The following is a 72089-nucleotide window of genomic DNA, read 5'->3' on the forward strand; positions in this document are numbered from 1 at the left end:
CACGCACAAAAACACACAACAACACCCTGTGCAAATGATGATAACTGTGCCATATCCTTGTTTTATAACTTTTGGATTCAGGGATAGGTGAGCCTTTTGTCTGATGTTCAGGGTGCATAGCTGACTTAATGCTTAGTGTAGCTGTGTTTGTGATGCTGTTTTGCAAATTATACTGCTTTTCACAGGTTTTTGTAATCTGTACATCCCTCCTGACCTCTTAAACCAACCAAGCCATAAATAAAAGTGTGACAAAGGTCCAACAATGGGAGGAGTTTTTAAAAATTGTAGTCTTTCAAACTTAGACAGTTGATAGACTAACAGGTTTTGCATTACTATTGCTATGTTTTTTTTTCTGAGGGATATGAAGTCTAAAACTGAAATGTGTGTCATTATACTCTAATTTCCCTCTTTAATGATTTGTCAGTACAAAAGCATGTGACCGAACTGTGGACATCCAGTGAAAATGTGTACATTTAGACATGCGCATTTGTGAATCACTGATACATAAGGTATTTTAGTTGAAAGAGGACACATGTCTTCACATAAGTCACTGCTGTCATGTCTTGATCTAATTGCTGAAAAATCCCAACACCCACCTTATACTTACTTAAGTAACAGTATGCAGGAATATGATATTCCTTTATTTTCATAGACATTTATTTTTCTATTCCAGATTCATCATGTATCTTGGAAATCCAGCAGTTGCAAGAGTTTTAGTTCAGGGCTGAATCTGACTGATGCTAGCAGTACACAACCATTAGTGAGCATTACCTGGCATCAATGTTATTGTATGTATGATCATAGGATGAAGGTTTTGACTCCTTAGGTGGTGAGTGTGTGTGTTATCCATTGCATCTTGGCCAGTGAAAGGGCATATTGAGCATGCCTATATCTGCCTACACACAGCAGCTGCTGGATCCCCCTCTGAGCCCTCACTTGCATGTGGCTGTGGTGACCTTGGCATTGATGGTGGGATGTGTGGCCCTTCCCCTTCCTGTTCCTGTGGAATCTGTTTTCTCCAGATGATGTTGTGAAGGATGGCACAGATGGTGAATATTTCAGCACATGTATGAGGATTGTACTGCACGGCTCCCCCAGACGTATCTAGGCAATGTAACCATGACTTCAAAAGCCCAAACAAATGCTCTATGACATTTCTTTTTTGAGCGTATGCCTCATTGTAGTGTTCTTCATTTGGAGTGTCTGCATTTCTAATGGATGTCATCAGCCATGGTTCCAGTGCATAACCTGCATTCCCCAATAAATGACCCTGTGCAATAACCCCCTAGTAAACATCTCATACAGTTGAGATTTGTGCCAGATAGCACGCACATTCAGGATGATTTCCTTAGCATTATACCTGACCTGGCAGTTAATGGAGTGGTAGTCATCTCTATTTATGTATACCCTTCCATGTTCCCCAGGTGGTGCTTTGATTTCTACACATGTATAGCCTGTGGCTCCCAGGGCTTCAGTTTAGTGTGCTACAGGGTAAAACTCCTACATAGTTCTGGCTCTGTCCTCAGGTTTACAGTGAAAATATATGCACTTATTGGCATGTTGTAGCACAGCTTTCAGGAACTGATGGAGGATCCTGAATGCTGACGCCTGTGACACTCCCAACATGTCCCCTGTTGGTCTCTGGAAGGTTCCTGTAGCTAAAAGTATAAGTGCTACACATACCTTAATCTCCACTGGTATTAGTTCCCCTTGGATTGCCCTTGTTCTCAGTTGAGGAAGAGAGAGGTTACAGAGTTCCTGTAGTGTGTCTCTATCCTCCCTATAGCGCTCTGCATTGTCTACCTCGTGCAGATTGCCAAATGTTAAACAGGGTCTAAAAATGCTTTTTCTTTTTGACCATGATGTATTAGCAGCAGCAGCATAGACTTGGACCTAATGTGCATACAGATAAATAAGAGGAAGAGTACCTCCAAACATTCCTTCCATGTAGTCTAGTTTTCGTGGCTGTATTCCAGTAGATTTTAGAATTCACATAGGAAGCCAGCACTATGTCTACACAGATTGCTTTATAGCTTGCTGAATAGCTCCTCTATATTGGATGGGTTGATTATCATACAATCAAGCTGCTTATGCTGTAATTAGCATGCCATGATATTTGCATGGCTTTATACCCTGTGTAGAGCTGCTTACTTAACACACAATGGTGCACTAGTGACACACACACAGTTTTAATGGACAGCATAGGCATTATTGAGAGAAAACAGGCAGAAATCCTTGATATACTTAATATCAGGAAGGGTTGTGCTGTTGGACTGCATGACTGCAGCCCCCCAGCTGTAAATGAAAAGAAAAGAGAAATAAAACTGATTAGCAAGTCCTGAAACTCTGTGCATGCATGCTCAGTGAGTTCCCGAGACTTTGCACATCCATGCAGGAATTCAGAGTGCTGTTAGCCAGTCCAGATTAGGAAGAGAAGGCATCAGAGTACAGATGCCCAGAAGTCTATGCAGTTACAACTGCATAGACTGAAAGGTTATTGGACTGCAACATCTGCAGCCTGGATAGCTGCTCTTGTGGGAAAGAAGGGGAGGGACTTGTATTTTAAACAAACACTGCTGCAGGAAGGAGCTGGGTTCCTGCAGCTGGGACTTTGTGGAATGAAGCTGCTGCTGGAAGGACTTTGCACTCACAGATGTGTGTGTGTGTGTGTGTGTGTGTGTGTGTGTGTGTGTGTGTGTGTGTGCGTGCGTGTGTGTGTGTGTGTGTGTGTGTGTGTGTGTGTGTGTGTGTGTGATGCCCCAGTTAAATATACTTGAGGGCTAGAGAGTAATCCAGGTTCAAACCCTGTACCTTGGGTACAGGTAGAAAGACCCAGAATTCCCTACCCACCACCACTTGTGAAAACTTTTCAGATTTTTGCCTCATATTTTTGTTCTGTTCCTCATAATATCTGTGTTTTTTTTGGATTTTGAATTCACTAAATAATGACAGGCATTTGAATTTCTGACTTTATATTCTTCAGAAAGTACACAGTAACACAAAACCTTTTATTCTAGCAATTTTCTAAATTTACAAGATCAATATTTGAAAATTCTCCCTGTTTTTGGGGCTTTATTCCCCATTATTGGCTTTGTCCAGTTTTTTTGTACTATGAGGTTGTGAGCTATGGTGAGAACTGAATTCACTGAATATGTTTGGGGGCTGTATTCCCCAGTTATTGGCTTTGCTTAGGTGTTTTGTACTAAGAGGTTGAGAGCTATGGGGAGAACTGAATTCACTAAATGATAGCCATTTAAGTTTCAGTCTTCCTATCTTTCAAGAAACAGCTGATTTGGCATATTGGTATTCTGCTCTGACTGTAATGCACAGGGTCCAGGGTTCAAGGCTTAGCAGTGAAATGCATGGTGGTAACACAACATTTTATTCTAGCAACTTCCCAAGATTATACAAGCAATGTTTAAAATGTGTCCCTGGTTTTTGGGCTTTTGTCCCCCCCCCCCAAATAAATTTTGACTTTTTCCAGATTTATTGTGTTGCAAAGTTGAAAGATACAGTTGAGTGTCGAGTGGACTTTACAAGGAGCTGAAAGCTTCAGGGGAAGCGAAGTTTAGTGCTGCTTATGCTGGGTCTGCTTGCATTGTTAATAGTATAACAGGTTGAATACTTGCTCTTGATGCAGAACTCTGTGGTTTCTACTCCCACAGTGTGTATATGCATTGCTGATACTGTACTGTGTTGTACTTATACAGGGGATGTATGCTGCCGTCCTGAGAATGTCCTCTTTGATGGAGATACCTAGTAACTATGAACCTGTTATCAGTTTGCCATACATTCCCTAATGCAATATTACTAGCTTATCATTTTTTAATGTAACTTAGACAATTTATTCCTCAAGGGCAGCAGCCACTTTATTTGTAGATGAAACAATGAAATATAAAGTTGTTTGCAAGCAGCAATCTCTTCATTAGTTACAGATCTCTTTAATGTGAAATTATTTAGATGACTTTTACTTCTGCAGATATTGTGCATATTCACTTATACTGGTGGATTATAGAAGTTTGAGTAGACTTTTATGATGGAATGTTCTGAATTGGGCAGTTTTGTCATTATTGGTGCATGCATTTTGTTTCATTGTTTACTGGAAAATGTTCAAAACAAATTTAAAATGCCCTCTAACAACTGTAATATATTATACAAGGAATATAATTTAATACAATCAGGAAGGTGTATCAAAGAACACATGTATGTCTCATGTGCAAGGGGCCTATGATTTGAAAACAACACAAAGTTAATCTTTATCTGCCACTGGCTAGATGTATGTTTTTTGAATGTGGGTTTCAATGCTGTTTCATTGAATGTGAGTTTCAAGGGCAGATAAGTTTTAATGCTAAGTCTATTTTCATTGTGAGACTGCATTGCTTTGTTTAGCAGATGTCTATTAGTGTTTGCGCTGTAAAATGTAAAATAAAATTTTAAATGAAATCTAAATCATTGTAGAATTAAAGCAGTATGTACATTACAGTGTTTATGGTAAATGGGGCAAAATAGTCAAGTAATGGGACTTTGGAATGGCTGTAGGGGGGAGGCCCCATTCAACCATGACTTGATGAGGGGGAAGGGCAGCAAAGTCAAAGACAGCCCTGGCTGAACTATACCTCTCAACTGTCCAGATTTTTACAGAATGAATAGATTTTTGCTTCTTATTTTTGGTTTGTTCCTCATAAAATTTGTGGTTTTCTGGCAAATCATTTAGGAATAAAGTCACTAAATAATGACATATATTGAGTTTCATATTTCATACCCTCCAGAAAAATGCATTCTAAAGCAAGACCTGTTATTCTATTGACTAACTTTATACTAGAGCAATTTTTAGTACTGTTTGTATGTTCCCCCAATATATTTGACCTTGTCCAGATTTCCTGCATTAAGAGGTTGAGAGATATGCACAGAATAAATCTCTTTATAGAATTAGGTATAACAAAACCTCTCAACTGTCCCTGATTTTGACTCAAAATGTTGCTCTCCCCCCAATAATCCCTCTGCAAAATGGCAATTTTGGAAGAAAACGTGCAGGGTTTACAATTAATAAATAATTGTAATGATCAGAGTTATAGATTACTTTTATTTCAAAAATGCATGCAGATTCTCTTATTTTGTCAGCTGCTCAACTTAGTATTAATATTAAAAAGTGTCCCTTCTTTGACAGGTTCCCAGTTGTATTGTATGGCTATTTTATATTTTTGCATCACATTTTTGGTCCGTTTTTCATAAAATTGTGGTCTTCTGGCAAATCAGTGGCAAATCATTAAAGAGTGAAGTTAGAAAATAATGACAGACATTTGAGTTTCAGATTTCATACCCTTCCGAAAATTCATATGAATGCAAGACCTACTATTCTATTATCTTTCTAAGTTTATGAGAGCAATATTTAAACATTGTCCTTATTTTTGGGCCTTTGTCCCACTTCTATTTATAGGCTTCTCTAGATTTCTTGTTCCAAGGTTGAGAGGTATGACAAATGTGTCAGGGCCATCACTGTCAACCAGAGACATTTCAAATTGTGACATATTTGTTCCACCCCACTCCCCCATGTAGTGACTATGGATGTGTCCAAGCAAGACAAGGAGCAGTTATGCAGTGTAAGTGTGCAGAGTATCCACCCATCCAAGCTAGACACAAATACTACAGTGGCTTTTCATCTATCCTTGATTTTCCAGAATGTTCTGGTTTTCTGTCATATTTGTATTCTGTTTCTTTTATGCTTCTTATTATTCAAAAAATGCATGTTGTTGCAATGCCTATTGCTCTGTCTTTAAGTAGAAATGCTTTAATGACCAACAGGTAAGCTTGTCTGAGATTGTAAGATGCAAGTAAGCTTTAATAAGCATACTGTTAAAGAATTGTCAACATTGAAAGCCTTTTTGTTGTTGCCATGCAGAAAATATTTAAATAACTAGATAACGTATAAGCCTTAGGTATTGAAATGCATATTACAGTATTTGTAATAAAGGACAGGATTATAGTATTTTCAGAAGCTCATTACATTTGTTGGAGACTAGCAGTCATCTTTGTAGGCTTTATCCGTAAACTAAACAGAATGCCAGTCTATCATGTGTGGTCCATAACCTGTGCAGTAATCCTTTAAGCAATTTATCTTGACCTTGTTTCTTGATTGTTGTTCATTTTTTACTTTGATCATGATTTCCCCATGAAGCAAGTGATTAGTTGTGATAAGAAACATTTTTACAGGTGGGGGTATCATAGAGATTGCTACTGTCAGCATGTTACTTGGTACTTTTATAAAGCTGAATATAAATTATAATTAGAACAGCAGTGCAAGGAGAAGTGGCTTGAGTTGAGTGCTGCTTTTTTTTTATACTTGATTTGGACTGGCATTCCAGTAATGCATTTAAAAAGTAATGTATTTATACATGCCTCACAACCTTTTTGTCATGCAGCCAATGCATTAAAATATTTTTTTCTTCCCCACTTCATTTTGTCTTGATTGGATGCTCATAATGATGGTTTGGCACCCAGGGCAGCATATTTAATTAAAGTCCCAGTTTTTGTGGTTTTGAGCATAGCTCCCCCCGTTTCTAGTTGGCCAAAGCCCTTCCCTTTGGCCCCACCCATTCAGCTGTCTCCTGCAGTCCCCTCTTTGATTTGAAGTCACAAGCCACCACTGCTTAATATATTCACAGTGGCTTAATCTTAGAAATCCATTAGCACATCTATCCATTTATATGACAGATTATTACCGGGAATAAAACCTCTGATACTAATAATTCAGATGTAAACATTTTCGTAGATAAAAGACACCATATAAAATCATTACCAGCTAAGTTAAACGTTTCAAAAAACTTTTTTTTCAACTAGCCCCTTTTGTTGTTTTAATTCCATCACCCAGTGAGATACTGCTGAGCATGGGCTTCATATGGCACATTTAGCTTAGTCTTCCATTTTCTTGCCAGCCTGCATTTGGTAACATAGGCAAATGCATATCTAAGTAATGTTTCAGCATTATTCCAGCTGTGAGTAAACTATTCCAAACCTAAAACACAACATTTCCACATCAAAGTGATGGGTTTGTTAAAAATTCTTTCCACAGTTCTAATTGACTGTTTCCATCTAACCATGGGTCATTAGTATTCCCAGAATGTGTATAACACTTGCTGAGGAACGTCCAACATATGTAGATTTTCTTAGTTTGATCCCTAAATAGCCAAGAAGGGATCAAACAACATCTATATTTTAACCATTTGAAATGTTGAGATCTACTAGAACAAGTCCCAAAATAAAAAGACTGAATGGTGGAGAGATCAGACTTATGTATACTAAGTCTGAGTTGCCATTTCTTAGAATATTACATTTTTATGAGGTATGGCGATCTTGGATTTGGTATATATAAGTTTGGGGGGATTTGCCCTTCTCCAACAAAAAGAAACAACTGCAGACAACTATACAGTATTTAAAGTTTTGTCATTTACTGTGGAAACACTAGGATCATTTCATTGGTCTTATGTCTAATGTCCAAAAAGTCATTAAGAGCATATAACTATCCATGGCAAGGAGTATTTGATCTATTTGGTGACATGTCCCTTACTAGTCAAGCAAAAAAAATTCTGTGACTTTGAAGTGGTGGCAATCAAAAATGTATAGGATAATATCAATTGTGCCATCGTGAAAGGCTGGGTTTTTTTTTTTGTTTTGTTTTTTTCATTTTTCACAAAATATTTGTCATAAAAACAGCATTTATGTCCCTCTATGTTATACTGCAATTTAAATAAATTCCACCTTAAGATGAAAAAAAATATTATGACTAGATTTCCTCAAATGTGATGTGACGGAATCATTTCAGCATATTTGAGAATCATTTTCTTCTGGCAAGCTTTGATGCATTGCTTCCACTACTGATATGTGCTTGGGAAACTTAGGACATTTACCACTAGAATTATTAATATTGCCAAATTCATGCCCCTATTTCCTGCATCATTCTGGAATGTGTCTGCTTTAAACCATATCTTCTTAACCAGAAACCAGAACTCCATGAAAGTGTGGTACTGGAGGTTAAAGTACTTACTGGTGCATAAAGTGTTAGTTATATCTTAAGTCTGTTATGGCCGTCATAGTTGGAATACACCAAAAAACCTTTTGCAACAAGCAGGTTATTCGACAAATGAATCAAGAAACCAATATATTTTAAGTGCTTTCTTTCATAACTCATAAGAACTTCCTCAGAAACATCATGTAAAAATCCAGGTATTTTAAATACAGACAAGGAAATGACATCACTTTTCAAATCAAGTAATTGAGCTCACTCATTAATTCAATGAACAAATACCATAACAAGTTGCATAACACTTAAGAACATACTGCTAAAATGTATAAATGACACTATAAAATTATATACTTGAGGAAAATTTTCACTGAAATCATATCATTTAACCTACAGATTGTGTCAGCACAAAGAAAAACCTGCCATTTCAACTCCAAAAACTCAAGGTAAGCATTATACTATCAACAAACCAGAGCTGATTTACTTTTTCTTTGATAAGCAACATAAATTTATGAAAATCTTTGCAACACTAACTGTGCCTTGCCAATTCATTTCTAGTATTCTTTTTTCTAATTGCTAGCCTTCTCACGGTTTTACCAAAGTAAAACCATCACAGTTTTAGCAGCTAGCCAAATATACTATACCCTCACATTTACAGCTGCTCCTGCCCCTGGGAACCAAGACAAAATCCAAATGTTTAAAATGAAAACTACTTGTTGAATAAATCAGTCTACATTGTTTACACTGATGGCATGGAAAGGCACCTAATTTATCAATGTTAACACAATAATTAGAAGTTTTTGTATGTTCAAATAAAAATTTCAGATTTTTCATCTTTTTGAATACAAACAACAGTCTCTGCCCTAATACTTTCATAAAATCTTCATTCCCCAACACTCTCTTCCTGTTGTCCTGAATAATCCTCCATACTTCAAAACTATCTGTACTTAATGGGAACTGGAAATGTAAACCTTTTGTCATTGCTTTGAACATTTGGAGAAAAAAACTAAAAAAGAATGGGAGAAACAGATTAACCCTCTTACTAATAGCTTGTTTAGCAATAACTTTTAGTTTATTTTAAGGATAACTTCTCGCTTTAAATAAATCAATCAACTCTAGGACTTCACTGTCAAAGTTAGTGTCATCACTAATAAGTCTACTAAGCCTTATAACCTGTCCTCTAAAAATATTATATTTCAGAATAGGTGGATGGTAACTACTGTAATGCAAAAAAATGTTTGTGAAGGTTTCTTTCCTGTAAATAGTACTTTTCAATTAATTATTTTGTACACAAAGGGTTATTTGCGTATCCAAGAAATTAGCAGTTTCCCCATCACCACTAATTTCAAACTTAAGCCACTCAATACTATGATTTATTTCATTAAGAAATTTCATGAAATAATTCTGCACTTTCTGTCCAGATAAAAAACAAATTATCAATGTATCCTCAATAGACAGATACATGCACGAACAATAGTAAACTAACTAGAAATCCCCTTTCCCACCACTACATGACTAAATTTGCAAAAGCTGGGGCCACTTTTTCCCCCATTGCAACAATGGCAATTTGCTGGTAGATGCCCTGTCAAAAGTGAAATAAATTGTTTGTTAAAATTAATTCTAACAATAAACAAATAGTATTGATGATACACATATCTTTTTTACAATATTTACTTAGGTACAATCTAACAAACTTGACACCTTCCTCTTGATCAATGGCTGTATCTAAGGTCCCTACCAGTTGCTCTTTGCCAGTAAACTTGAATTTTTTGAGATGGTGTAAAAATAACCAAGAATCTTTAAGGAAAAATACACTTTCTTGAACTAATGGATTCAAAATATCATCCAAAAAAGAGGCAATTGCAACTATTTTACTTTTGGAAGCAGATACTGTAGGTCAGAACAGGGGTTTATTAACATCCTTATGAATTTTTGTTATCTGTCTGTTATTGGTCTCAGATGAAAGTAGCTCAAGTTGATGTAAAAGATCCCAAAACTGTTACTACAAACAGCAGTGAAGCTTTATTAAATAGGTCTCAATACACATACAACAAATCATCACCATCTTCACATTACTAACAGTTCTCTCTGATATATTTAGATAACACATCTGCTCCATTACTTCATCATATAACAATAATAATAATGACCTTCTGGATAAATCTCATTTTAGTATTCTTAAACAAGTACCATTCATATGGTTTACTTTTAACACTTCTCTTTTATTTTCTCTTTATCTGTATTTTTCCTTATTATCTCATACATTATATAACAAATGGACATATCTCAGGGGAATTTCTAATACTAAACTTGCTAAATGTCAGTATGAATGCCAGCTTGTTTCTTCCCTGGAAATAGGCCATGTCTAGTGGGTCCAACCCAGTCAGAAAAGCAAACATTAATAACAGTAGTCATATCATACATGCCCTCTATCTGTTGGTCTCTAGTGAAAAGAGATCCAGCTCCTGTTGTCCCATATTCACTGGTCATATCCTTTCCCAGAGCAGCATTATGGTAACTTTCCTCTGTACTCACTCGAAGCCAGGTGTCCCTCTCTTTATAGGGGTGAAAAAGCTACAATTGTTAGTGATTGTGTGGCCTTGCAAGGGACTTTTGGAATGACAACATTACATCTTAGCTTCTGGAGTCTCTCTTCTTGACAAAGTACCCAGCTTCTGTCTGTAGCTGTCATGCCCGTTCACTCTTCTCCTAGTGATATAATTCAGGTGTGATCAGTGCCAAGCAGATCATTTTCCTTCTCGCCACTGATACTTCACACCAGTGTTATTGGAGCCACACATTTTGTATTCATCTGTACTGAATTTCAACTGCTAAATTTCTGCCCACTTTGTCAGTTATTCCAAATTCTTCCATTGACTCCAGTTTTCCAGGTCTTTATTATTACCTATGCCATTGGTTAAAGTGGTTTATCCTATTATTATTTCCTTTAGATGTGCCTGATAAAAACACTAAGGAGAATTCTGGATACAGGACTGCTCTGTGCAGTACTCCGCTATTTATGTTTTAATATAATTGCCTTCTCAGCATAAGTCTCTGTGAACACTCCTACATTTATGCTTCAGTCCAGTTCAATTTGATGGGCACCAGAAAGAAATGGTAAGCCTATCTACTCTGACCTTTAAGTGCATTTAATAATCTATCTCCCCTACTTCACTACCTTCCACCTCACTCATATCCTTGTGGCCATGAACCCATGAAGATTATTATCCTGGAGATTGTTGTACCCTAAAAAATAACAAGTAGCTTTTCCTTCAGGATTCATTCTATCACTTTTGCCACAGCTGTTGTTATGGTAACAGGCCTGTAGTTCCCTGGATTTTTCTTACTCCAGCACGACATGTAGGGGTACTACTGCTGCTGTCATCCAGTTCTCTAGCACCTCCACATTGGTTACTAAACTGCTGAATACTATGTTCTAAGAACTACTAGCATAATGACTACATTCTTGAGGAAGTTGAAAGGCAGTCCATGTGGTCAGTGTTACCTTCAGCCTTCTCCCTCACTATCATTGTATCTCTCAAATACCCTCTCCAGTTTGCTATAACACCATCCCAGTATGGCACCCTCCTCTTAACTGAATTTGTAAACAAACAGAAAAAGTAGAAGAAAGAGCAAAGTGTGTGTCTGCTGCATGTGCTTCATTTCAATATTTTCTGAAGTCTTACCCAGCTTTATTCAGCATGGACACATTTTATTCCTTACTTCTTTCTGCTAAGTACCTAAAGCATCGTGCTCTCCCTTTTGCATCTATCTCTAACATCAGTTCAGCTTTCACCTTTGCTGTCTTCACCTCCTTTGTTGTCCTTCTGCTTACTTCAAAATGCTGCATCTTCCCCACCAAGCCAAACTCAAAATTCCAATTCTTGCAGGCCTTGTGTGCTACTCTAATCATTAGCCTTGCCTCCCTGTATAGTAACAGTGACCTTCTAATGTTGGCTAATTGCCAATTACTCACAAAATTGTCTACAATCTTGAGTAATGCATCTCTGACCCACTCACATAGATTATTTACTCTAGTTTTGCCCCAAGTCATCTAATTCATCTTTGACCTTCTTCTCCAGTTCATTATAATCCATTCTCCAAAAATCCCACATCGTTGCCTTTGTATTCTTACCCTTGCTGCTTTCTCTTAAACACACAATGCCACTCATCTCAAAAGTACAGATTTTTGTAGAATGTCCAGATTTTTGCTTCATATTTTTTTTTTTTTTTTTTTGGTCTGGTCCAAATAAAACTTGTGGTTTTCTGGCAAATCAGTTAAGATTGAAATTTCTTTTTCTACTGCTGCTTAAATCTGTATTCTTTCTACAGTAAAATGCCCCTCACTTTGCATTGTAGCTTCGTAGTCAGGGTGGGAGGGATTGTGTACTGATTCCAACACTTGTCTGATGCCACACAGAGTAAATTGCATGTTAATGTCCTGAAGCAGTCTGTTGCCATCCAGAGGGGGAGCACACACCGATGCCCGGTAGCTGTCTGATGCCATAGAGAGGGGGAGTACAAACTAACTTCTAACAGTTGTCCAGTGGCATGTTTCTTTTGTACAGCCACCCTACTAAAACCTTCAATCTCCAAAACAACACAAAATAGTCAATCTGTTAATTGGATTTTTTTGAAATGCTGTTCAGTCAAACAGTAATGGCCAAAGCTAAGTTTTAGCAATCATTAAGGCTGCACTTTTTCCGCAGTGTTGTGCGACCTCAGAGTTGGTATATACAAGGAAGAAGGATATGGGGGGGGGGGTCAACCAATAGAGGTGGTGCAGAACAACTTAAACTTCTGCAGAAAAAGTCTTGGTTTCTGTTTAGCAAAAGAGGTATCCAACTATTAATTTCCTATCAAATGACATTTGGAGAAAATGTGTTTAGTCAGTTAACATGAATCCACAAAAGCAAACCAGAATATTGGTTTACAGCCAAGGTCTTCCTTTGAAGAGAGACAGAAGATAAAACTATAAATGACAACTTTTCCATTAGTCCATAAAACAGATGGAAGGAGCCTCGACTATGATCTAGATGGCCAGGGTTCTATTAACAGCCCAAATAGTACAGTAGCCACACAGGAAGAGGTGTGAGTGGCACACTTGTTTTTAATGGGGGAAATTGAGCTGGAAGGGATTTACCTGCGGATGATTGGTGTGATTTCTGTGGTGAAAACCAGTGAAACTACCACATAGGTTACAAGGAAAGAGGTAGGGCTGAACTGTAGGGAAAGCCCCCCTTGCATACCTGTCAACTGTCCAGATATTCACATAAAGTCCATATTTTTGCATCACATTTTTGGTCCATTTTTCATAAAATTGTGTTTTTTCTGGCAAATTAGTGGCAAATCATTAAACACTGAAGTTAGAAAATAATGGCAGACATTTGAGTTTCAGACTTCACACCCTTCAGTAAATTCATGCTAATGCAAAACCTGCTATTCTATAAACTTTCTAAGTTTGTAAGAGCAATATTTAAAATGTGTCCCTATTTTGGACCTTTGTCCCACTTATATTTATGGCTTTGTCCAGATTTTTTTCTCTAAGAGGTTGAGAGGTATGCTTCCTAGTTAAGTGAGGGTATTGCTTCTGCAGACAAACCATCGCACACTGATCTCCCTTGCCTTTCCGGGTATCATCTATTAGGGTTAGGGAAACTAAAGCAGAAAACCTAGAACCACCCTTGGTAGCTGTCTGAATGATGTCCCCCACTGGTTGAACACCATCCTGGTGATGTGGAAAAATGGACTACTTGAACAAGGAAGGGACTGAAGACTGACAGCATGGGCAAAAAGTGAAAAAATAAATAGATAAAACAGTTCCTATAGTGGTTCTATAAATGCTGATATCTTTGCATACTCAGTTACTGCTTTCATGAAAGGAAAAAAAATGTCTTCACATTTGCAAAGGCCATAGAGTATACAAATTTGTACTGCTATTTGTGTTATTACATAGTAAGATATGCAAGAAAATAAAAGTATTTCAGCAGTGCTGAATATTTGGCACCAAAATGATTGGCATGATTAAGGCTGCAGTTTCTGCTTGTCAGAAAGAAAGCATTTACTGAAATAAAAATCCTTCAGTGATACTACAGCTGAATGTAATGATTTAGTTTAAACTGATTGGGTATGATATTTCTATTTTCAGGGTGATTAAAGAGGTGTGGTTATGGTTTCAAGGTGATTGGAGAGGTACACACTGGTTAAAAAGCTATATTTTCAGGGTAATTACAAGGTGTTTCTGCATTTCTCAGGGCTGGGTGCTAGAAGAGGTGTGGATTTGATAAGTGGATAAATTTTCAAGATGAATGGAGATGAGTGGACTGTTTATGTTATTATGTCTTCACTGTGATTGGAAAGGTGTGTTTATGTCACAGTCACACAGTGATCTGGTAGAGACAGTGGCACTGAATTAATGCTACTATAGAATTACCTACTTATGGTTAAACTATGTTTTTATATAAGCTGAGAACACCTGGAAATTTGTAGCTAATGTTTCTAACCAGTGGTAGCAAGCTTTCGTTGACCAATCTGTAACCAGGAAATGAAATGTATGATTTCAGCATTCCTATGTGTCTATAACTCTGGAATGGGTTATCATTTGGTGTCATCATCATCATTAAAGCCTCCAGGATTCTGATCTAGTAGTCACATATCCGTACTTTTAGCAGTGAAAGGAATGGCATTCTGAAAATAGTCCCAAGAGTACTCTGTGCATTTGACAAAACATAAAAGGCATATATTTTTTATCACTTAATCTTATTCAAATATTTTTAAATACAGGTAAATGTATATGCTTTGATCCTGCATTTTCAATGTAGTCATTTATTCATGCTTTCTTCGTGAAATGTTGCATCATTTTGGAAGTCCTTGAAATTATGTACCTCGTAATTTGGCTGCAATGTGACATTTCTGGGCACAAGACTAACATTGTTTACATGTCACTTTGTAAAGCTGTATCCTGAAATTTGTATTTTGAACCCTAGGTTCATGCCCTGACCACATACACTGCAGTATGATGTTTGCCTGAGATAATTAAGGTCTCCCTGTATTAATGGACCCAGATCACTGGATCATACCTCTCAACCTCTTAGAGCAAGAAATCTGGACAAAGGCTAAAATAATGGGGCAGGGCTCAGAAATAGGGACAGACCTTAAATATTGCTGTTATAACCTTAGAAAGTTCCTAGAATAACAGGATTTGTGTTAGTGTTCATTTTGTGAAGGATATGAAGTCTGAACCTCAAATGTATGTCATTATTTAGTGACTTCAATCCTCAGTGATTTAGCAGAAGAAACAAAAAAAAAACACAAATATGTGGACCGACAGACAGCTTAGTAGACATATTAAGGAACACTGTTACACCAATAAACCAAAGACAGCAATAATGCTTTATATAGCCACACTTTGTAGTGTACTGTGTTTAAAAAAGTTTTCCTTTTGAGTTTCAGAATATATTAGCAAAGATCTGCAAGGGGGGAATATTAAAAAAGGATTGAAACAAGGGAAACCTTATGGCAACTAAGACTGGGTGCCGACAGTCCACCAGGACTGAATGAAAGTATAAATATCAAGTGTTTTTTAGAAGAAAGGAAGTTAACATTATAACAAGGTCTTGTTAAATATTGTTAAATGTTATTAATTGAATGATTTGTGTTTTTTAATTGATTTAAGTGTATTTAAACAGTTTTGATTTTACTGTGTATTCATTCTGAAGAAGATTATATGAAAGCGGTGATTAAACTTTTCTACACTATTGGAGTTTGAGTTGTTCCTCTGTTGGCACAGTGTGTTTTTGGTTCTTAAATATGTGGAACACACCAAAAATATGATGCAAAAACTGGGGCATTCTGTCAAAAATCTGAAGAGTTGAGAAGTGTACTGAAAGTTCAGTATGACAGGACATGATTAATTATAGTTGGCCATTTAGTAGCTGGAAAAATTATTCAGCAGAATAGTTCATATCTATACCTGTAAACCAGGTTAGACTTATATCTGAAGTTCCTGAGTCCCAGTCTGTTGGAAAGTGGATGATCACATGGACAGAATCTTTGTTTCTTCTGTTTGGGAGACAGTTTTTTTTTCAGCATTTGCCGGACACCTTCTTCCATTGAAGACTGAGAAGACAGTAACTGCAGGAAGTGCTAGCTAATGTCTACTGATACACAGACTCATGAATGCACACTGACATCAAAGAGATATAAACATTGTTGTTAGTGCTAGCTTTATGCCAGGTTTATTTCAGAAAGAGATGTTCCTTTCACTGCTGTGCAGAAGTTGTCTTAAATTGTTGAAGGCCAATTTAATGAGAGAGAAGTGCACATTTTCTTCCTTACTGCTGTTGGGGGAGGATACACAATTAGTTGTATCCAACATTTATGATCAGAACTTAAGTTATCTGAATATAAGTCCTTGTTCATTTTGCCATACAGTCCAATGGTCCAAGTACACAAATGTGCTTACCATATGTCCTCGACTAATACCGTTTTTCAAGAAAAAAGATCATGCAAAACACTTTTCCAGGTGTTTTTACAAGGGCGCAATCTCCCACTGCACTTCCTCTTTCATGCACTCCACATTCCTTAGTAGTATATTTTCATTCTAACTTGCTTTCCTATTGCTTTAAGGTACTGCAGTCTCAGAATGAATAAAAACTGCATATTTTGATTTCACACACAGATGCATACTCTGACAATGTACAGCATGCAAAATGTCATCACAAAAACAGTCTTAAGTAGCATTGTTTGAGCAACAACAGACAACATTTAGATATTGAGAAGCTGAAGAGAGAGCTAAGTAATGGATGCTCGCAGGTGACTCAGTAACTGATGTAAATAGTGGAGGAGATGCCAAAAGTTAATAAAATGGGCATGTATAGTCAAACAGTAAATGTGCTCTGTAGTGGGTCAAAGACTAGGGATAGCTGGGACAAGCAGCTATGCTATCAATGTTTGCAGTTCAGAGGTATTTATTTTACAATGCATTGTTGACTACTTCGCAATCTGTCAGAAAGGAAAATATAAGCATACCGGGGAGGATGACAGCACACCTTTTGTATGGCCTAGTTGCGCCTTCATTTTGTGATACTCAGTACCTATATTTGACACTGCAAGTGAAGCAAGTATTTTAGGGAATCAAAAAAGTATTTGTTTTGAGAAAATAATTCACAGTGGTATTGTAACTTAGGGGTGTATTACTTATGGACAGGAGCAATGTAATTCTGAGCTTTCATATGGAATGCAATTAAAATGGTATATACTTAAGAAAACATTCAACGCATAGTGAAATTTATGTATGAATGTTTTGTGTGTGTGGGGTAGGTGTGTGTGTGTGTGTGTGTGTGTGTGTGTGTGTGTGTGTGTGTGTGTGTGTGTGTGTGTGTGTGTGTGTGTGTGTGTGTGTGTGTGCAAAACATACATTAACAGATAGGTTATTTATACATATAAACATTGCTAGAGAGCTATATTTAAGTTGCATTCAGTGCCTGGGTTAATGAATGCCTTGTTTAAAATTTAGATATCTTATTAATTTAAAATTTAGATATCTGATATTTTTTGTTCAGTTGTTCCTGAAGTGTGACTCAGGACCTTAAAGTTGTTCAACACTTGCTAGGACAGCAAATACCTGTAGAAAGAACAAAGTCAAGTATTTACAATTTAAACATGATCTATACCATTTTGTCTTCTCTTTCCTTTGAGGGTAGCAGGAATTGCTAGTCATAGATACCTGCTTTTTTTGATTGCTGTACTGTGCAAAGAAAACTTCAGATGTGACACTACAAATATACAAAACTGGAATGAGAAAGGTGCACTGATTTCCTACAGGGAACATGCACATGATCCGTGAAGGATTCCCACAAGCAAATATGCAGCTACCTTTGAAAATAATGATTTCAATTTAGAGGAAGACAGGTTATAATGGTATGAGCTATCAGCAAACAGGCTTAGGGAAAATGATTGAAAATGTATAAATGCATTCTGTAGCCTAGCATAATTGTATTCCATGTACATAAAACATTGCCTTTAGTGTCAGTTTTATTTCAGAAAGAGATTTTCTCTCCAATGTCATGAGAATATGGTTAGAATAGCTACTATGTCATTTGCATGCAAGGGAAGCACCCATTCTCTTCAAGGTGCTGTCAACAGAATAAGACAAAACTGCTTTGAAAGTATAAAATTCTCATTTATATAATGTACACGGAAGCTGAACCTTAGAAATTAAAGATGATTTTAGCCAGTGTTGTTAAAACTAGCTAGCTGTTTAGATATTATTCTAATGATTTAAATGCTGGACTGATCACAGACATACTGATTACTCTGGCCTTTGCTGCACGTTTGAAGATCATTTTTTTATTAAAACAACAATTTCATAAACATTATATTTTTGTGAATTTGTATATCCTGGCTCAACAAGGTCAACACAAAAGGCAAGTTAATTAATTGGGTTTTGATTACCATGCAAATACTTGGTTTCTTGTTAAATCTACAGTCTGAAAAAAAATAAAACAAAGCACAGCAATGGCAGAAGAAATGAGATTTATTTGGGAAAAAATGCTTAACAAAAGATATACACACTTAATCGGTATTTTACAGCTATCAGCAGGGAAAGACAAAAAAAAACACTAAGGCAAAGCATTGAATAGCATTAAGGTTAGTGTCTTAACCACGGTATGATGAGATCATGCCGAACAGCAGTAAACGGGAACGTTGGGCGCATGATCAATGGGCGGTTGCAAGGTAAGCATTTTTAAAGGGTTCTTCTACATTAATGCTATATTAGGCTGATGACATTGAAAGTGGACATGAGGTGAGTCAAGCTCTTCTACTACCATGTGCTTAAGATGAAAACAAGTGATCCCAAATCTCATGGATTCTTTGGTTGCAGTGTGCTGCAACAAAAGCTTAGATGGCTGTCTACATGAATTCATTATTACATAAGTGGACCTCTGTATCTATATATTGTGTGAATTTAGACCAGAAATCATAACATATGTAACTTTACATTTAATGATGTTCACCATTTACAGCAAGACAGAGGAAAACAGTGCAGTGTATCTTACTGCTGCTTGTGGAAAGGCAGAAATCCTAGCTGAGATGCAAGTTTAACATACAAGTGTGCATTCATGTACAGAGTTCCAGGGATTCAAACCATGTATTTGTAAAATTAATCCAGACATCTATTTTCCCTGTTACACACACACAAACACACACAATCACACACATACACGTGCATATGCGTATATATATATATATATATATATATATATATATATATATATATATATATATATGTAGAGAGAGAGAGAGAGAGAGAGAGAGGTTCCCTTCAGAAGCTTGAAATAGTAAATTCTCGAATTTCAGTATTTCAAGCCCAAGAAGCCGAATCCACATAATAGCAAAAGTGTAGAAGCGCAAAATTCAAAACCTCGAATACCGGAGGTTTTGAATTTCGCACCTCTAAACTTCCGCTGTGGTCATGTATTCAGGTGTGTGTGTGTGTGTGTGTGTGTGTGTGTGTGTGTTAAGGGGTTTGGGTAGGGGCTGTGGTGTGTGTCAGTGTGTTTTGTTGCTGTGATGTGTGCTTGCAAGGAGAATGTAGCTTGTGTGGTGGTGTTTTGTGTGTGTTTGTATGTAATGCAACCTCGGTGTGAGAATATTTAAGTAGGGGGGTGGGGGGTGCAGGGGGGCTTGCCCCCCCTGCTTTCATGTAGTAGAGTGATTGTGTGTGTTTGTGTGAAGGATGGCGTGTTTGTGTGTGTGTGTGTGTGTGTGTGTGTGTGTGTGTGTGTGTGTGTGTGTGTGTGTGTGTGTGTAGTAAAACCATGAAATTCAAAACCTCCAGTATTCGAGGTTTTGAATTCTGCTGTTTTTCATTTTCATTGTTATATGGATTTGGCTTCTTGGGCTCGAGATACTTAAATTTGAGATTTCAGTATTTTGAGCTTCTGAAGTGAATCCATGTGTGTGTGTGTGTGTGTGTGTGTGTGTGTGTGTGTGTGTGTGTGTGTGTGTATATATATATATATATATATATATATATATGTATATATATATATATATATATATATATATATATATATATATATATATATATATATATGGGTCCCTATCAGTTGAACAAGTTTTCAGAAACTCAGACGCCATATGATCGAGACCAGGAGATTGCAGTACTTAGATGATCAGGAAATTTACACTCTTCCTCAAAGTAGTGCAATCTCAGAGTTGATATATATAATTTGCAGTTGGTGTGGGGTTGCAGGTGGCTTGTCCTCCTGCAAAAATGTAACAAAAGGTTGATTTTTGTGGGGTTTTTTTGTTTTTGTTTTTGATGCTCGTGCTTTTGGAAAATCGATCATATTTCATTTGCAGTTTTTATACAGTAAATATTTTTTTTTGCGTGAGTTACAGAGGACAAGAACAGACAATAAAACTTCATACACAGATAGCAGCAACATTCGTGAATTACAGTAAGCAGTTACATTGATATAAGGCAGATGGTAAATATTAAAGTGAATTAGATATGAAAATCAGTGACTGGGAGTTTAACAAAGGGAAACTTCATCTGGTTTACATTTACAGTTAAAGAGGGGTAGGAAAGCCCCAAAAGCTAGCATTTGTAGTAGCACAATCATGCTTGAAATATTTCTTTATTGATATAACTAAATCCATTGAGGTGTCACTTCCAACAATAAGTCTAGTCTAGCATCACTAGCCATACTCATATATCTAAACCTGCAGTACATGCAAACCACCTCAGCATTCAGAACATTTTGTCCAAACACATGCAGAAATACTTCTTCATTTTTCATCAGTAATGTTTTAGGTGTTATTTCTTACCTTCTTTAGACGATTTTTCTAGATGGACATTATTTGACTCATTTCTAAGAATCAGCTGTTCTTTAGATGACTACTTTGTTTTTGGCAGTAACTTGTGCATATGGAATGGCATTAAGTGAAGTAACACATAACACAAAAAGCAAATATTGTAAAATAGTCAATCAGAATACAAAGTAATAGCAATGCAATTATGCAATTATTTAGAATAATGCACTGACAAAATCACTGCATACTCATATTTAGACTGGAGACTCCAAGGGGAACAAAGTCATATACACTGTATACATGAGACTAACATAAGTGAAGAGACATAAAAATAAACAAGCATTTAGCTTTTAACTATTTAGCTAGTTAGTTACTTAGTTTTAATGACCGTGCAACAGAGATAATTACTATTTTTCTGGTTCCTTCAGACCTCATGTTACAGGCCGAGCCCCCAGTACACCAGATCCATGCTGAGTCTACTAGCCATCCTCCTACCTTCCCAGAATATTCCAGTATTTTGCTGAGGCCAGTTGTAGATCCTAAAAGGTGCCCTTGGGGCTCAGTCAGCTGTGCTTCCATCAGGGGGGCATTTATTTTTATATGCTCTACCCACTTTCCCTTCAAGTCAGTAACCACTCCCACAGGGGCAGGCAGGCTGCTCAATGTTTTTCACTGCCACTGATCAACAGAGAGACTTCCCTTTAGCCCAAGCAAAAAATGGCCTCACAGAAACTTACAAACAGTTCAAGAACAGCAAGCCTGTAACTGAATTTTTTTAAATCTCAGAAAAGTGGGAAAAAAGCAAGATTTTTTGTTTTTTTGTTTTTTTTCAGAGATAGCAGAGGTTCACAAGTATCAACAAGTTATAACAGTGCAGTAAATGACGCCACACAAGAGTGCTAGGCCAAAGACAGATAAAATGCAAGTTTTGAGAAAAAAACTATTTAAAAAATAAGTGCAAACAGGAAATTCAGTAAACAGCTCTAGGTTGTGCTCTAAATACAGTTACTAATGCTTTAAATAAGAAGCAATCTCAGGCACTTCATCTCCATTACCTCTATCTTCCTAAACTGCTCTGCCTTCACTGTCCAGGTTTCTATACCATACAATAATACTAGCCCATCTTACTTTTCAGCTTCTTTGGCATCTTCTGTCACTCACTACCCCTGAAATTATATTCCATTTGGCTGCAACCCCTTTGATTCTAGCTTTGACATCCTCATTCAGACTTTCCTTATCCTCAGCCAACTCTCCCAGATATTTGAATCTGTTAAACTGTTCCACTAGTTTCCCCCTTCTATCTCATTTCTAAGTTTCTTCTGATTTTTTCCATTTGCTGTCATGACAGCAGTCTTGCCTGTTCTCAGTTTCATTTCATGTGCCTTCAGTTTTGCATTCCATTCCCCTGTCATTTACTGACATTCTTGTTCAGAATCTGCTTATAATGCCACATCATCTGTCTTGTTGATCTCTCTCCTCTGAAGCATTTGCTAATGCAACAAACAGCCTACTTTTAGGTTCATAGGTTCATAGGTTTATAATAGGCTATCTGCCCTAGGGTATTTATAAGCCTAGCCAGAATGTGTTTGGCTTTCGCCACCCATTTTAAATTTATTTTGCTATGCCCTTTTTCGAGGTTAGTATACTGTACCTCTGTCTAACAGTGATACAGAAGTGATACCCGGGGTAAACCTACGATCTCCCATTCACTCATCAAGATTCCTCTTGAAGAGAGTCAATGAGGGACTCTGCCTAACCTGGACTGGGATTTTATTCCAGAGTGAAGGGAGCCTCTGGGTTATGAATCTGTCCCTCCAGCATGTCCTATTTATTTCAGTGCTGAGGTTCAAGTCTCTCGAGTGCATAGCTCGATGAGATTTGGATTTTCTGAGGTGCAGCATGTCCGTTAATTCCGGGTTGGACATGGCTTTATACATCAGGCACAGATCGCCTCTGAACAGGCGGTATGCCACTGAGTAGAGCTGGAGTTTCTTTAACCAGGCAGCATATGGCATCTGTTTGAGCCCTTTGATCCTCTTGGTGAGGTACTTTTGGGGTCTTTCCAGTTGCTGCAGGTGTCTGGTAAGGTACATCCCAAAAGGGGCATTATACTCAATTATGGGCCTGATGAGGGATGAGTAAAGAGGCATGATGACCTCCCCTGATCTAGATGTGAATCCCTTCATGATTAGGTGGGCTATATAAAATGTTTTTCTAACCACTTTGGCCACGTGGTTGTCAAATGAGAGACTGCTATCAACTTGGGTCCCCAGGTACCTAATTACTTCTTCTGTACTTAATTGATTACCACCTATGTGGTAATTTGTGGGCACTTTGTTTTTGCCAAAGGGGATGACTATACACTTTTTGGCATTTAGCTTGAGGCCATGGCTCTGGCACCAGTTGTCTGTTTCTATGAGGCCCTTTTGAAGGATGCTTGTGTCAGCTGGAGAGTCGATTATGGCACCCAGTTTGCAGTCATCTGTGAACTTAGTCAGCCACAGTCCTTCCGTGTTGGCCTGTACCTCCGAGAAATATATACCGAACAAGAGAGGTCCCAGGACTGAGCCTTGTGGGACACCACTTGTAACTGGTTTGGAGTCTGACATGGCTCCAGCAATTCTAGCCATGTGGGTTCTGTCCTTGAGCCAGTTTGACATCCATCTAGTGACATAGGGGTTTATATTTAAGCTGGTGAACTTATCTATAATGCCCGAGTAGGGTATTGTATCGAAGGCTTTTGCCAGGTCCAGGTAGGCTGTGTGGACCACCTTCCCCTCGTCAATGGCCTTGGTGACTGTTTCAAAGAAATTAACCAGGTTTAAGAGGCAAGATCTGCCCTTAACAAAGCCGAACTGCATAGGATCCAGTGTCTGTAGGTCCCCAATATCTTTATTTATGAGGTCCATGATGATCCTTTCCATAGCTTTGCAGACCAAGCTAGTCAGGCTTATGGGGCGATAGTTTCTAGGATTCTTTGAGGCACCACCTTTATGGAGAGGGACCACTGTTGCTGTACGCCACTCTTTGGGCCCATATCCTGTAGTAAGGCTGAGATTGAACAGTAGTTTTATGTTTGGGTTTAGCTCTTCTTGGAGTTCATGTAGGACGCAGCCCGGGACACCGTCTGGTCCCATTGATGCTGTGTTTTTTGCTTTGGAGAGGGTGGCTCTTACCTGAGCATCTGAGATGTCGGGGGGCAGCACTCTGCTGGGATAGATATTTGCCCTTTTGGTGGGGAGGGGGGGGGAGTTTGCGCTGAACCTGTCAGCTAGGATGTTGGCAATGTCTGTGGGTTCGGAGTATTTTTTGTCATTTTGGACTAATTCTGAGCATATCTGGGGATTACCAACCAGGTTCCTAACATAACTAAAGAAAGCCTTGTGATTATCCTTAGTGTCCTGTGCAATTTTTCTCTCAAAGCTGGCCTTAGACAATTTTATGAGTGCCTGTAGTTTTTTGCTAATACTGATCAGTGATGCCTTCCCTTTTTGGGATTTTGCTCTATCATTTAGTAGCTTCCTCCTTCTATTGTATAGTTTGTTTATAGCTGGGGTCCACCAGACAGGACGTCTGCCTTTGGAGGATTGGGTCTTGGTTTTATTTGGGATCGCATGATCCATGCATTCCTGAAGGTGTTCATAGAATGCGTTTATAAAGGATTCTGCGGTCTGGGCCGTATTTTCCACAGGCCCGGGGGCTTTGAAGGATTCCACCTCGGTTTTGAGGAGTGTGAAATTTGCTTTAGAGAAGTTTTTCACTGTGGTTTTCTGAGCAGGGGGTGGGGTCGGGATGTGAATATCCAGTGAGATTAGTTTATGGTCTGATATTACCAGTGAGGGATACACTTCTGGTCTGGAGCATAGAGTCCCCATGTTGGTGATGATAAGGTCCAGTATGTTTTCCCCTCTTGTGCGAGTGGTAACAAGTTGTTCCATAGCATTTGAGTTTATAAATTCTAGGAACCTTTGGGCTAGGGTGCTGGAGCTACAGTAATGCTCCCAGTCTATGTTTGGGTAGTTGAAGTCACCCAGTATAATGGTGTTTGGAGAGAACTTCATATTTTCCAGTGTTCTCAAGAAGGCCGAGTGGGGTTCCTGGGTTTGGGGGGGTGGTCTGTAGCAGGCTATAAACTGGAAGGCAGTTTTACCCACTGTTAGTTGCACATGGATAGTCTCTGATGCTTCGTGCTTTGCCACCAACCTGCAGGTGTGGGTATCTTTGATGAATATCGATACTCCCCCTCCTTTTGTGGTTTGGTCCAAGTTTTGGGGCCGAAAAGCATGGTATGTGGTATAACCTGGTAGTGCTGGGGTGCCCTCGGGAGCCCTGAACCAGGTTTCTGTTACTGCACAGATATCGATGTTCTCCATGCTAAGGAGAGTTTCGAGTGCGTGCATCTTGTGGTTTAGACTTCTGGCGTTGAGTAGCATTACTCTTAGTTTCTTATCCCTTGTGATACCTATGGAGGTGGGTTTGTCTTTTGAGCCTTGCCTAAAAAAGGCACTATGGGGGTAGCAAGAGCCTTTGCCAATATCCGAAAGCCCAGGGGTGACAGGAGCAAGCCGTCCCTAGCGAAGCATCGTGGCTTGTCGAGCATATCATCCCAAGCTGACAGGCATTGGATCCCCTTTGAATGACACCAGTACTTAAGCCAATTGTTGAAATTGATCATCTTTTCTTCATATTGTGGCATCATTCTTGGTGAGGGTAAGATCCTACTCAAGGTCAGGGTCATACCAGCCTGGGCTACATGCTCAGATAGCTCCTCTATGTCTCTTTTCATGTAGTCCAGGGAGGTACGTCTCAGGTCATTCACACCAGCATGGACAATGACTGAGTCATATTTGTACTTGCCTTGGAGTGACCTGAGTGCTTGTGTTATGTGGCGGATCCTAGCGCCCGACAAGCTGCTCACCGTGACCCTCTCCTTGTTCAGCCTGGTGAGCGGGACATCAGTGTGCCTGACGATAGAGTCACCTATTACAAGTGTATCAGGTGTGTTGTTTAGTCTTAATGGCTGTGACTGTTCGGCACACTGGCTTTGTGAGATATCTGTTGCACGTGTTTTGTTTTGGGGTAGCGGTTGCTTGGGTGTCTGCTTTGCAGGTCTCTGCTGCTTAGGCAGATCTTTACTTAGAGCCTCCGACTATGTTTTTGAGTGATTATGTGTTTGGTTTGCTGTTGTGGTAGGTCTATGTGAGACTGGAATTGTAGTGAGTGTGGTTTCCTTCTCCTCCTGACTGGTTATGCCAGTACTGAGTTGAGAGAGCTTAGCCTCCAGTTTGGCTATATGGTTGCATCTCTCACATGTGTTGGAATTTGTTGGGAGGAGGAGAGGGTTGTCTGTGTACATGAGGCAGTTGTAACATTGCCTCAAGATTCCCAGATTCACCAGCTGGATCGGAGAGGAGATTGACAACTGACCTTTGGACATGCTAGAATAATATTGGGAATTCCTTTATAATTGAAAACAAGGGCCAGTGGGGAGTGAGGTTGTAGTGCTTTTAATTTTTAGTGCTGACTTATATAATTGCTTTAGGGAGCAAGTGCCAGGTAACTTAAGTGCAATGTGTTACAGGTAACTTAAATGCAAAAATGACAAACAGTAACTTTCTTTCAAGTGAAACAAGGAAATAAGTACAGTAAGCAATGCAGATATCACTAGTGATCCACAGAAGTGCTGAGAAGTCGCGTATTAGGTGTAATTAGCGTTCCAGGGAAATAACAAGCAAACAAACAACAAGTATATAAACAAAGCTAGATTCAGCAGGCCTGGATCTAGTCTATGCTACAGCAAACAAGGTGTACCAATTTCAGTAAGATACAGTTCAAATATTCAGGCACTATAAACCTTTAACCAGAAATTCCCAGCTCAGAAGGGCAGAGTCCAGCCTCTTCTCCCAAAAGAGGTAGTAGCATTTGGGCTTTATTTTCAGGCTAAAGATACAAGCTGCTGTATGCAGAATAGTGTGACCCTGATTAGCGTTTCATCTTATGCATGCTATAGCCTGCTTACTTGTTCTATTTAGCTACCAAATACTTGAAACTGTTTCTTAGGGCAGTGCAGTGTACTATTAATGTAAGGATTATGCTTTTTTTCTCAGTCGCTGTGTTATATATGGCATGAAACACTGTTCAATCATTTTATTTTGCTATAGTTCTATTTCTGCTGATGAACTAACACTAAATATTTATTATTAGGCATTATCTCTTCTCATGGCTCCCACCCTGAAAGGCCCACACAGTTAGAAGGTCTGCATCCAGTTGGGAATATTTTAAAAAAGAAAAATAAAACTGGTCTACCCTCATTAACAAACTTAACTAAGGTTACTACTTTTTCTAAAGTCTTTCTGCTTAAACTGTTTAATTCAGCCATACTGAGTCAACAGCACCAAACTTCCCAGCCCTTAAATAAAGCTCCTAATGCTAAAAAGATCCACCAAATTGTTCTGTTAAAGTTGCTGTCTGTGTTTAAAAACAGAACATAGATTAGAACTTAAAGCAAGTACAAAAGCAAGAAAAAAGCCTCTTACTTTTACACAGGCTCTGAGGATTCATCTGGTGTGGTTAAGCCCCACTCTGCTCACCCTCTGGGCTAACTTCGTGCCCCTCTCTGCCCCCTATTTCCACCCGCTCCCAATAACTCTAAATGTATAACCCCTCAGACACACCCCTCCTCCTCCTTCGCCAACCATTAACAGGAATTCATTCATAACCCACCCCTACCACTATCTCCCCACCTACTATTACACCTAGGTTGTCTACCTACCAGGAGTATATTCCTCCCATTATGTTTCTAATACTTACCAAGTCTTTTAAAATTCCACCTCTACTCTGCACCCTACCTTTACTAGTCACCCTTTATTCTCTCGCCATCTATGAAAACCAATCCCTTACAGGATTCAACCATCCCAAATGCCTTGCTACCATCCCAATCTTCTCAAACCATGTTGCCCATTCATTCATCTCCATCAACACCAACTCCTTTACCCCTGCTAACACCCACCCTGTTATGTCAAAAAATGTTAAAACCAAAACTAAATACTACCAAAAACTGATAAATAAATTTCTAAAGCTCATAGCTAGTTTGCCCCACACCCTTACTATTGATGGGGATATCCACCCCAACCCTGGGCCACCATCCCTAGACAAAACCAGCTCTAATCATAAAAGCCCAAACATAAGACAAAGCCTAAATAGGCCCCCAAACTCACTATTGACCTGCCACTTAAACATTAGAAGCATCAACAATAAGGTTCACAACCTCCATGCCCTCCTGACAACCTATTCCCCCGACATACTTTGTCTCACTGAAACATGGTTAAAACCAACTACGCCAGATAATGAAATTCTACCTCCAGGGTATAATACACTCAGGCTAGATTGTACTACCAGGAATGGGGGAGGGTTGCTGTTCTCTATAAAACTACCCTAAATGTCACTCTAGACACCCTTCAACCACCTATATTTAACAAAGCAGAAATTATGATTTACAAACTACAAATAAATAAAAACACATGTATAACCATAGTATGTGTCTATATTCCCCCAGGTAATAACTCTGGAACCCTAGAAGACATCCTCTACTGGCTATCCAATGCCTACCCCCAAGAGACCATTGTTCTAGGGGACCTCAATATAGATTGGAATACCTGCACTGCAGACACCCAAGTCACCCACGTAAAACTACATGGTTTTACACAAACTATAACCTCCAGTACTAGGATCAGCAAGCCTAACAATAAAGAAAGTAAGTATCCCGGACTGGATACTAATTAATAGCCCCCAAAACATGTACAAATCAGGTACTCTCCCTGAAAATCTAAGTGACCATTTCTTAACGTATACTTTTAGACATAAATTTGAATGTCCACATCTACCCGCATATAAAACAATAAGAAATAACAAAAACTTCAACCTTAATAAATTCCTAGAAGAACTTAAATTATGCAATTGGTCAATTCTAAAACACCTATCACTAGATGAGACAGTAACACACTTTAATAACACATTCCTGGCCATCCTTGACAACCATGCACCTGCATGCTCTATTAGAATTAAAACAAAAGTTGCCCCCTGGCTCACTAAAGAAACCAAACTAAAGATCATCCAAAGACATAATGCCTGGAACACCTGGAGCACCTCTAAAGCCCCACAAGATCAACTCAAATTTCGACAATATATGAATGATACAAAAAAATCCATATTACTAGACAAAAAAACTATTTCTGCCATCTACAGCAGAAACACCACAACAGGCCACAGAAGTTCTGGGCAGGTATTAACAAACTCCTCCACCCAGGACAATCCACTACTCCAACCCCCTCAGCCCCGACCCAAAAATCACCAGAGTCTATTGCCAACACCTTCAACAGTTTCTTCACAGAAACCATCCAGGCCCTTGCTAGCAAACTTAAACCCACTTGTCCTAATGCTGAAACCTTTAAACCCAGTGACAGTCTCTTCTTTAGCTTCCAAAAAGTTCTGACTTCACTCATTAGAGCCCTAATTAAAAAACTCAAACCAACCACCCTTTCAGCTGACCTCCTCCATGCAGACTACCTGAAAAAAGCTGCTGATGACATAGCATACCCTGTCACTATTTTGATAAACAGAACCATATCTGTCACCTCTATCTGGAAAATATCCCATGTCATATCACTCCATAAAGATGGCAGCTCCATTGAACTGTCAAACTATAGACCAATAGCTATCATTTCCCCTATGGCTAAAATTATGGAAAAGTGTATACATAAACAACTCTTACACTACCTTATTCAAAATAATCTTCTGGCCACCTCCCAGCATGTATTTAGACCACAGCACAGTACCACCTCAGCTCTCCTCTCCTTTTCTAATGTCATAAATTACAACCGTAACAACAAACTATCTTCTGCCCTGTTTCTCAGTCTTCCCAAGCCCTTTGACATGGTTAACCACCAGCTACTCTTACTTACCCTAAATATAATATCCCTAAACAACCATGCTATCCAATGGTTTCAATCTTATCTTAGTGGAAGACAGCAGGCTGTCCTTTGGTAGGACAAACTCTCCACCCTTCTCCCCATTACCGTTGGTATCCCTCAAGGCTTCATATTAGGTTACCTTCTTTTCTCCCTATTTATCAATGACCTCCACACTGTAATCCCAGATGCAACCTGTATACAATATGCCAATGACTCCTCCCTGATCTGCTCAACCTCTACCCCTACAGATCTCCTTAGTTTAACCCAGAAAACCTTTAATACAGTTGAAAACTGGATCTCTAATCAACAGCTGATATTAAAACCTAATAAAACAAAGCTATTGCTCTTCTCCCCTACTCGCAAACCCTCTTAAACTTTGTTTACTATAGCATCTAACAATGGGACCATAATCTCACCAGATATGTATATCAAACTCCTGGGTGTTATAATAGACAACAACCTCAAATATGATATGCATGTAAATCAAATGATTAAAACCATTAATAAAAAACTTGGCTTTGTATACAAAAACAAACCTTTTCTCACCCCTGTAGCTAGGACTGTCATTGCCCGTACCCATGTGCTTTCAACTCTACTCTATGCCTCGCCATACTCACTAACTTGAACAAAACTGATCTCAGCAAACTCTCTAGCTGCTACAATCAAATTGCCAGGTTTGTCACAAGAACTCCCTACAGGACACACCATTGTCAAAACCTACACCTCTTAGGTTGGCTAGAACTCCCCAGGCTAATTCAATTTACTCAACTTACAGTAGCATTCAAGGTTATTAGCCATCCAGAAAAAATGCCCTCCCTTAAAAACATTATCCATCCCTACAAAAACGCTAGGCCTCTTTGTTCCACTACAAAACTTCTTTTGGTTCAATCTGTTAAAGCTAACAACCTATCCGGAGAATCTTTGTTTGCAAATTCAGTAGGCAAAACCTGGAATTCGCTCCCATCTGACCTTACTCTGGACCAAGGTCGCCCGTAGGCAGGTGCAAGGGGGTGCACTTGCACCCCCCCTGGAACCGGCTGACTGAGAATTTAATTTTATTTTAATTAAAAAAAAAAAAATGTTTTCGTTTTTTTTTAAACGGCGTTCCCCTTTAAGAATGCCCTTTGCATCCTTTCCAGTTGCACAGATGCAACAGGTCTTTGCGACCTGTTTTCGTCTTCTGTGTCTGTGCGATCATTGGTTTATGTCTTTGTCTTTTGCGCGCCTACCGGGGATTTGAATTGCAGAGGACGTTTGGACTGTGGACGCGCCAGATGAATGGGGAGAGGTAGGTGTGTGCGTGTGTGTTTTAGTATTTAACAGATGTGCGTGTGTGTTTTAGTGTTTGTGTGTGTGTTTTAGGGTGAGTATAAATAGTCCACTAAAACAGCACTGAATCATACCGAGTTATTGAGGAGAGGTTGTCCTAAAGTGGACCAGAACATTAGCGAGCTGCAGTACATTTGCCTTTTGAGTAATCTCTAAAGACAGAGGGCACTGAGAGCAGATTTGGTTTCATCCTAATAGTGAATGTTACTGAGCAGACAACAAATATGGTCACTAACTGACCAAATGTAGGCAGACAGCATTTGTAAGGAGTAGATGCAGAATTTTTTAATTCCTAGTTGGGAAATGAACTAATTTGTCTAAAGCGTTTGCATTTAAGAAATCTAAGAAGTGCTGTGCATACCTATGTGTTTTCCCATTTTATGGATGAATAGCTCAAATCTCCTAGGAAGATAGTGTTTGGCTAAATGGGAAGGGACTTCAGTATGTTTAGGTATGCCTCATGGGATATTGTGACATCAACGTTGTTCTGTAGCTGACTATGATATGGAATAGTGATACTAAGTAGAATGTGGATGTGTTCAAGGTTGTTTTCTTGCCTTATGATGCTTAATTTGATTGAGTGTCTTAGGGTTACAGATACACCAAAACAATGCGGTCTTTCCCAAGATGGGTCTGAATAAGTGGTAGACAAATGAAACCTGATCTGGGGGGGGGGCTACTGTCACTTCACTGGAACCATGTTTCAGTAATGGTGTAGATATATATAGTTTCTAGGGTTAGAAAGCCCAGTTGTATAGCTTCTAATTTATGCATTCAGCAGTGCTTCATTTGTACAGTCTGTTTTGTTAGACTGTGTTGGTAGGTGGCAGAGACTAACCTTGCTTAAAAAGTGCATTATTGGGGTGGAGAAAGTATTGGCCAGAGGAGAAATCTGCAGGCCATCCCTGGCAAAATAGATAAGATTGCCAATCATCTCCTCCCAAGTTGATGCATATTGGACCATCTTGGTGATGGTAGGATGCTGGTCAAGACTAGTTCTATACCAATGAAAAGACACATTCGCACAGCTCCATTGTGTTTCATTTCATATGACCAAAGGATGTGTGTATTAAATCATTCACACCCACATTGATAATAGCCATGTCATATGTGAGAAATCTCAGGGAATCTTGTGAAATGTCTCTTGTTCTCACTTATTCCTTGCTCAGCTAGGTGACTAATGCATCTGTATGTCTTACAGAGTCACCTATGATTAGGACATCTCCAAGTGCATTGGCTTTGCCAAATTGTCTTAAAGGCCTTGGCATGCAGGCTGAGCCATTCCTTGTTTATTTTCTAGTGTTTGATAGCGCTGTAACTCCAGTTGCTTGTAAATGTATCATTGAGGAGCATGTTGGCCATCCTATATCCTGGAGGCCAGCATGTCCATAAACTGATATTAAAAGAAAAACTACATTCATCTTCCATCCATGCTCATAGTAATAGGACATAGGTATCCAGACCATGTCCTGTCAGGGAGAGGTAGGTGTGTGTGTTTTAGTGTTTAAGAGATGTGTCGTGTGTGTGTTTTAGTGTTTAAGAGATGTGTCGTGTGTGTGTGTGAGGTGTGTGTGTGTGTGTGTGTGTGTGTGTGTGTGTGTGTGTGTGTGTGTGTGTGTGTGTAACGGAAAGGGAAGTGTGTGTGTGTATGTGTAATTTTGCTCCTTTCTGCTGCTTGCCATAATTTTGTGTTAGGAACAATGGCCTTATTCCATTTTTCTTCCTAGGTGAATGATTTTCCTTGTTGCTCTTCCTATTTATAACAAACTGAACTTGCCTCCTCCTTACTGCAATATTTCTTGTTAGCAAATCTTATGCTATGTGGTTCTTAAAAGCTAATGAAGCCTAAAACTTAAGTAAAAATGGGAACGCACTGCACTTATCCCCATGTTTGACAGTATCAATTTGTGGGGGGGGGTTCACATGTGATATTTGTTAACAAGGAAATCTTAACAGTTAATATGTTGAAGGTGAAGGTTTCCTATGTAACCTATTTAACCACTAAAGGTATGTCCTCAAGTCCAATGCAGTGGTTATTCTATTCCCTTAATCAGAAGATTAAGTATAATGCATCTTTTTGAGATATCAAAGTATGTGGCCCAACTAGAAAACAATCCTGTCTTTTCAAAAATCAGTATGAATTCCTTGAGCCAGACAGTGTCTAAAGGCAATCTGTAGTCTTTCTGATAATCATATTATTCTGCCTGATTGGCAGTTGTTTTCTAGATCAGTTGTCTGGTATAAACCTGTAAGGAGGAACAAGCTGATTTCCTTGCATCAGAAACCACAAGAGTGTGGGCTCTTATGACTAGTAACATTCTGGTAGATGGCAAAAAGTGTGTGTGGAGCACCTCCCTAGCAGGCAAGCTTAGGTACTGCCTTCTGATACATCACAAGTTGTCTTAAAATTCTTTGGAGTTTGGTTCCAATAAAACTTCTCCAGCTTCTTCCTCATCCTCCTTATGTGGTTGCTTGATCCAAAACGTACTCCTGGGCACTTTCCATATCTTCAGTGAGATTTGTCCAGAATGCTTAAGAGCCCACCCCAAATTCATTTTTCTTGTTTTTGTATGTGCATTGACAAGGTAGGGCTCCCACCATATGACCTGTTCAGGTTACTCCTAATCTCTCTTAATACATCCTGAGAGACCTAAAAACTCTCTCCTTTTTTATTTTAGAAGAACTGATTACTGCCCCTGTTTGACTCTGCTGCTTATCCAGATTTGGCGGGCACTTGTTTTTTTGTTGCTGTTGCTTTTGGTAGAATTTCTGAATTAAAAAAAAAAAGTCTGTCTGTCTAATTGCAAGGAAAGTAAATGATAAACACTCAAAGCATTTATGCAATACAGTCCTGTAGTTATAATGGAGCTAGAGAGTAGAGTTGGTAAAGGTGGATGAGTTTATGTACTTGGGATCAACAGTTCCGAGTAATGGTGAGTGTGGAAGAGAGGTGAAGAAGAGAGTACAGGCAGGGTGGAATGGGTGGTGTATTTTCAGATTGTTTGTTTCTCATAAAATTGTGTTTTTTCTGGTAAATCATTGAAGACTGAAGTTGAGTTTTAGACTTCATATTCTCAGAAAATGCATACTAATGCAAACATTTTTGTTCTATCCACTTTCTAAGGAGGTCGGGGGATGTATGTGTGTGTCATACCTCTCAACTGTACAGATTTTCACAGAATGTCCATATTATTTGTCTTATATTTTTGGTCTGTGTCTCATAAAAATTCTGTTTTGTTTTTTTGGGTTTTTTTGACAAATCACTGGGATGAGCTAAGGATTAAAGTTACTAAATAATTACATGTATTTGAGTTTCAGACTTCATATCCTTTAGAAAATGTATTCTAACACAAATCCTGTTATTCTACCAACTCTCTAAATGTGTCCCTCGTTTTGGACCTTTGTGACGTGTGTGTGTGTGTGTGTGTGTGTGTGTGTGTGTGTGTGTGTGTGTGTGTGTGTGTGTGTGTGTGTGTGTGAGAGAGAGATATAAATACATATATAAGAGGGGGGTAGCATACCCCTCAGCTGTCCAGGTTTTTGGAAAATGTCCAGACTTTTGCCCCATATTCCTCCTAAAAAGCATTGAAGTTGTTAAATAATGACAGACATTTGAGTTTTAGATGTCATATCCTTTAGAAAAATGCATACTAACATAAATCCTGTTATTCTAGCAATGTTCTAAGTTCATGAGAGCAATATTTATAATCTGCTCCTATTTATTTTAGGCTTTGTCCAGAATTCTTGCACTTAGATGTTGAGGTGTGTGTTAGAGAGAATGAAATACCCTAGAGTTACCAGGTGGAATTTATTTTCAAGTGCATTTTCAAGGAATTGTGAGCTTCAAGGGAAGAAAATTTTACTGCTGCCCATGCTAAGCCTGCTTAAAATGCGCAACTGTTTTGTTTAGCAAATGGTATCACTACTGTGGTATAGAATTTTTAAAGCAGCACAGCAGGTAGCATACTTGCATCTTGATACAGAGGGCTATAGGTTCTACTCCCACAACATGTAGATTTGTATTTTAAGGGGGTGTATGTCCTCCTTTGGATGAGATGCCTAAAAACTATGAACTTGTTTTTCAATTTGCCACCCATTCCCTATTGCAATATACTAGCTTACCATTTTTTTAATATAACATAGGCAATTTATTCTTCAAGGGTAGCAGGCAGTGAATTTGTAGATGAAACACTGAAATATAAAGTTGTTTTCTTGCAACAACCTCTTCACTGGTTTCAGATCTGTTTAATGTGGAATTATTCAGATGAGTTTTACTTCTGCAAAGATTCTGCATATTGATTGATATTGGTGGATTGTATGACAGAAGTTTGATTAGAGTGGCCCTTTATGGTTGAAATGTTCTTAATTGGGCAGGGTGTCATTATTGGTTCATATGATTTGTTTCATTGCTTAAAGGAAAAATGTTCAGAACTATAAATTTGAAACACACTCTAACAAGTGGTGCTGTATTATATAAGGGAAATAATTCAATTATTATATAGTATAATTAATATAGTCAGGAAGGTGAATCAAATAACTTTTGCATGGTTCTAAAATGTTTGCAAGGAGTCTATGATTTGAAAACAGCCCAAAGGTAAACTTACCCTACCACTGGCCAGATGCATTTTCTTTGAATGTGGGTTTCAATGTTGTTTCGGTGAATGTGGGTTTCAAAGGTAGAGAAGTTTTAATGCTAAGTCTCTTTCATTGCAAGACTATTGCTTTGTTTAGGTTTAGTAAATGTCTATCAGTGTTTGTGCTATAAAAATTGAAATAAGTTGTAAATGAAATCCAAATATCTGTAATCATTGTAGAAGTAAAGGATAAAACAGTATGCACACAGAGATTTGAACAGTGTCTATGACAAATGGGGAAAAATAGTCAAGTAATGGGACACTGGAATGGCTGCGTGGGAGGGGTGGGGGGGTTGCATGGGCGGGGTAGCAGTGGGGTGGGGCTAGGTGGGCGGGGCTTGGGTTTGCACCTACCCTGTAAAAAATCCTGCGGGCTCCCTTGCTCTGGACCCCTCCCTTAATCAGTTAAAAAAAAATCTAACCCAGTATTTTAAAACTCACTGGTTATGTCCTTGCTCTAACCCTGACTAAAGCCTCATCTACTTCCAGATCCCTGCAATTTCTTATTCTTAGCAACTAACCTCTGACACTAAAAGGTTTGAAAACAGAAACTGTAATATCTTTGCTGATACTCTGTATATAAGCTGCACCTATAGGTTTGATAAGAGAAACTGTAACATATTTGTATATATTTCTGTATATAAACTATAGTCTTCATAAGCTTGAAATGTGAGACTGTAACTTGTATGTTAATACAATATGTTTATGCATATACTGTAACTTGCTTGTCTTTATCTGTTTTGTAAGTTTGGAGCTTTCCTCCCCAAGCCTCCGCTGAAAATGGATATGTACCCAGTCGGACTATCTTGGTCAACAAATGTAAAATAAATAAAATAAAATAAATAAATAAATAACGTAATCCATGACCAGTATGAACAGGAATAGGCTGAGAGCTGAACCCTGATATGCACTTTTCGCATGCACTTGGAGATATGTGGAGAAGCCCATAAAGCTAGCACTTGTAGTAACATGGGCTACCAAGAGACCCACTTCTACTGGGAACCCCTCTATGAGTCTGTACTCTGTTCATACTTTTGTCATTGGGTCCTTGTACATAGCCTGCACTAAATCTACCAATATTTCCAGGACTTCAAACCATCGCAGCACTGCATGAATCAGCTTTCATGAGACCTTGATGTGTACCCTCTGCATGTCTAGGAAAGCCCTGTTGAACTCTTTGTTCATCTCAAGCTTCTTCTCACCTATCTGTCTCTGCAAACATTGGGTCAGTTGTGCTTCATCCTGATCTGAGTCTGAGCTGCTCATCTCCCATCTTACTTTCTACTACTCTTTGTATTCGTTTATCAGTTACTCTCAAAAGCACTTTCTTGTAGTGTGAAAGTCCCCTTTTCTTGTACACTGCTACTAAAATGCTTATTTTCCAATCATCTGGGATTATCCATTTTCTCCATACTGCTACCCTCAGGAGACATTTCTTTACTAATTTGCCTAACATCTTGATCATAGCTGACTCTGTGTCAGCTGCTTTCCCTGACTTAATTTTCCTTAGTGCTGTATTTAGCTCTTTAGGTTGGGTTCTTTTTCTTCTTTTTTTATAGAAGGCTATGCCGGGAGTAGTACAGTTTCTACACAGTCTGAAACTCAAGTATTTGTCATTATTTTATGACTTTGATGATCCATGGTTTGGCAGAAACCCACACATTTTATTAGAAACAAACCAAAAATATGAGGCAAATATCTGGACATTCTGCAAAATTCTGGACTGCTGAGAGGTATGGATCAATGTGCTGAGTTGAGGGGAAGCAGACAGAGTTAAAGATATGGCATTTATAATCCTTTATAATTCTATTGGCTCACTATCACTGTCTCTTATTCATTGTTAGAAGCAGATGTCTTAGCAATATCACACTTCAAATTTAAGTTCCTTGCACCGACCCCTCATCCCACATTTCAGCTTTTAGCTGCTGATTCATTTGCGCTCCCCCATTAACATTCCATCTAAACACTTTACAGAACCAAAAACTTTCTCACCAATGCAACTAAAAACTAAACTTGTCACTACTTACCTCCTACCCTAACTATTTTATGGCCCTCTCAATCTTACTTAACCACCAGGCATTACAAAAAAATCAAAACTTGAACATGCTATAATAAAGTGGCTAAATTTGCAGCAAATACCTCTTTCAGAACCCATCACTGTGCATTATTAGAAAACCTAAATTGCTTAGAATTACCCCATCAATTAACATACACACAGCTTTTTACCGCCTTATAAAATTATACAGAATCCTTTTACTTGTGCAGTGGTAAGTAACATTCTACACAACTATGTTCCCAGGCAGTCATTATGATCCAATAACCAAAAGCTCCTGTCTGTCCACAAACTATCAAATCTTCTGAGCATCGTCTGTACTTGTACCATGTTGCCAGGGCCTGGAGCTCCTTATATCTATCCATGAGGTCAACACCCTCCCGCTTATCCTTCAAAACCATTCTGAAAGACTTCCTAGCCAAAAGCTGCCTCTGTTCTTGCTCAACACCAGGATAAACTATATCCTTAAATGTGAACAAATATCTCTTAATTCCTTACACTTCCTACTCTCCCTTCTTCACTCAGTTTTTTACATTCATCAGTTTCTTTTCCCTGGCTTTCTCTCTAAATATACCATTAGCTTGCTTTTCTCTCACTTCATATTACAAGTCCTGTTTGTATTATAATAACTTACCTTTAATTTCTTTATAAACTGGCTAAAATTTCTCTAAATGTTTTCAGTGTCATATAACTTGTATTGTTCTTAACCAACATGTTTGTATTATGTCTAATTTGGTATCATTAATTAAACTGTAGTTGTTTCTTGTATTATTTCTAAAGATTGTAAAATTATTGTCATTAAAATCTTTTGTAATACTTTGGAGCTTTTCTTTGTGGCCTCCTCTAAAAATTGGCTCCTACTCAGTGGGAAATTCCCAGTAATCAAATATCAACAAATCAATCTATACATAAATAAATACATAGTTGTTTCATATATATTTTAGTGCCATCTTACTATACAGGCATCTTACATATCAACAGAGTAAAACTATATAGCAGACAAGCTGAGCTGGAACAACACAGAAAATGAAACATGGAGTCATCCAAAAATTGATCCAGCTGTAGGAAAATCTGAAATAGATCTTTTTTGCCTCCGATAACAGCAATCAGTGAGAAAAAAAATTGCTCCAGGAATCTATGCAAGAACTGAAAAACCGATGCATTTCCTTTTCTTTTCCTTGGACTGGATTTTCCAGCATGCTTTTCCACCCTTTCTACTAATACCCAGCGCCATTCTGTAGACTCAGAAGGACTGTACAAACAGTGAGCCTTGCTTCTTTTGAAAATGGCAAGGGGCAATTACCACAAGCTGTCTCACAGAATCACACAAGAAAAGGGATGCTTGATACATCCCAACCCCAAGCAACTACAGCTGACAGTTTGAATGACAGAATTTTAATACCTTATGGGCACCTTTTTTCTGAGGATGTGCAGTAGGCATTAATGGAGGCAAGAAAGCCTACTACTAGAAAAAACATATGTTAGCAAACGGAAAAGGTTTTCTAATTGGTGCCAACAAAAAACCTTACTCATTCAGGGCTACTGTTTTCTGGTTCTAGATTATTTGTGTGAGTTATTACCCTATCACATATTTACTCCTCAGCCAAGATTCTTGTTTGTCAGGCATTTCAGCATGTCTGCCCATGGCTCCCCTCTTTCAATACAATCTCATGTGAAATGTTTTTGAAAGGGGTGTTGCTAAACAGGCCTCCTTGGGATCTTAATTTTTTTGTTTAAAAGACTAACTTTGAACCAGCTCTTCAGCCTGATTTGAGGTTTTTAACATGGAAAAGAGTTATACTAATTGTTCCGACATCTGCAAGAACAGTATCTGAATTGCAAGTTCACATAGTGAGTCAACCTCATCTCATTTTCCTTAAAGATATGGTTTCCTTAAGTACTATTCCTTTATTTATGCCTAAAGTTGCATCCCGAGTTTACTTTAAGACAAGTTATATATCTTATATAGCTCCCTGTTTTCTTTCCAGAATCTAAAAATGATGGAGAAAGGATAGTCCATATATTGGATATCCAAAGACAACGCAGGTACTATCTTAACATTACAAAATCTTTCAGAATTTCTAATCACCTCTCCATTTCTTGTGAAGTTAAGGAAAAAAGGACAATTTGTGCCAAAACAGAACATTTCAAAATGATTGTCTCATTTTATTATTTTTTGGTTTACCTACTACAAATAAACAATTCCAGGCAGGGTCAAGCTTTACTCTGTCAGGGGCTTGTTTTGATCTGTGGCTTTTTGGAAAGGGTTGGATGCTAAAACTCTTCAAGAAGCAGCAACTTAGTACTCTGTGCACACTTTTACAAAGCATTATAAACTAGACATCTTCTCCAAGTCTAAGGCGTTTTGAGGTATGATAATCCACCAATATAGCTTAGGCAGCTGTAGCGGTGACACTTATGAAAAGGCAATACAGTTGTGGAAGTAAACTTACCATAACAGTAAATGGTCACATGATCACTGATGTAGCATCTCCTCTCTCCATCTCCTTTGATTTTTGTTTTAATGTTATTATCCGAGTGTGTGGACTTTTTATAGTTATGTACTTATCACTTCCCTTTCAGGGCTCTAGCCTTTCTCTCTCTTTTGGCATAAAAGCTAGAAAGGGATTGGTGCCCAAACTTGACTTTTGAGCTGACTGATGGCTTGGGCACATGAATGGTGCCATAAAAGCTTTGGAAGTTGCCTGACTGTTATATCCTGTACAAAATACAACCTGTATAGCTTTGGCTACTGCGGCAGTGATTATTCAGACATTTACTATTATGTTAAGTTTATTTACCCAACTGTACTATTATATATATATGCATGTATGTGTGTGTGTGTGTGTGTGTGTGTGTGTGTGTGTGTGTGTGTGTGTGTGTGTGTGTGTGTGTGTGTGTATGTATATATATATATATATATATATATATATATATATATATATATATATATATATAAAAATATATATATATATATATATATATATATATATATATATATATATATATATATATATATATATATATATATATATATATATATATGTGTGTGTGTGTGTGTGTGTGTGTGTGTGTGTTTTCCAGGGTGTTCATGATATAAGCTCAATGCCAAAAATTGCAGTGTCATCCCCTTTGGTAAAAACTCTGTACCCATGAACTACCACATAGGCAGCAATCTACTTAACAACAAATGCGTGATAAGAGATCTTGGGACCCAGGTGGACAGTAGTCTCTCCTTTGATAGTCACATCGCTACAGTAGTCAGGAAGTCCTTCTACATGGCACACCTCATCATAAAAGGGTTCTCATCCAGGAAAAAAGAGGTCATTGTTCCCCTCTACTTGCCACTCATTAGACCCATTACAGAGTACAACGCCCCTTTTGGAATGTACCTCACAAGACATCTGCAGCAGCTGGAAAGGCCACAGAAGTACCTCACAAAGAGGATTACTGGCCTCAAACAAATGCCCTACACTGGCTGCCTCAAAAAACTCCAGCTTTACTCCATAGCATATTGCCTACTCCAAGGTGATCTCTGCCTAACATATAAAACTATGTCAAACCCAGAGCTGTTGGACATGCTACACCTAAAGAAATCCCAATCCCTCCGAGCTACACACGCTAGGGACCTAAACCTTGTCAACACAATAAATAGGACATGTTGGAGGGATAGATTCCTGTCCCAGAGACTTCCTATACTCTAGAACAAGCTACCCATCTATGTCAAGCAAAGTTCTTCATTAGCACTCTTCAAGAAAAATCTTGATGAGTGGATGGGAAATAGGGAATACACCCCGGGATCACTTCAGTGTCTCTACTGGACAGTGGCACAGGAAAATTACTTTATTGGGTGGCGTAAGCTATGGAACCTTGCTGGCTAGGCTTGCGTAGGCCCTTGGGCTGATACCCTAGTACCTACCTATGAACCTATAAGCCCTACCCCAAAAATAAGCCCCAGTTCCAATTCTTACTGTGACCTAATTATCACTCACACTTGACAGTTGAGATCCTTGGTCCATAAACCCAAGCAGGTGTACTTTGATCGGTCAAAGTACAGACAACATGCAGGAAGCGCACGCTCATGGTAATGAGCAGCTGTGGTACTGTCTTCTCTTCATAACCTGCAAAAGTTTTGTGTTGTCATTCTGGTCGCGTAAGTCTTCAATTGACCCCCCCCAGACAAGATAAGTGTAAAAAGAAAGGGCGATTATGTTGAGTACAAGAAAGGAATCGTGGAGGACTCCGGTGGAAAGAACCTGCAGCTTTCTGTAAAGAGAAGACGTTAGATCTCCGAATGGTCCGAAAATGGTGAGCAGTGTACATTAATCTCAATCAACAGGCCGACAAGGGAAACACTAAGAAGTGTAAGTGTGGATCAGGTCAGCAACCATTATTTTCTGAGCTTGAAGACATCATCTATGAGTGGATTGCTAACAGGAGGGCAAAGGCTTTGGTTGTGCACAGGGCTGATATTCAAGCATTTGCCCTTGCAATAGCACCACAGTTAGAAATATCCCCAGAAGAATTCAAAGCATCTCAATATTGGCTGGATGGCTTCCTTCAGCGATATGAACTGTCTCTAAGAAGATGAACAACACTGTTCAAGCTGGAAGATACTAAAGTTATTAAACGTGCACTTGTGTTCAAGTCCTTTGTTGATGGCATTGACTTTTCTAAATACCAACTCTCCAACATGATTGCTATGGAAGAAACTGCAGTGTTTGTGGGCCAAGGATTTCAAACAATTGATCAGAGGGGTGCCTCGTCAATCTACATTCCCTCCACTGTTTACGAGAGTGTACGTGTTACCTGTATTTTGGCAATTCATCTAGATGGAATGAAAACCCCACCTCTAATCATTAGTAAGGGCAAGAAAGATAAGATTGAACATCTTTCAGGCATTTACATTCTTGAAACTGAAAAAGCCTGGTGCACACAAGCAGTTATAAGGAAGTGGGTCGATGTAATGCTGCCACTTGTTTTGCGAGGTGGCGAAAGAGATCTGATAGTCTGGGATTCAGCCAGCACTCACCACGCTAAGGAAACAAAGAAATTCCTAGCACAGAGGAGAATAGATCAAATAATGATTCCGACAGGAATGACTGCCTATCTCCAGACTCTTGATATTGCAATAAACAAACCATTCAAGGAACATTTGCACATGGAACTCAATGACTGCATTGAAAATAGAGTGGAGAGAAATCAGCATGGAAACTTTGTGAAGCCTAGCCTGCAAGAGGTCATGACTTGGGTGAAGAATTCATGGGATAAAATCACTGACAGCTGTGTTGCCAATGCACTACGAGCAGGCTACTTGGACCAGCAGTGCTCACTTAAGGAGAGCTCAGTTGCTAGGCATGACAGACTATAGTCAATGGTGTTAGAGGAAATGGACTCGCAAGAAATTCAGGCCAAAATTCGTGGGTTGGTCACTTATGACAATGTCCCAAAAGAAGACGACATGACTGTATTTGAATAACTGTGAAAGCCAAGGTGCAGATATTCTGGAGTTGAAATGTTTGTTGCACTGTTTATGTAGAATTCTCATACAACTGTCAACCTGTTATTAGAACTGTTGTCCAATAATAGAAAAGTACGAAATAAATGTCAATTTGTGTACATTAATAAATATTGATTTTTGTACATGAAGAAATGCTGATTTGTGTTCATTAATTAATGTCAATTTTTGTACATGAGTAACTGAATAAAGGTAGATTGTTGTACAGTGTGGGTAAATAAGGCATCCCCTGATGATAAGCCCTAATGTGCATTTCGCCGGGAGAAAGAATATAAGACCCGGTCTTATTAGTTAGTTAATTACCTAGTTTTGTTTATTAGTTTATTGGGTTACATACATAGTAAAAACTGTAAAATGTGATTAAAGATATAAATAAATTAATACAGATAATGACATAACATAGATATAAAGAAAGAAATTTATTTAAATGTTGGTGCAAAAAGAAGTAGGGCCAGTATTGTACAATGCATAATACCAATGTTATAGGTGAGGTAAACATGGTCCAGCCAAAATAATGAATATAATACATATAAGTATGGAGGAAAATTTTTGCAGTGAAGAGACTAGAAATAGCAGAATACTAAGCGCTGCAATACAAGAGCTAATAACAAAAGTGAATATTAGATATATAGTAGGGAATGGAGAGGACAGATAGGGATGCAGTAGGTATGTATGTTTGTTTGTTGGGCAGGTTAGAAGATTAAGCAACCAAAGCTTTCTGGAATGAATGTAATCATGCAACCATGTGTTCTGGCATGTCTACTTGTATTGTTCATTTAGGTATTATTTGAATTGAAAGCTGAACTGTTTGTAGTCTCTGATTTCAGTAAGATCAGGTGGTAACTAATGATTGTTACAGTTTAGGGACAAAAACGGAGAAGCTGTGGACTGTGGAATGAAGTTTCATAGATAGTATTATGAGGGTAGGGCCATTATTGGATTGGCTTTTGTGGGTAGGATGTAGTTAGTCTTATAGTTGGGGGCGGGGGCTTGGTGTAGCAGTTTAAACAGAAGAGAGCCAAGAAGGAGGTAGTCTCTGCCTTGAATGGGAAGGCAATTTGCCTTTTCCAAGGTGTTACAGTGATGTTCATAGTTAGCATAGCTGATCGTGAAATGACAGATTTAATAGAAAGAGATGGTAAGGTAATAGTGTTTTTAGAAGGGCAGTACCAAATAGGGTCAGTGGTATTCTAGTTGTACAAGTAGGACACCTTTGCCTAAGGGTGCACAGGTTGTGAAATGAAATGAGATATCTTTTGTTCCCAGAAAAGGAGGTAGTTGACTTTGGATCTGTCTTTCTGAATAAGGTCACAGAAGTTGAAGGACTGGTCAAACAAAATGCCAATTTATGTAAATGAAGTGGTGGATTCAATCAAGTTGTTGTCTGTTTCTTTGATATTAACAGGGCCAGTGACTTTAGTTACTCCTTTCTTTGTGAAAAATATGTTTTTTTTTTTTTTTTTAGGGTTTAGGAGAAGATTTTAGAACAAAAGCAATAGTTTAGTTGCAGAAGATCAGTCGGAAGTTGATTTTGGGTTATGTTGAGAGAAAGGCTGGATCTCTAAATAACCATGTCATCAGCACAAAGGAGGAGTTGTAGATGAGGTTGGTCAAGGGGCAGTCTATCTGCAAAAATGGAGAACAGTATTGGAGTAAAAAATGATATCTGAGAATACCCTGAAAGAGCAAGATCTGTGTCTGATAAGGCAGGCTCAGTTTTAACTGTGAAAGTTTGGATGGTCAGGAAATCTTTGGACCTTTGGGTAGCTTCAGATATGTTGTACATAGCATAATAGGATAGGGTGGTCAACTAGGTCACTGGCCCAGGCAAGTTCAATGAATACTGCCTCAGTGAGATCACCTATATCCATGTCACGGAGGATGTCTTCAGTGAATGTAGAGAGAGCAGTCATAGTATTTGTCAAGGTAAATAAGTTAATTATAAATGATTTTTCTGGATTTTGCAAATGGTAGGAAGTATTGAGATATGATAGAACTGGCTGGCTGAGGAGGATTTGTGATCTGTTAGTACAAGTCTCACCAAAGCTCATTTCCAGATAGAGGGCATGGTATTGGTTGTATGTCTAAGTTTGTAGATGCAGTTTAGTGGAGTGACTATGACATCTCCACAAGTGGTAGAGAAAGGAAGGACAGATATTACTGCATATAGAAGCTAAGGAAAACCTTTACCACTGCCTTTGTGACTGAAACCAGTGAATAACCCCCATTTGTACCTCTGCGGAAGCAAAAAGCTGTTACTGTATCTAAGTAATAGCTGCATCAATCATCACTACATTAAACTGCAGCAATGAGATAGAATAGCTCCTTGTTGCAGTTCACTGGCTGACTGCCATTTAAAAATATTAGTGTATTCAATATAAGCAAAGAGTTGTTATGCATATACTTGATAGTTCTGTGTGAATCACCTCGAAACACCATCTCCAAGTTGTAACAAATAATATTCTAGTTCCTTGTTACAGTTCCTCATACACAATTAATGATTGACTCAGACTGATTTCTTAAATAATTAGAAATACTGGTAACAGAAACTGATCGACCCCTCTTTTACATGCAGGGACTGATCAGCACCTCATCTGGATTACTGATCATGGCCCCCAGTAGCTTGCACATATGGTACCATCCTTTCTCCCCATGCTTCCTGCAGCTTTGCCTATTCTAACAAAAGACAGACATTTTTTTCAGATGTTTCTGTTTCTACTCGACCTAGATGTTTGCTTATGAAAGGTGCTTACTTTTTCAATTAAATTTTAGCAGCACTTTTATCACTTGACTCAGAAACCATTACGCCATTTCACTCCACCCACACAATTGTTCTATTTGTTCCTCCTGAAGGTGTGAGCCCCATGGCACAAATTATTCCTCCACAGGGGCCAACATCCATCTTTGAAATAGGGGCTTTATACTTTAAACCCTAACTTCATTGGACATGTTGCATAGATTGGTGTGTATAGACCCTCACAGAAGTTATGCCACTTGCATCTACAAATGACGTACACCTCAGGAATCACTTTTCCATTGAACCTGGCATTCATTTGAGGTCTATATAAGAGATTCTACCAATGGGAAGTGTGCAACCACATACCCACCACAAACCCCCACACCAAACCAAAAGGTGAACAGTCTTTTACTAGACTAAATTTTGTTTGAATTTTATAATTCTAACTCAATACAGTCAAGGAAATAAACAAACAAAAAAAAACAAATGAAATAGAGAAAAATACAAACCATTGTAAGCACACAAATTTAGCAATAAGACTATATATGGTATGTACGAGCTCAGCATAGTATCAAGCTCCATATCAATATAATTTGACTACTGTGTCAGTAATGTCTATATCACAACATGAGTTATATCTAACAAAGGCAACATTGTAGTGTGATTGGCATTTACCTACCTAGAGGACATAATTCAAGTACTGAAAAGGGAAATTTCAATTAACATGTCATTTGCCAAATCAATTGTTAGTGTTGTTACTATAGTAGTTTAACACTTTCTTCCAGGAAATATGGACCTAATCCAAGTTCTGAGTGCTTTCAAAATTTACATGTTCCCTAGATAACCCTTTAAAACAAAAATCTATCATTCCATCAGGTGAGATACCCTTGAACTTCCAAATACCTAGCACTTAATAACTTAACTACACTGGTCAGTACCGAATAAACTTTCAAGACTTAATACGAAAGGGGTCTGACATTGGGAAGGATTCCAGAGACACAGAAGCTCCAATCCAAGTTGACTAATATACTGAAAATTGTCCAACTTCTGCTTCATATGGTTCCAACATCCTTTAAACCCCTTCACATCACATAACATGTCCATATTATCTGCATTCTTCCTTCAGAATCCCCAAAAGGTGTCATTGACCTTCCTTCTTGTCCTCTGCAAGCTAAAAGGGGTAAGGTACCATCCGTATATTATCATCGTTGGTTAGCCTTGACATCTGGGCTAGTTGCTGAATATGTATATCACCTGGCAGACCAAATCTTATTGGTCTCTAGTAAATTCAAGCTTCTCTTGCAGCTTCCATCTCCCAGTAATGCCTTCCTAATTGCTAGGTCTTTGGTCTCCCAAATGTCCTTTTAGAGAAGGCCAGTGTTATCCTTCTTAACACCTCTCTACTTTTGCTAGTATAGGACCATTCTGATTGACTGAATCTGTTTTGACCATATCTGTTCCAACTGTTTGTAAGCAAACCAGTCCCGCTATTGTAAGCCATATTTAATCTTAACATCCATAAAGCTCTTACATCTGCTACATCTTCCTTAAATAGGATCCATGACTAATTCTTTAAACTTTTCTGTGCCCATTGGTCCCTTGTTACATATTTAATCTTACCTAGCACTTAATAACTTAACTACACTGGTCAGTACCGAATAAACTTTCAAGACTTAATACGAATGGGGTCTGACATTGGGAAGGATTCCAGAGACACAGAAGCTCCAATCCAAGTTGACTAATATACTGAAAATTGTCTAACTTCTGCTTCATATGGTTCCAACATCCTTTAAACCCCTTCACATCACATAACATGTCCATATTATCTGCATTCTTCCTTCAGAATCCCCAAAAGGTGTCATTGACCTTCCTTCTTGTCCTCTGCAAGCTAAAAGGGGTAAGGTACCATCCGTATATTATCATCGTTGGTTAGCCTTGACATCTGGGCTAGTTGCTGAATATGTATATCATCTGGCAGACCAAATCTTATTGGTCTCTAGTAAATTCAAGCTTCTCTTACAGCTTCCATCTCCCAGTAATGCCTTCCTAATTGCTAGGTCTTTGGTCTCCCAAATGTCCTTTTAGAGAAGGCCAGTGTTATCCTTCTTAACACCTCTCTACTTTTGCTAGTATAGGACCATTTTGATTGACTGAATCTGTTTTGACCATATCTGTTCCAACTGTTTGTAAGCAAACCAGTCCCGCTATTGTAAGCCATATTTAATCTTAACATCCATAAAGCTCTTACATCTGCTACATCTTCCTTAAAAAGGAACCATGACTAATTCTTTAAACTTTTCTGTGCCCATTGGTCCCTTGTTACTTTGTGTGTTGAAATGATTGCCTCTGGCTGCTGCCAAATGCAGTTAGTAGGTCCGCTGCCCCATGCTGGGACAAATCCACTGTTTAGGTAGTTGCATTAAAGAGCCTTCAATTACTAAAATCTTTTTGATCCCATCCCCTGTTACATACTTGTGTACACTGAACCAACTGGGCAGTGTAGAAGGCTATAGCATAACTCAGCAAATAGGGTAATCCCCAACAAAGGTAAAACTTAGGCATATAGACTATCGATGCCATGACTTTTCTTCCATTCCCCGCTAAAGCTACATCGATGATCAGTTTTTGCAGATGCATCAATCCATGGTTAGTAATGAAAATGAGGATATTCCTTAACAAACATAATTCATGTAGTATTATCATAATTTGAACTACTCTGATTCTAGCAATGATTGCAGAAAAGTTATTCAGCTTAGGCAGCAAATGAAGTACTTTTGCTGTCAGTTATACCATGTTCATATCAATCATACCATAAAGAGTTCTGCCTATATGGAGACCTAAATACTTGGAAGTTCAGGTTTGCACACATGGGATGCCTCTATAACCTGTGTCAGGGGGCCTACGTGCCACAGTAAAGTATAACCAGTTTAGAATTGTTACACTTCAGCCCTGTGAATCTACCAAAAGCAAGAAATATCTTCAATACACTGCCAGTCTGCAGAGGTTAAAGCTCATTAATAAACAGTTCTCAGCAAAAAGGGAAAACAGATGACTACCCCTTTTTTGGATAGAAAAGGATTTAAAATAGATCTAACCTGATACTCCATTTTTCCATTACCAAAAGTAAGAGTCTCAGTGACAGGGGACACCCCTGCTGGTGACTCTACCAATCATTTTGGGCTCAGAAAGATGACCATTTACTATCAGTCTGAAAGAGTAAGCAACAAAAAGCCATCTGATCCAACTTATAAATCTATCCCCTATGTTTTGTTGTTCCAGGAAATTAAAGAATAATTCCACACCATGCAGAATCAAAAGTGCTGTTTATGTCAAACAGCAATACTTCAGGATTATCCTAACTTTCACCATTCATAAAGAGAAAATAGGCTACTTGCCACCAGTTATCGGATGTGTTCCATTATGACCTACAGCTGTAAGTCTTGCATCAGCAGGACCAGTTAATTGGACAAAATCTTTGCAAACATATTTAAGTTAAGATTAATAAGGGTTATGGGTTGGAGGTGCCCCAGCTGAGGCTCTCCCTTCTTTACTTTAGGTACTAGTTTAAGGCAGTTTAGTCAAGTTCAGACTTTGAGACATGCTGTTATATACCTCTGTTAGTGTCTACCATTAGGTTGTTCCTCCCAAGTTGGCAGACAATTCATCTATCACAGAAGCTTTAGTGCTTATTTGGGCTACAGACTTCCCTACCTCTTCACACATGATGGCCGGTTTAATCTCCACCAATTGGGTAGAATTTAATCTCTTAGCTTACACTGTTGCAAAGCCACATTCTTTTGCTTCATCCAATTGCTGAGGAGTAAAGCTATGTTTAAAACATTTGTACAGAGTTCAACGAACAACGAACTGCAGGACCCAAATTGCTACACCACAAAATGAAACAACGAAGCCAGTAAAACATTCTTAATTCTCTAGCACCTCAGCCACAGTAAGCCTTCAAGGAGTAACACATCACATATTCAGGCAGTTTATATAACACCAGCTACAACCATTAATCATCAATCAAACAATTAAGCAATCAAACAATTAAAAATTAAGTGCAATACATTTCAAAAACATTTCAAACAACACTTCGCCAACAACAGTCTGTATTCAGACCTTTAGGAATCAAAGTGTCGTATTTTAAAATACAAATAGTTTCTTTCTTTAGAAGCACATTCTTAATCTTATTTACATTAGATTCACTTATAAAAACTTGTTTCAAGATAGTTGCTTTTAAGCTATCACACTTACCACCATGATATTCATGAAACTGTTGAGCAACAGGGCTCTCTAATTTATTTACCCTGATATCCCCTCAAGTGTTCCATTAATCTTATCTTAAACATTCTGTTAGTTTGACCAATATAAAACTTATCACATCCACATTTGATAGCATAAATAACTCTCTCAGTTCTACAATTATATAGCCCATTTGGTCTAAAACCAATATTATTTATATATAAAAAAAATTAATTATGTATGGGCAACCACTACATTTCCCACATAATGACATTCCTCTAGCAGCAATATGACAATACAGTTTATCCTCACGTTTATAAAATCTGGTGTGTACCACCATATCCTTGATGTTTCTACCCCTCTTATAAGAAAAAATAAATTTCTTGTCAGTTACGTTATTAAGCTCAACAAAATGTTTTAAAAATTCCCAAAAATGTACTATATATTTTTTAATACTATTACTACATATATTATAAGTGGAAACCATAAATAAATTCCCTACATTCTTATGATTAATAACATAATTATTGCATCTATTTTTTTGTAATGATCTTGTATGATATCTAATATCAAATATCTTTTGAATATCTGATTCAATTAATTTAACATCAAATTGTCTCCTTTCAAACATAGTCCTAGTGCACTGCATTTCCTTCATAAATACATTATCTTCATTACATAAATGAGAAATTCTCAAAAATTCACCATATGGTAAGGCTACAATAATATATTTCGGGCGATAGCTGGTACCCATTAAAAACTCATTCGGCAAATCAAATTTCCTATGGATACTCATACTAATATGTTTTCCAACAGTACCTTGTAAGTTAATGTCCAAAATAGAGACTGTTTGTCCATATTGTAATCCATCAAAAAATATATTAAACCTATTTAGTTGAATATCCTGTATAAAATTTAATACCAAATGCATACCCCCTTCACATAAATAAATCAAATCATCAATAAATCTAAAATAAAATTTCACATATTTCTTAACAAAAGAATTAGTATAAATGCATTCTTGTTCAACCGATCCCATAAAAATATTAGCATACATTGGTGCAAATGGGGCACCCATGGCTGTGCCTTGAATTTGATGAAACATTTGATTATCAAAATAAAAATAATTATTTTCCAAACAAAATTTCACTAAATCTAAAATATAATATGTAAGAGGATGGTCACCCACATGTATAGTTATTTTTAGCGTGTTCAACAACATCATCACTTACTATACGATATATTGTTCCATCCCCTAATGAATCTAAACACGTTTTTAAATATTGTGTATAATGCCTAATTATTCTTTTATTCCCTTTATCAGAGGGTTTCACTACCAATTCTTTCTGTTTGGAAAAATTGACTAATTCTAGCTATTCACTTTTAGATAAATTATAATCAACCTGTTTCCAATCAAAATAATTCAACAATAAATTAACCTCAAATTCAACCATCGCTTGAAATCTTTTGATGCCTTCATGTAAAAAAGGAGGCATAAAATTACTTTTAGTTGTCACTCTAGAAGTATCTATAACAGAATAGGCATTCAGGTCACTTGTACAAGATACAAAGGAATCACATGTATCCACATCTGAAACATTTTCATCAGTAGTATATGTATCATCAGAAACAGTTTCAACAGCAACATCAAGAGAAGATAAACATTGAAAATAGTATCATAAATGCAATTTTCTCACAAATCTAAACAATTCTATTTTACATTCATATATTTTAGGTAAAACAGTCGGTACAAATTTTAATCCATGGTTTAATACAGTAATAATACTGTCATTAACCTGGCAACCAGATAAATTAATCACATAATTCAAATCGAAGCATAAATCAGTACCATTTTGTCCTTTTGTTATCGTGCCACTGACGTTGAGACCCTCCTCTGTGTTTTTCCTGTTCAGAATAGCTTCTTTTCTGCTGCCTACCATAATCCCTTTGTGGACAAAAATGATCAGGAAAATAGTGGTCATTCACCGGAGATGGTAATGGTGGAAAATCATTGTTAACTTCGTTTTCACTATAATGTCTATCATGTATACTGGCAGGCATGTCTGCACTATTTGTGCTAACAGTTCTATCTCTCACCCAACCAGCTTCATTACAGAAACGAGCCTTAGAACGTGACCGCTGATTGGACCCCCTGAAAAAGGCTGTACCTTTTTCAAAATCCCGAAGATCCCTCTGAATCTTATGCATCTTTTGCTCAAGAACTCTCTTTTCTTGCAAGTTTAATTTGTCCTGAATGTCACATAAACAGGACTCAAATCTAGTTCTATCTAATGCAGACATTAAGTTCATACACACCATATTAATATCTTTCTTTATATTGGACAATTTAATAATGTCTCTCTCAATTAAGATGTTAATCCATTCTATAGAACACAGGTGTGCCGCTTTTCCCCATCTCTGCTGGAACACCTTATCAATTGTACAAGTACCATGAAATGGTTCAGAAGGAAATTTGACAGCTTTCAGTCCTCGTGGAATATTATCCAAATCCAAGTACCTTTGTAGAATCGTATAATTATAACATGTAGACATTTCCTTGCTCATTAAATTACTAAGCTTTGAAATTAATGTTTTTACCTCTACCAGGTAGTCCATGGAGCGTTTACCAATGTTCGCAAATGGTTTGTTCATACGTTTATTACGTGTTTCAGCTAGAAAACGGTCCCATACTGGTACACCTGAATTATTATCACTGCCTATATTCCTGTCAGAATGATCACGATCACATTCCGAATTGGCACTAAGAAAACCATCAATAGTCCGCTGAGTGGTACCTGTGTTTTCCTCTCTAAAAATCTGTGGAATGTTAGTAGCTGGATCACTGGCCATAGGAAAAGATAACAATGAACAATGAACTGCAGGACCCAAATTGCTACACCACAGAGTTCCTCTGATATCACCTTCTGCCTCAAACTTATTCCCAGAATCTGGAATGATCTGAGTGATGAGGGTCTGGAAGTTAATTAGTTTACACAAATATTAACATACACCTCATATCCTTTTCCCTCTTTGCCCATCAAAACTGACCTCTTCTCTTTCACTCATCCTCAATATGAGATAACTCTAAGAGATTAAACTTGGATGTTAGTGGCATTGCAGCATCACACAGATACTTAAATGCCCCTTCTTCCACTATTCTGTGTTGTATCTCTGTTAGCTCTCTTGTTTTTTTTCTAAAAATGCTTCTGTCATTCCCCCTCTTAAACCCTTCCATTTCCATCAAACCCCTCATGGCTGCATTACAACCCTCCCACCATAATATGTCATGTCTTGTGTCCCTACTCCAATTTCATTCCAGAACGTCAGTCACCATGGATCTTAATAATTTTTGTGTCTAATAGAATTCCAATGAAAATGAGCCCACCTAAAGAACTTAAGTTTCACAATAGGTTCTGTTGGATGAACTAAAAATGTAGTAAAAGTGAGTAGGCATCCCCTTGTCATTTGTCTATCTCTCCCTTTCACCAAGACTATTAGTCAAACCCAGAAAGTCTGGGATGTAGTCTCAGCTTCTTCTATCAGCACCAACTGCCTGTTATTTTAGCAAAGCTGTCATTTAAGAATGTATGAAGAACAGAAGTACTTGACATAATAGCAAAAATCATACTTTCTTTAGATCAGTATGTATGTATACCTTTAAGAAGCTTTCCATGGGCTAGCACGTGTGTATAAATACTGAGCACATACGAACCAGACTGCAGTTTTGTAGACAGCTGTTGAGATGTAAGCATGCATGTATGTAACAGTCTGTCAGTTAATCAGTTTGTTTATATTTTATGTTGCTGCTATTCATCCTGATATGTTTCTATATAATAAATCAGGTCCCCTTCCAATGGTCGACATTTCAAAATTTCAACATTCATATGGCCGAGACCATATGATCGACATTTGAAATGTCGACCATGGGGAACCGGCATCATGCTACAGTGCAGAATGGACAGATTTCCACTTCCGCACTGTAGTGTGATTTCGGAGTTGGTATATTTAAGTTATGGGGGTGTGGGTTGCAGAGCCCCCCACAGGGGGGCAAAGCCTCCCTGCTAGCAGCATTAAGGTAAGTTTGTGTTTTGTATTTTACTTGTGTGGTCGAGATTTCAAATGTTGATCATATGGTCTCAGCCATATGAAAGTCGACATTTTGAAATTTCGGCCATATCAAGTAGACCCAATAAATCATATAAATGAACTACCCCGCCTATATGTCTTAAATCATAACATAGGATGAGTGACATGGTGTGTAGACGTGGGATCCAGAATCAAGACCAAGAGGCATTCAGTTAATGTTGGATGAATATAGAAGAATGGATCATCCCTGCTTCATGTACAACTCACAAAACAGGTCGGAAAAGAATTCCAGGCACTAAAACTTGCTTAAATAATTTTTTACTTGAAGAATATAAAACAAAGCACTCAGAATGCTCAGAATGAATTCTAGTTAAGCAAAATGTCCAAAACTGTGACATATTGATAAAAATATTCAAAATAGCTCCGAAAATATTTGAAAGTATGTCTGAATTGCATAGAATGTATAAAATAAGGAAAACGACTGCATTTTTTTGCTGTGTTTTGCATTAATTAAAGCTATTCAAAAAAATCTGAAGTATACAATGTGTTTGCATGTTTGTGCAGTATTACAGAGTAGTTATTTCACAAAATACAGCCATTTCAAATCATATTTCACAAAGTATAGTATTTCAAAGAGTTCATTGTTCATTTGAATGTTATTAAAAGTACCTGGTGTGTATGCATGTTTATATATAATTACAATGGCCATATTTGCAGTGTGTTTAAGCACTCAGGGTCTTCCCTGGATTCAGCCGGTACCACTATATGGCAGTTTCCCCCGCCTCAACAAACTGGCAACATCCTATAATAACATTGCTAGATTTGCAACAGGCTCTCCCTTCAGAACTCATCACTGTTTAAACCTAAAACAACTGGACTGGCTAGAATTTCTTAACCATATTCAATTTCTCCGGCTTACCATTGTCCATAAGTCCCTGCACCAACCCCACAACACTCCAATACTCTCTACCATCATTACACCTTACAAAAACCTCAAGAACTTACGCTCCTCAAACAAACTCCTGATCAACACTTCTAGATCCAATACCTCATCAGGTGACTCCCTATACTCTAACTCTGTAGGCAAGCTATGGAATTTATTACCTACTGAACTTACAACTCAAACTTCTCTTTCACTCTTTAAAAAGAAACTAAAGCTATTTCTTAAGACACACTGGCAATGCACCTGTACTAACCCTAACTAACTTCCTTCATCTAAACTAATAACTTCACTGAAACTTCTAATACTACCCTACTGATACAAAATACCATAACATTGCTAATCAAATGTATGTATATACTGTATATCCTCACTGTCTACTTCATTTGAGAGACAGTGAGAGAGAGAGAGAGAAGAAAAAAATGTATATATATATATATATATATATATATATATATATATATATATATATTTTTTTTTTTTTTTTTAACATTTGTATCTTCTAATTTGTCCCGTTATCACCTTTTGTATTTTTAATTGGATGTATTATGACTTTGATATGTCTATTTTATGTCTTTTCCTGGAGCTTTTCTCCCCGGGCCTCTACTGAAAATGGACATGTATCCAGCTAGACTAGCCCGGTTAACAAATCTAAAATAAAATAAATAAATAAATAAATACTATGTTGGTATGGCAGAAGGCTTTTGAAAACCTGGTCCACTTGTATTTGATAATAATATTGCAGAGAATTGGAGAGTGTTTGAGCAAGAGTATGATGTTTTCATACAAGCTGCATTTTCTGACAAAGATGCACATACAAAGGCATTTATTCTGCTTAATTTAGCTGGTTCAGAGGCCATAGAAAGAGAGGGTTAATTTGTGTATGCACCTGCTGTGTTTGCAGGGGAGGGGGGGGAACTGCCATATAGTGGTACCGGCTGAATCCAGGGAAGACCCTGAGTGCTTAAAATGTAAATTTAGAGGAAATGTGTAAACCCCAAATGAATATTATGATGGAAAGTTCTTATTTTACACAAGGGATCAAAAGCCTGGGGAAACTTTTGTAGATATATATAACTGACTTACGAAACAAAGCAAAACGTACAGATTTGGTGATTTAAGGGATGAGTTGATAATAGACAGACTTGTGTGTGGTATTAAGGATGATGCTGAGAGAAAGATTTTGCTTCAAGTCAGTGGTTTAACTTTGAATAAGGCCATTGAGATTTATCAGATATATGAGCTCACAGTAATGCACACAAATATGCTTACAAATGAGAAATGTATGCTTCCAGTACCTTCTACTGCTAGTGTTGATAGTATTTAACACTTGGTTAAAAGAAACAGGCCCAAACACATGGCAGCAACTATTAATCCTGTAACACTCCCTGGCAAACCTCATAGCTTTCTAACAAATTCCAGAGCATGCACAGTCTCACTGAAGCACAAGGGTGAGTCAGCATACTCAAAACATGTGCCCTCACCTAGCCTCATAGTCAAGTGTCGTGATTGTGGTGGAAATCATGTGTCTGAAGAGAAAAGTGTTTAGCTTTTGGTCAGCAATGTCACAGATGTAAAAAGTGGAATCACTTCCAAAGATTTTGTAAATCAAAAGAGGCTCATTCTTTTATTAAAAGAGAACATTTAAGGAGACAAGTTGATGAATTAGAACGCTGTGTCCCTACATTTTATGTTGATGGTGTATCTGTGCTTAATGAAACAGTCAATGCAGTAGATTTATGGGCAAAGTGTCAAGTATTTATACAGTATGGATAAATGGAAGACCCATACATCTCAAAGTTGACACAGGTTCAAAATGCAATGTCATGTCAGCAGAAATATTTGCTAGAGTATGCGCTGGTGAGAAGCTTGATTTGGCAAAGTGTGAGAAGCTTGTTGCTTATGGGGGTGAAGAAATTCAAATTGAAGGTTCAATAGTGCTTTCATGTTATTCTGCTGGGAACAGCTATGACTTGCAATTTTACATAGTTAAAAAGCATGCACAGTCATTATTAGGCCACAGAGACAGTTTAAAAATGGGACTACTTTCATTTAATAAGGAAGTCCACCATGTGAGCTTAAAAGACCACTGTTCTAATTTTGCCCAGTCTATTTTCTCAACCACTGCTGATCTTTTTGAAGATAAACTAGGCAAACTCCCAGTTGTGTACGCCATGAAGTTAGACCCTGAAGTCAGCCCAGTTGTCAGACCAGCCCAGAAAGTTCCAATACCTATGCAGAACATAGTCAAGGCCAAGCTAGATAAAATGGTGCAGCAAGGTATGATTTGTCCAGTTGATGAACTGGCTAAGTGGGTATCCTCCATAGTGGTAGCTCATAAGAAAAGCTCAGATGATATCAAAATATGCATTGATCCAAGAGATTTGAACATAGCACTGAAAAGACCTCATCATTCACTTTGTACAGTCGAAGAAGTCACTACTTTTGTGCCAAATGCCACTGTTTTTTTTTCCTCTGTTTTGGATGCAAAGAGTTTATTTTGGTAAATTTTGCTTGATCAAAAATCCTCATTGCGAACCACTTTCAGTACTCCTTTTGGCAGGTACAGATTTTTGAGAATGCCATTTGGGATAAATTCTGCCAGTGAAGTCTTCAAGCATGCCATGGAACAAATTTTTTTCTGGTTATTGGTGTGCTATTATATGATATTCTAGTAGGATATAATGGTGAAGCAGAGCATGATGGAAACCTCAAGAAAGTTCTGGAAAAAGAATGTGAAGTGAATCTTATGCTGCATCCACAGAAGTACAAATTCAGGGTATGAGAAGTTACTTATGTCAGTCATTTGTTTACCAGTTCTTGCTTATGATTAGATCCTTCAAAGCAAATAGCAATTCTTGAGATGCCAACTCCAGACAATGTTCAAGCCTTACAACATTTTCTTGGCATGGTTCACTATCTAGGCAAGTTCATTCCAGACTTAAGCCAACTTTCAGCATCACTCAGAGAGATGACATGCAAAGATGCATCCTGGTCCTGGTTAGAACAACAGCAAAGAGGATTTGATGACCTGAAACAGAGAATTGCCAGTCCACCAACTCTCAGATACTATGATGTTCACAAACCAGTAACTCTTTCTTGTGATGCTTCATAGTTTGCTCTTGGTGCAGTCATTCTTCAAGAAGGTAGACTAGTAGCCTATGCATCCAGAACTCTAACCCAAAGTGAGATTCAGTATGCACAGATTGAGAAAGAACTCTTGGTAATTGTGTTTGCATGTTTGAAGTTCCATGATTATATTTATTGCAGGCCAATTCAAATCGAAACAGATCACCGACCTCTAGTCATTATTTTGAGAAATAATGAGAGATATATAGAAAGGAAAGAAAGTTGTAATGGTTTTATCTGAGGAAGTCTATTGATAGACGAAAACGCATGTTTTAATAAAGCGTTTATATGGACATTCAAGTTGTTACGGGTGTTCCTTATCCTTATCCTTCTTGGCTTCTACTTTTGTGTGTTTGGTTTGGTAACGGAGAAGGAAGCTGACCGTGCTTTTACTTTTTTATTATTTTGAGAAAGCCTAAGCATACACTCTTGCCAGATTGCAATGCATGATGTTGAAATTGCAAATGTATAATTTAAATCTTATCTACACAAAAGGCAAACTTCTTTATCTTGCTGATACTTTATCCAGATCACTGAGAAATACCACTGAACAGCATGAAAATGAAAAACTTGATTATGAAGTCATGTAAGTGAGAATTGTTTCTTCTACAAATCTTGATGAGCTTAGAAGTCACACAGCCTCAGATCCAATACTTCAGAAGCTCAACCACTTTATCAGTCGAGGATGGCCTCCAAAGCAATCTTGTTTTCCAGTAGAAGTGCAACCTTATTTTCCTTACAGAGATGAGATTTTGTTTGACAATGGTATCATCATGTAAGATCCGAAAGTGATTGTTTCAAAATTGTTGCAACAAGAGTATATTACCAATTTGCATCATGGTCACCCATGAACTGATTCTATCAAAAGAAGGGTGAGAGGACAAGTATTTTGGCCTTCTATGTAAAAGGGTATCAAGAGAGTACTTTCATCTTGTTCTGTATGTAATAGTACTAAGTCACATCAACAGAAAGAACCACTTCAGCTAAACCAGATTTCTGATCTACCTTGGTCGACAGTAGCTGAAGACATTTTCTAATGGAATGGTCAACATTACTTGGTGTTAGTAGACTCTCATTCAAACTGGTTCAAGATTGACTTACTTCCTAATCTAGCATCCAGTACTGTTATTACTAAGTTGAAGTGCCATTTTGCAGTCCATGGTAGTCCATACAAAGTTATTTATGACAATGGTACACAGTTTACAAGCCAGACGTTTGAGAGATTAACTGAAGAGTGGGACTTTATTCATGTTATGAGTAGCCCTGAGTACCCACAGTCAAATGGCTTGGCAGAATGTGCAGTTGAAAGTGTGAAACAGTTATTAGAGAAGTCAAAACAAGACTATAGTGATGTTTTTCTGAATCTCCTGAATTTCAGAAATATTCCTCATGATAAACATCTTTGTTCACCTGCACAAAGGCTTTTGTCGAGACAAAGCAGAACCACACTACCAATTAGTAGCAATCTGTTGGCTCCCTGTGCTAAGAACAACAAAGCAGTCAGAGCTCAACTCATGAAAAGGCTTTTGTTCCCAAAGTCCTATTATGATAAGTCCAGCAAACCACTTAATCCATTAGGAGAAGGGGATAGTGAGGATGCAGACATCCAATGGTTTTAATCAGATTGAAATCATAAAAAGTGTATGTCCAGAGCCAAGATCATATATTGTGGAATCACAAGTAGAATTTAGGTGGAATCAGAAACATTTCATACCTGTGTCCAAGCCTGTATTGCAGCATCTTGCCTGTGAAAAAATACTCTAGATCTCAGAGTGAGTTATCCTGTGTTCCAGTTCCAGAGGACATTCCAGCAAATATCTGTGTTCCTGAGAAGATTCCCAAAACACCTGAAAGCGATTGTCCACCAAGGACTGTCCCTGTTGCTAAACCCAGTCATAATTGCTATATCACTAGATCAGGTAGCATTTCCAGACCACGTTCCAGATACATGGCAACATGGACATGAACGTTCTGTTTATTTCTCAGTGTCTATATAATTGGATGTCTTTTTCAGATGTCATTTTATTGTGGGTGATTCACTAAAAAGGGAGGATGTAGCACAGTATGCATGTATACCTTTAAGAAGCTTTCCATTGGCTTGCACATGTGTCTAAATACTGAGCACATGTGAGCCAGACTGCAATTTTGTATTGAGCTATTGAGATGTAAGGATGCATGTATGCAATGGTCTATCAGTTAATCAGTTCATTTATATTTTATGTTTCTGCTATCCATCCTGATGTGTTTCTATATAATAAAGCATAATATTTGTCTTGAATTATAATATAGGATGAGCGACACTTTCTTTCACTTAATGTAGTATTTTCACATTTGGAAAATATGGTCACTTTAATAATTGGTGGAGGGATATGAAACGTAGTCAAAGAAATCGAGAAAAAAAGGAATTATTATACACAGTAAATTAAACCTTGATCAGCATGCTACATAATATCTCAAAAAGTTTTAGTCTGTAGTTCATCTAATGATTAAAGGCATAATCAGCAGATGGAGAAAAGTCATTATGCCCCAGTATATAATTTCATTCAGGACGCTAAATGGATATAGTGCCCTGTTCCACACTGTGGAAATAAACCACCTAACATTTATCAAGAAAATTCAAAACATTTTAGCAATGAAAACAGGGGGACTGGAAAATATCGCCTACTCTGGCAGACCACAAGAACTTTATCTGCTCTCTGTATCATGCAGACATCTTAGCCAGTAATGTAAACTTGGCATATAAAGCCATGACTGAACCTAGTCTGTCTAACAGCTTGTGTCTGCAATGTGTAGAGAGCAGAGGCAACAGGAGAACCAGTAACGTATAACCACGTGCAGGCAAGTTAAGACACTTGCGAGCATTCAAATAAATTTTGACAAGTATGTGGACAAGACGAAATTTCAGTGTGAGTTAACAACAATAAGCTTTTGAAGGCCACTAAATTATGTCTTTGATACCAAAACTATGAACCTAGGAATCTGTCTGTGATGAAACTTATTCCTCAGGAAAGTCTGGTTTCAGTGTTAGTAGTAGTGTGCACCGTAACATATGCAGTTTTATACAAAGACAAACCTACACAGGCTCACACACATGTATATATATATATATATATATATATATATATATATGTGTGTGTGTGTGTGTGTGTGTGTGTGTGTGTGTGTGTGTGTGTGTGTGTGTGTGTGAGAATGTAACTAGTACAAATCATCAGCTACTCAGATATTGCCTGGAGTCAACCTGCACACTGGACTGATCTAAATGCCTGTTTATATGCTAAGGTATTACATTTGTTGCTGATGGAAGTAGTAACATTTGATATGAAGTATGCACAGGTAACTGGCTTCAAACCCAGTTTCCCTGGTAAATTATTAGCCAGGAAATGTTTTAGCATGGTAAGCTAAAAAGCAGCAACACTAGTATGTAACCATGCTATAAGCCAGATTCAGGACTGCCTTAGGTCAAGTGGTGCCCTAGGCAAAATGTGTTCTATGGTGCCCCCAACCACACCACCCGCTGCCCCCATCCTGGTCTACCTACACCAAATAAATACTGGAAAAGTACCCCTGCTAGAGCAGTGCCCTAGGCGGACTCCTAGTTGGCCTATGCCTAAGGCCGGCTATAGCCAGATTTATGTAAATGGATTTTTAGAAACCTGTGATAACTGAATTACAATAATGTGGGCTAATGGTGTACATGTAGAAACAAAGCAGTGACACATCTGTGAACACAGAAAAAAATCCTTCAACAAAATATAGCAGTATGCAGCAAAGAATTAATACTACTAATGCAATGACTTCACCAATCCAATCAGTCAGGCTGCTAGAAATCAAATTCAGTGTCACTATTAATTCTTTACGTGGAAGAAGCACTGTCAACCAAGTGTGACTGTACAGATGCAATGCATAGTGGTGAAACTGCTTGCACATTACATCTGCAAAACATTATGAGAAAAAGTTCCATAAAAATATCTAAAACAATGCATCAAAAAACGAAAACATTGTGTAATAGCAATATGGAATAATGGAAAGTCATTATCACATTTAACATTTTGGGCTTTCATCATGATTAAATAAAGCATCTCTCACTCTCCAGCATTACATACCTCCTAGTTTTATGTAGCAAATACCTTAAGCAAGGGGAGAGCTTCTATTGATAGGTTTCAACCAGCTGCATCAAGCACCTGGAACAAAGCTGAAATTAATCAAGCTCAAAGGCTCTGTGAACCTGAGAAACCTTTTAAGGCATTAGTAATAGTCAGCTAGAAAGCTGATAGAATAAAAGGATTTGAATTTACATGCATTTTCTGAAGAATAATACCCTGTCATGTCAGACACTGTTGAATACAGCAATAATTTTCTGTTTTAAAATCAGAAATGTTAAATGGACAGAGCAACATTTTGAGCACAAATTAGGGATAGTTGAGAGGTATACTTCCGATATGTGCCATATAAACCATCATGGTTTGTGAGCACCTCTTAATCTATATCTACAGGGTACTACCCAAATATCAGAATCACATCTGAGGGCTCATCTCCTCGCTTTGGTCTATGTGCTGTTTGTGCTTTCTTCTGCTATTATTACATTTAAACAAGAACAATTGCCAATTAGTCCCGCTCCCCTTCAATAAACACATCACACCAAATGACATTTGATGACCTTTATTAAACTTCCATAACATAACTTTGTTCACCAAATTCATTAATTATAACTAACCATAATATAATTGATTCTAAACACAGCATAACATCCTTGTAATGTTGATCAGGGCAGCGTACCTACTCACCCTGCCCAACAAGCAGGGTGCATACCTCTGCTCGCTTACTTTACTTATGAAGCAGCACCCAATCTCACTTCATACACCATTCATTGAATTACCTTCCACCAAATAAACAGCATCCTTACCTCACCTTGCTTATCTATTCAGCAAGCTTCCTCCAACTGCTCATTTCTTTTCCCCAGATCCTTGAAATGAACATCCAGACACCAGAGAGGGAACAGAAGAGGGAAAGCCTGTCCCTTTTCTCCACCAGCCAGCCTGACCAGGCTGTTCCCCCTCCCTTCTACTCAAAATTGTTCAACCAACTACTTCCCATAAAGGGAAGGGTTAAGCCAAATATCATTCGGTGTACCCATCATCTGTAAAGCACCTTAGAATCCCATCATAAACCCACCTTGACATAACATCACTGAAACACGCCCTAATGAAACTAAATAAAGTAGGATTACCGTGACCCCACTGTACCACCAGAACATCCAGTCCAATTAAATACATACCCTTTTAGACCTCTTCCTTCAAAGCACTAATCATGGCTCAGCCTGAACGGAATGACAACCTATAGCCACAATAAAAGCCACAGACTGTAACCCCTTGAACTCAAATTGACACCAAGTCAAAGAAAACTGGTATCAAGTCTCAAACCCAGGATCCTGTCAACTGTAGCATATCACCTTAGCCCACCAAACTACCCAGTCCTGGATGTGCAGTAACCTGATTACTGTAGAGCATAGTCTAACTGCAAAACTTTAATGACCTAACACTAATTGCCAGAAAACCAGCACCCCTTGACCTAGTTCCTGAAAACTCACCTATGCCCAGCAATGAAGTACTCTGCATGCCCAACCATAAACCCACCCAATTCACTCATTACTAAATGGCAATCTGGACTAGAACCCCAAGCCACCCCACTCATAACCTCGACCCCCCCCCCACTGACTTCTTCTTAGCAACCATCCTAGCTAGAACACTCAAACTACTAACCATCCTTAACCACTGCTTGTCCTTGGCCTTTCCCCTCGAAGGCTCTCTTTCCTTATGTTACCTATACCTCTAGTAAGGAATTAAGACCTGACCTACGGCAGCCATATCCTACAACCAAGCTTTCTTTAAACCTTCTTGCTCTCGTGTAAACAATGCACCCAGTTTCTAAATTACCCCAACACAGCCACCTGCCTACCCTATTTCCTAAAACCCTACTTACAAAATTCACCCAAACCACAAGTGAAATGATCCTTGTCCTACTCTTTAAAACCTTAAACTGGTATGTGACACTGCCACTACCTACTCAAGGGACAAACCCCAAAGATACCACCTGTTAGGAAAAAAGTCCGGCATCCTGTCAAACACATCATTGGCCCTTCCCCAGTTACAGTTTAACAACTGGATGAGTAACTATAATCACCCCAGGGTTCCAAGCTCCTGAAAGCAAGGGTTGAACTCCGATGGCTTGCAAGAGCCATAAGGCTTTAGACTAATAAGTTCCTTTGCTCCTGTGAATGTCGTGACTCTACTTCTCCTGTGGGATCCCCATACTCTCCATAAACCGTCCCCAACAGTTTTACTCTGGCCCCCCACCTACATCTTCTTTACTTGCCCCCATACCAATGCAATGCTCAGCTCCCACACTACTTGAACACAGTGCTCTAACATGCCATATTAAGGTGACTACTCAGACCCTCATTGTGCCCCATTCCAGTGGCAAGAACATCCTTCCTATCAAGTAGCATCACCTTTCTGATCCACTTTTCAGGCCACTGCATGATGCCATCTGCACTTAGCAATCGGCAAAGAAAAGAAAAACAATAAATTCTATGTGCACACATACCAAGAATCACTTAACATGGAGGCACTGACAAAAACCTCTGTCACCCCCCCCCAATCAAGCGTTTGCCAAAATTCTGTACCAAGGTATGGGACCAGCCCCTCCCCCCATTTTTTTTTTAAATGTTATGAATCATATCCTCTTGGACAAGAGTGATAGTTGCTACCCGCAGAAATAAGAGCCAAACTTGTCTAGCTTGTAATCACCCCAGCGCCAGTAGTCTAATAACCTCCTATGATCCTAAGATTGCTGTGACTCCACCCCACCTACCTGAACCCCATCCCCAGTGACGTGCCTTAATGAGCACCAAATAAAATAAATTACCTGTAACCTCATCAAGCCCACTTCAGGAACCCAAACTCTTACCTATGGCCAAATGGCTGTTGCTCCCTTTACTATTGAATGCAAACACCCAAAAGCAGGGACAACTTTCAACATTGATCTAACATACTGAAACGGTTAGTAAAACAGATTGTACAACCAATTAACCTTGAAATTAAAAACTCAAATGCCTGCCTTTCTCTGGCTAGCAATGTAAATCCTCTACCAAAACTCAACTTTGAAATCCACTTACTTCAGCCAGTAACTGTTGCCCACTTGAGCTCCCTGTGTGTAACCCCCTCACTCGCCACTGCTTCTGTCATCTGTGAACTCACTGTGTAGTGCCACAACTGGTACTCATGACACCACCATCTACAAAAAAAAGGACAAAAGTAAATCCTCTAAATATAAAGAGAAGGTTCCACCTTATACCCACCTATTCCAAATTATAACAGCAGCGTTCCAAAACTCCCCTCTGCAAGAAAGAAAGAAAAAATGACATATAAATCATATAAAATACACAATGCACATTCAAACACATCTTCAAAGACAGCCTATCCTGCCAACCCGGGAAGGAATGTACCGCCTCCAAGCACACTTATGACAAAGCAGCCATAACTGAAGCTAAGCTTCTAATAACCCTATCAATTACCTAATGTAAATTTTACTACCATTTGAGTATGTTACAACTAAACCCCACACCTGAAGGGACATATCAGTATCCACAAACCAGGGTATAACCAATATTCCCCTCTGGCCAAAGAAGCAATTACTAAATCCCAAACAGGCAACAAATACCCGCCGCAATTAGGTTTTACCTCTCAGAGTTCCCACTTTGAAATATGCATACACAAACCACTGCCACAGAAACGTAATGTAGAATTTAAGCAAGCTTAGCTTAAAAGTTGTTATTATTAAATCAGCTCTCTACTCCCTACTCTTGTCAAAATGAGCAAACATAAAGTAATGATCATAAATATCACACTGCTTGGCATGTACTAGCAACACAACTACTTTCCATAGCATCAGCCACAAGTGCCTTCCACCCCCCCCATTTGTACATGGGGGTTAGCATCTCACTTCAACAGTGATCATTGTACAATGCCATTGTTTATACTGGTGGGTAGACAGCCCTGCAACTAGTTTCTTTACATTTAATATTTAAGTTATATGTGTTAGTTTATATTGACTAATTTCAAAGGTAGTTCATCATTCAGAGAAAATTGTATAAATACATAACTGCTTCCACCCCAGTCCTCTCCATTCATTTCTGCAGGTGGAAAGTATTGCAGGCTGCCCCAGTGGTAATTTATGTATCATCTCATATGGTATTAGTCCTTAACTCCTGCCTCCCTTAATTATCCATGTAGTAATTCCAGAAAGGCATACATGAGTTCATTGTTGGATCATTATTTACTTCTGAAATAGTCTTACACTAGTCTGGAACAATGTATTTGTCCTGTGGTCATTAATTTCTGCTATGCTTACTGGTATCTGTGTAAGATGCTTTAAAATGTAGGTGATAATGGCACAGGTGTAGTCCTGCCTTCATACCAAGAGAAGCAAAACCTGAGAAACAATAGTGACTGTAATTACTCTTCACTCTTGACTGACCTGCCCTCTGGCTTAGTTGCATTTAAGATTGTGTCACTAGTTTCAGAACTCTTGTTATTCTTCCATTGCATCTGTTGGAGACAGAAATTACTTTGTTTCATGCTTGAACATATGAGCACATCCCTAATTGAAAGCTGTGAAAATTATACCTTAACATATTCAAAGCTGCATAGCCAGAAATATTTCCTTTCTTTGCACAAACTTATACAATCACCTTGTATTCTCACCCCACATTTACAACGTTTGATATGAATCTCTTCATTTGCTTCTCCTTTTAAAAAAGTACATTATTTTGTCCTTTGCAACAACAAAACTGTTTCATTTTGCCTCCTGCACCAATAAATGTATGTGGATATCTGTTATTACCATTGCAAATCATAATGCATGTGACACATCTCAAAAAAAAAAAAAAAAAGTACTCACTTGCATATATATGACACATGCCTCACCAAACCATTGAGAGTTCAAAATAGCTTATCTTATGAGAAAGTAGAACTTATTATCTGTTTTACAATTTCTTGCTTAATGGGTTTCTGGCCCCAGACAGTGTGATTCTTCTAAATTAGAACTATGGTACTACTTTTGAAATCATCCGATCTGACATACTTCATATCTCGTCTCTACTCCCCTTCCTTGCGGATGCAAGGAGCAAACATCGCTCGGAATGCTCCCTAGCCCACGAAAGCCCATAGGACTTCAGAATGCTGCACCATCACAACACATGGCTCAGAAATCATACCTCCACTCCTTTGTGGTACTATCTAGTCTACACAGCTCAGAAATCCTGGCAGAGAGAGACCTGGGTCATCACATATGCAAAAGCTATTGTGTCAGAGGAAATCATCCCAGCAACCCTGGGATCGCTGGGCCTGAACCGGTCCCCAAAGAGGCCAAACCTCCACCCAGTCAGCAGCAGCCTGTCGTCAATTCCCTCCCCTGCCACTGATTTCATGCTAAATCCACAAATGAAGGAAGTCCATCCAGTCCAGACTCCGTGAATCCTACTCACTGTACACTTGACCCAAGTGTACATCAACAAACCTTGAAAGGGTGTGTCTCTCACCATGCACACCCCTCCCTGCAAAGTGTCTCTGAATATACAGCCACACCAATACTGCATATGAAGACTACACAATCAGCACTCATTAAAAACATTTGAAAACATATACTTTAGTGGAATGCAGAAAAATCCACACTGTCCTACATAACCAAAGCACCGAGTGACAAGGAAACCAAAAATCCAAAAACCCACGAACCAACATCCATGCCACTGGACAGGGACAAACAATGACAACAAGAGCCAGAATGCCCTGGTCAGCAGTCCAGCCCACCAAGGAAACTGAGCCAATCCATGGAAACCATCGCCCCACCCCCCCCCAAGCTCACACCCAACCCCACATGCTCCAACAAGACAAACACCAACAATCCTTCCACAACAACCTGATGCTACCAATGAACGAACACCAACTCAAGCACCACCAAGCTCAGCAAACCACCCTGGACAAGCCAATAAGCCAACCCCCTCCAAGCAAAACCACAACCAACATCTTCTTCTTTTTCTTTTGGCTTTCCCAAGTTAGGGGTCGCCACAGCGGACCACCTGTCTGCTCATGATTGGCAGTGGAGTTTTACAGTGTCAAGGTGCCAGCCCGGCTCCCAACCTTCCACAGAAGGCACACACATGCACACACTCACACCTAGGGCCAATTTAGAATGTCCAGTCCACCTACTGCATGTCTTTGGGAGGAAACCAGAGCACCCAGAGGAAACCCATACAACCACAGGGAGGACATGCAGACTCCGCACAGAAGGAACCCCAGCCGAGAATCAAATAGGAGAACCTCTTGCTGTGAGGCGGCAATGCTAACCGCTGCACCACCGTGGCAGCCCTAAAACCACAACCATCATCAAATCAACAAAATGTCTCAGTCCTGTATAAGTCTGCAAACACTCATGGCGATATGGCCAGTCTATCAACTTACCACTCACTTTCCAAGGCCTACCTCCCAACACTACCCCGGTCATCATGGGCGTACCTTGTCTTAGCAAGTTCACACCAAAATGTGATTGCTTACCCAGCTATACTTGTCTAAACCTTTTAAGCCCCTTCCTATCCTTATCTCATTTCCTCCCAACTATCCCTACCGCCACTTAACCCTTTCACCTCCCCAATCCACTTAACTCCCACTAATATAATTTAACCCCTCAAGAAGATGTCCCGGGACAACTTGGTTTGTTGCCAAACTTAATTTATCAACAAAAATATTATTTCTTCTTAGTTTTTTCAGACTGCAAAAATGTGTGCAAAACACCACATTTTTTTGTAATGCGTTAACAAACCCACAGTAGGTTATTAATAATATTTTAAAATTATGTAGTTGGTTCAACATGGTTCAGAACAATCTAAGGTTAGCAAATAACATAACTCACATCATAACCTGTCAACACAGAGTAACAAAATGTCCTAATTTATATTCAGTACACACATATTATATGATGATTTTAGTATTGCATAAATAAAATCAAAGCTCACCTGAGCTTTTTGGAAGATACATTTTGTTCTACTTGACTTTAAGTAATATTTAATAGATTACATTTTTTTTACAACTCCAGGAGTTTTATATATCACACTTTTTATTTTACTAACAGAAGTTCAAAATGTGAATGTGTTTTTAAATAAACACATTTATTCATAAATAATTTATGTTCAGGTTACAGGCCAGCTCAATATCATTTGCTACTGCTCCTTTTACATTCAGAAAAAAATTATAATGCTGTCTCACCTAAAAGGTCATCAAAGCTTATGGCTGATGCTATCCCACTTCTGAACTGCAGTGCCAAGCATCTAAGTGAATTCACATCAAGAGATTACATGCTCCTTTTTCTGTGGGTGCTTGCTGAAATTCTTAGGTCTGTAACAACACTGGACCACAGAAAATACAAATGGGAATGTAGAGGAATATATGCTATGTCTGAAGTTTCTGTACTTTGAAGTATCCCCCACCCCTAGTCTGAGGTACGGCAGTACTGAATTAAATAGCAGAAGAGGAGTGGATGCAAACACCCAGCATCAAGCCTGGAGGAAGGCAAGGTCCCTCCCCTACAAAAATACTTTAACAGTGTAGCAATGAGTTTTAGCCTTCAGTGATAGTTTAAATTGCAGTGTATTTTTCAACCAATCAGGTTCCACAATTTTGGGTCTCGTTTGCAATATGAACCCTTTACATAGTTTGTATTTATTTTATTTGCTTGCAATCCTTTTCTTGACTACTAAATTGCTACCTGTCCCTGAATTTATCATGCTCATATGCAGCATTCAGTCTCACACATCTCCTTCCTGCTCAAAAGTATCAGTAGACAAACACATCCTGCACACATTATTTATTTATTTTACATTTGTTGACTAGGATAATCCAACTGAGCTGTATAGCCCTTTTCAGTGGAGGCCCGGAGAGAAAAGCGCCAAAAACATTACAAAAAGGTAATTCACAAATTTATATAGCAAACACATTTTTACAATAAAAGTAAACAAACATACTGAAATAAAGAAGCAATAAAAACAGTATGAAACAGTGTAGCTACAATATAATCAATGAAGGAAACATAGTAACTTTTTAGTGTTGCTGAGGGAGAGAGATGAGAGATGTGAATTATAATTAGTAGAGCAAGGAGGGAACAGTTCTTGGTTGAGACACCAGGTATCAGTAAGCTAAGGAGGGCTATGAAGGGCATTGAGGTAAGGAGATGAAGAGGTCAGTAGAGCAAACAATGTAAAGGGCAAGTAGGAAAGTGTAAGAGGGCTAGAAGTGAAGATTAAGTGGGGTCAGTACAGTGACAGGACCATTGACTTTTCAAGCATTTCTAGGTGAATTGTTTAACTTGGTTGAGGGATCTAATTTGTATAGGCAGCTTGTCCCAAGGAATGGAGGGATGGTTGCTATAGAGGTTACATCCTATTTTGGTTCTGGATTTGTAGACCTGTAGAAGGTCCTGGGCAGAACTGCATAGAGATCTAGTGGGAGAATAATGGGTGATTAGGGAAGATAATCTGGGGCAGTAGGAGGGTTGATATAGAATGGAATGAATGATTTGAAACTGAGAGAAGAGGAGCTGGTGGGGTTAGTCCTAGCCAGATAAGGTGTTTTAGAGAGAAGCAGTGATGCGATTTATATGTCTGGTATGCTGTGAATCTGGCTACTTTGTTATAGGTTAATTCAAGTTTGGTGAGGAGAGAGGAGTTGAGATTAATAAGAATTTGAGAGCTATACAATAGACTAGGGAGGAGGTAGGCATGAGAGAGGGTTGCTTTTGCTTTGTTAGTGAGAAACGTTTTATTTCTGTAGAGGAGTCCCAATTTTAGATGAATCTTGTGGATACAGTTATTAACATGTAAGTCAAGCTTAAGTTGGTCATCTAGTATGACGCTTAAGAGTTTGGTTTTGGATTCAACTTTCATAGGTATGTTGTTGAGAGACAGTATAGAGTAGGTACATTTAAGGTGGTTAAGATTTTTAGGTAAGAAGAGTAGGAGTTTTGTTTTGTTTGGGTTCAGTATTAGAGAGCCAGGCTTCAACTGAGTTAAATGATGCCTGAGTCGTTAAAATGAGTTCAGAGTGGGTGTCAACAATGGTGATGACTGTGGAGTCATCTGCATATTGTACCAGGGATGGCTGGGGGCATGGAGTATAGAGTAAATTAGTAAAGATGTAAAAAGTAATGGGCCAAAAATAGAGCCTTGGGGACTCCCATTTCTACTGGGAGAGAAGGGGAGAGGAAAGAAAGCCATCTCACTGATTGGTGTTGATCTGTGAAACAGCTAGAAGACCAGGCAACTGTAGAAGTGGAGAAGTTAAGGTTAGTCAGTTTAGTCAGAAGAAGTGAGTGAGACACAGTGTCAAAGGCTTTTGAAAGGTCTAAAAAAGGCAAGAGATGAGTTTGTTATTGTCTCTGGCCTGAGAAATAGTGTTTAGGAAGGATATTAGAGCAGTAGTAGTACTGTGTTTGGGGCAAAATCCTTGTTGTGTGGGTGTGAGGAAGTTTTCCTGTAGGAGGTATTATATGAATTGTTTGTGTATGCA

This window comes from Protopterus annectens, chromosome 4.part1 (genome assembly GCF_019279795.1).
Source record: "Protopterus annectens isolate FY-2018-M chromosome 4.part1, PAN1.0, whole genome shotgun sequence".
NCBI lineage: Eukaryota > Metazoa > Chordata > Ceratodontiformes > Protopteridae > Protopterus > Protopterus annectens.